Here is a 72,089-nt window from a genome sequence, read left to right as displayed (position 1 = left end):
CAGGGTCATGGGAGAAAGAACCTTGGCTGATTTCATAGAATCCCTACAGTGTAGAAACAGGCCTTTCGGCCCAACAAGTACACATCAACCCTCAGAGCCTCCCTACCAGACCCAGCCCCCTATAACACACCTAATCTACACAGACCTTAACACTATGGGCAATTTATCATGGCGGATCCACCTAGCCTACACATCTTTGAACTGTGGGAGGAAACCGGAGCACCCAGAGGAAACCCACGCAGACACGGGGAGAATGTACAAACTCCACACAGAGACAGTTGCCCGAGGCTGGAATTGAACCCAGGTCCCTGGCGCTATGAGGTAGCAGTGCTAACCACTGAGCCACCGTGCCACCTCAAATTAAAAGTTTAAAAGCGCTAATCCATTCACTGGTGTGGACATTGCTGATGAGGCCTATCCCTAATTGCTCAGGCTTCAGAGTCAACCACATTGCTGTGAGTCTGAAGTCACATGTAGGCCAGACCAAGAAAGGATGGCAATTTTTCCTTCCTTCCCCAGCAATTGGCAATGATCACCAATAGACCTCCCAGTCCCAGGATTTTATTGAATTCAAATTCCACTATCTGCTGTGGTAGGATTTGAACCTGGGATCCTGAAACTTTACCTGGGCCTTACGAATTAATAGTCTAGCAATAACACCTCTAAGCTATCAACTCCACAGTACACCAGCTCTGTGGTCTTGAGGCCTATTCTAACATGTAAATAATAATGTTTTGTAACATCCAGCTGCCCTAAATATGCTCAGGGAACCCAACAGGGATGAGGGACCAAGGTTCATGGTTCTGTCCATTGAGACGGAATTCTGTTGGAGTCGGACATCTGAACTTTATCCAGAATGTGGCTGAAGCACTAGGGAGCAGCACAGGATCTTACAGGAAAGCAGTGCACCAAAAGTTTCTACAGGAATCAGACTGATGCCCTTGGCACATCAGTATTGGGGGCCCCTGGAGTCCTTAAAATATCCTTTCCTCGCACTGAGTGAATTGGGATCTCTACTCTTGCTCCTCAGGATCTACCAAAATCATCTTTGTGCTTGGCTAGATCAGCAATGATCAGTGATGAATAGAAAATCCACTGGCCACTGGGAAGGAAGGAAAAATTGCTATCCTTTCTTGGTCTGGCCTGCATGTGACTTCAGACTCACAGCAATGTGGTTGACTCTGCATCCTGTCCAATATGCCCCCACTCCCCACCCTCCTGCCCCTACTTTCACCCTCCCTCATTTAACTACTCGCATGCTACATTGCCTATACAAGAGAAATCCTGGGTCTGGTGACGAGGAAGATGTAAGCCTGACTTGCTGAGGTTTTCCAACATTTTCCATTTTAGTCCCACACAATTCCAGGCAGGATGATGGTGTAGATATCTCCCTCTTCAGTCCAGGTCTCAAACCAGGCTCCTGTTCAGAGAAAGGGTCCCTCAACCTGAAAATCTGCTTTGACTCCACAGATGATGACAGACCAGCTGAGTTTCTCCAGTTTTTTGTTTCCAGCATCTGCAGTTCTTTCATCCAGTTCTGGATGATTCAGCATCACGCCAGGTAACATCTTTACTACAGAGTCATCAGGGAAGCTGAAGTGCTCCTTTGCAAAACATCTATGTGGTAAACAAATATTCCCCTGAAGAGCAGCGCACAATAATGTGTTACTGTTGACAGACAGTTTATTGTGCTGAGGACTATGACCTCTCCTGATGCAAATGTACTGATTAAAACAGAAAAAGGCACAGACTGGTTTCTGAATGACCAATTGGTGTTAATAATAATGTTGTGTGTATGCTGTCCAGCACGTAGAGTCCACTCTTTTCTACATCCTCAAACTTGCTCACACAATCTGTTATTACCTGTATAACAACACTGCCAGCAACCCAGGTTTGATTCCACTCTCGGGCGACTGTCTGTGTGGAGTCTGCATATTCTCCCCTTATCTGTGTGGGTTTCCTCTGGGTGCTCTGGTTTCCTCCCATGGTCCAAAGATGTGCAGATAACTGGATTGGCCAAGTTAAATTACCTATAGAGTCCAGGGATGAACAGGTTTAATGGATTAGCTATGAGAAATGCAGGGCGGGTCTGAGTGGGATGCTCTTCAGTGGGTCGGTGTGGAGTGGATGGGCTGAATAGCCTTCCTCCACACTGTGATGATTCTTTGATTCTTTAGGTAAAGGAGCTTGTTTCGATGTTGGAAAAGAGATGAATGATCATCAATAGAAGGCAGAATGTAGATGAGACACAGTCAGGAGGGTGAGTGATAAGCTAAAGGCGTGATAGAAAAGTAAAAGCAGTGAGAAAGATGCAATAGATGGAAGCTATCAGGGCTCTGTGCCTTTAGAAAGGGGTTCTAATAAGGAGTGGCTGAAAGATCAGCCTGCAGCAGGGTGAAAAGTATCAAAATTCTTAATTTTTCTCTATAGATTGTTGACATCACTGCAAGGAATTTATTGCTCATCCCTAAATGCCCTTGAATGGCTAGCCAGGCTATTTCAGAGACCAGCTAAGAGTCAACCACATTGGTCTGGGCCTGGAGTTACCTGTAGGCCAGACCAGGTAGAGATGACAGATTTACTTCCCTAAAGGATATTAATGAACCAGGTGGGATTCTATGGCAATTGGCAGTGGTTATAAGATTGTAATTATGCTACTTTTTGTTTCATTTCCAGATTTTATTCAATTCAAATTTCACCATCTGCCATGGTGGGATTTGAAATTACATCTCCAGGATTTCACTCTGACGTACTGGGTTACTGGTCCATTAGCACTGCCTCTCCAAACAGGGCATGTAACACAGAATTAACAAAGCATGGCTTGCCAGTGGGATGCATTTTGAGAAAAAAATGACTCAAAAATAGAGAACCATTATCTTGAAAGTGAAATAATGGGGGAACAGGAAGGAAGTAAATATTAGCAATGACAGGTATGATTGTGGTTAAAAAAAAGCCATGACTCTTCCTAAACAAGCTTAGAAGAATGGAATCAACTGTTGTGAGTAAGAAATTTTACACAAGAAGCAGATCATGGGATTAGCTGCATTTTGATTTGTGTCAAAAGGCATTCATGCACTAACTACCTCATGTCCTGTAACCAAAACTCTTCATATCCTAAGAGTGAGTCTATCAACATTTTGGGAACTGAAGACCAACTCCTACATGGTACATGTCCAATGTAAGGAACAGCTCTTGATCTTTCTCCTGGGCACTCTACACTCCTCATTGATCTAAACTCTTACTCTAACAACCTCAGACATTGACATATGTTCTAACTTCTTCACTGGTGACTGAGGAAGGAGGAACTGAATTGATGTTTTGAATGTGAATAGTTGATGATGGAACATAGACATGATAGCTACATAATTTCTAAAAAAAACAATAAATAAAGGCCCATTTTCATCCTTCAGTTTGGATCTTTGTAAAAATAATGTGTGCTTCCAGTACTTTCCATATTGCAGACTTCTTGAGTTTACAGAAAATCCAAAGAGCTGTCAATGCTGGAAATCAGAAACAAAAGCAGAAATTGCTGGAAAATCACAGCAGTTCTGGCAGCATCAGGTAATTATAAGCAGTCAGAACTGAAGAAGGCATCCTGGACCTGAAACATTAACTCTGCTTTCTCCCCAAAGATGTTGCCAGACCTGCTGAGTTTTTCCAGAAATTTCCATTCCTGTTTCTTAAATTTACAGGTTTTCTTCCCATTCCCACAACTTCCCAATTTTCATTCCATATTTTCTCTCTTTTTTTAAAATTATAACTTTTTTTTGCTTTCTTCACGACTTTTTGTTATCTCTCTCCCATGACATATTCTATCATTGAACGTTTTCCTGTTCCTCAGATTGTAGGTCATTCAATTCTATGCACAACTTTGCTGGGTATGGAGAATGTCTGCTCCCACATTCCTTCTGTAGTTCCCAATCCAAGCAAGAATATGTGACTTACTCTTCAGTGTTCAGTTCTGACAAAAGGATCAACGTTTTTTCCTGTTATTTCAAACTTCCAACTTAGTTTCTTTCTATTACATTGGAGCTTGTTACTGTATTATGAATAGCTAAATCATCCGAGCCTCTTATCCAAAATCCAACCTATTTTCACATTTACCATATCTTGCTGGCCTTTTGGCTTTTTACACACGATTCCCATCTTTAGTTCTTATCAGAAATAGATATTTCATTAAAGATTTGCTGAGCGTGAAGGTCCAATGGGCCCAATGATGATGACCATTGGATCCAATCCTTCTGAACTTTGTAATTTCTGTGAACATTCCTTTAATCATTGCAGCTTTCAATATCCACCTGGGAAAATTCTTCTTTTCCCAAAAATTGGAGAAACTGGAGCTGGGCCCCCGCCACACTTTTACTTCCCTAGATACACAGCTTCCCTCTCCATTTGAAGCTGATCTAGTCTGTTTTTAAACTTGCTGTCATATCTGACCTAAGTTTGTCTGTCTTATATCAAACATATGCTCCATTATGGTTCTTTTGAGCTGCATAATTTTCCCAACATAAAGTTGACCTGAACCTAATTTATGCCATCCTTCTCATCCAACCAACTCGCCCCTTGCTCACTCGCCTAAATAGTCTCCCAGTCCAGAAAGACCACAATTTAAAATTCTCATCCTTGATTGCAAAATCCTCTACAGTCTAGTCTTTCCATTTTTTTGTGTAACCTTGTCCATCCTTGTGAGATATTGAGACTTCTGCTTTTTTCCGATTCTAGGCTGTTGTGTATCCCTGAAATTAACTGCTTTATTATCAGCCATTTGACCTTCAGCTGATGGCCCCTAGCTCTGTAATTTAATCTCTGTATCTCCACATCTCTCTATCTTTCCTCTTCTAAAATACTCCTTAAGCCTTACACCAAGTTTTTGTTAATCTGTTTCTACTCCTTTAGCCTTTTAACTTTAAGATGCTTTTTACTCTGTTGAACTCCTTTAAGTTACTACTGAAATCATCAATCATGTTTTTAAATGTATTACCTTTTCACAAACTCTTCATTCTGTTCTTATTCTACAGTTAGCCTTTTTATGCACCTTCCATGATATTCTGTTGGGATGGTAAAATATGAAGTAAGAGATCATGGGAACTGCAGATGCTGGAGAATCCAAGATAACAAAGTGTGGAGCTGGATGAACACAGCAGGCCAAGCAGCATCTCAGGAGCACAAAAGCTGATGTTTCGGGCCTAACATTGGTTACTTTTGGATATTGGAAGGTCCTAATAGATAAACTATGCCCTGACTAGCACTTTTGAAGATCAATCATTCATGATGACTAACCAATTTAACTGTCCATCATTTACAGCAAATGTTATATCTGGCATAATTTATCATTTAAACACGATACATGAAAGGATAATGACTGTCATTCCCCACGACTTCTTAGGAAAAAAATATATAAATATTCTTAATTGCTGAACAGTTTGTTTCATAATGGGAGGGGATGGCCTAATATATTTGGACTAGATTGAGTGTACTCTCCTTACAGATTACCTTCAGTGTCTAATTTATTTTTTAAATATGTTTGTGAGACATAAGCATCACTAGCAAGGCCAGCAATTATTGCCTTGGAAAAGTTAAATGTGAGCTGTTTTCTTATACTGTTACAATCTGTTGGATGTCGGGGCACCACAGCAGTGTTAGGGAGGGATATACAGGATCCAGCGACAAAGAAAGAACAGATATATTTCCAAATCAGGATGGTGTACAGCTTGGAGGAAAACTTTGCCATGTAGCATTCCCATTCATCTGCTGACCTTATGTCCGTGGAGGTCATGGGTTTCGGAAATGTTGTTGAAGGAGCTCGCTGTGCATTTTGTAGCTGCTGCAATCATGGTGGAGTGAATGTGTGAGGCAACGGATGGGTTACCAGTCTTGTAACTGCTTTGGTTTGGATGTTGCTGAGCTTCTTGACCACTGCTGGAGCAACTTTCACGCAGTGAAGTTGGAGAATGTTCCATCGTACTCTTGACTGGGGCTTGGTAAGTGGTGAATAAGCTTTAGGGAAAAGGAGTTGAGTTATCTGCTGCAGAATTCCCAGTTTGTCGCCAACCTGAGTAGCCACAGGACTATGTGGCTGTTCCAGGCAAGTTTCTGGTCAACGGTGACAGGCCAGGATGTTGAGAATTGCTGAAATTTGGTTTCAGTGCTGAACTATTCACAGCTCTTGTCATTTTTCACTAATGATAAAACCTCATGTTGCGCATACTTTCCAACGTTTATAATTGTGGTTTAGCCAGTGCAGTCCAGAGAGTATTCTTTTACACCTGGGAGCTCACAAGCCCTGTATGTTTTGTTGCAGCGTCTACACACACAAAAATCCTGAAATCTGAAGGAAATAGAGTTTCTAGCTCAGACTAGCTCAAACCCAGCTACAATGATATTTATAGACAGTAACTGTATTTTAAAGTTTTTATTACCACTAAATGAAATAACGCTGATGTATACACTAATTTTAAATATGCAAAGGTCCCTGAAAGACTGATTGTTTATCATCATGCTTTTGTTGAAAGACTATGTTATTGCAGTTGTTGTGTGAAGGCTATTTATAGCAGAGTGCTGTGGTTCATCTTTAAGAAACGTAATACATAACCATATCTGCATTTGTATTGCATCTTATCCCGATATTAAAAAAGTCAGAAATTAATTTCTTTTTAAACCTGCTTCCTGTTGTAATATATGTAATAGGTTGTTCTTCTGTTCTATGGACATACAAGACTTTTTTTTATTTATTAACAGGATATGAGCATCACTGGCTCGGCAGTTTTTTCTGATGAAGGGCCTAGGCCCGAAACGTCAGCTTTTGTGCTCCTGAGATGCTGCTTGGCCTGCTGTGTTCATCCAGCCTCACATTTTGTTATCTCTGATTCTCCAGCATCTGCAGTTCCCGTTATCACTGGTTAGGCAGCACTAATTGCTCAGAGGGCAGTTTTGACAATCAAAAAGGATTCATGGTAATCATTAGGTTCTACAGAGATTTCACAGAGTAGACTTTAAAAGGTTATTTCCCTTATCCAAGGAATATAAAACAAAAGGTCACAGCCTCAGGATAAGGGAAAGATAAGGGATTAGGACGTCGATGGGGAGAAATTTTGTCAAGCAAAGGACTGTGAAAAGTTGAAATTCTCTACCCCAGTGAGTTGTTGATGTTCTATCATTGATTATTCAAGACTAATCGTTGATCTATCACAGAATTGGGGTACATGGAGGACGGAGAAGAGAAGGTAGGAGTCAGAGATAGAAAGTGAGGGTGAGTTGGAAATTGCAAGTGAAATCGATGAAGTTTTCCAATTCCAGACGAGAGAGGGATGGAGACGATGTATCGGAGAAAGAGTTGTGAGTGTGAGCTGTAATAGGAATGGAACAAGGAATGCTCTACACACCCCATAAAGAGACAAGCATTACCAGGACCCATGCAGATATCTGTGGCCACCCCTCTGCTCTAAAGAAAACGAGAGGAGTTAAAAGAGAAGTTGTTAAGAGCTTGGCCAAGCGGACGAGAATGGTGGTGGGTGGGGACGGTTCAGGCCTTTACTCCAGGGCTCCTTCCTTCCCTTCCTCGACATCTGTTTCCATTTCTGGGGTTAGGCTGACCTCTAATATCAACTATAAACCCATTGATTCCCACAGTTACTGGATCGTCATACCCTGACTCCATCCCATTCTCCCAGTTCCTCCATTTCTATCACATATGTTCCAAAGCCAAAGTCGACAAGGGAGCCTCTGAAATGACCACCTTCCTCCTCAACCAAGGATTCTCCAACACCATTGTCAATAGGGCCCTCAACCAGGTCTAACTCATCTCCCGCACTTCTGCTCTCACTTTCTACTTTCCCTCTTACAACAGTGATAGAGTACCCATTGTTCTCACCTACCATCCCACCAGCATCCACATCCAGGAGATCATCAGTCACCATTTCCACCATCTCCAGCAAAATGTCACCACCAGACACATATTCCCCTCCTCTCCCTTGTCCGCCTTCAAAAGGGACCATTCCCTCCTCTACACACCGGTCCACACTTCCTTCACCATCATCATGCTCCCACAACCCATCAGCACCTGCCCCTGTAACCGGTGAAGATGCAACACCTGACCATCAACCTCCTCCCTCCTCAATATCCAAGGGCCCGAACATACCTTCCAGGTGAAGCAGCACTTTACCTGCACTTCCCACAATATAATCTAGGTCTAATGTACGATGAATGGCTGAGGATCCTGGAATTGTATTCATTAGAGTTTAGAAGGTTGAGGGGAGATCTAATAGAAGCTTACAAGATAATGTATGACTTAGAAGGGGTGGACGCTGTGAAATTGCTTCCGTTAGGCAGGGAGTCTAGGACCTGTGGGCACAGCCTTAGAATTAGAGGGGGTAAATTTAAAACGGAAATGAGGAGACATTTCTTCAGCCAGAGAGTGGTGGACCTGTGGAATTCATTGCCATGGAGCACAGTGGAGGCCAGGACGTTAGATGCTTTCAAGGTAGAGATCGACAAATTCTTGATCTCACAAGGAATTAAGGGTTATGGGGAGAGTGCAGGAAAGCCCAGTTGAAATGCCCATCAGCTATGATTAAATGGCGAGTGGACTCAATGGGCCGAATGGCCTTACTTCCACTCCTATGTCTAATGGTCCTATGGTCTAGTCTGCCACATTTACTGTTCACAATGTGGCCTGCCGTACAATGGGGAAATGAAACGTAGACTAGGTGACCACTTCACAGATCATCTTATGTTCTGCTCACATAAAAAACCCTGAGCTTCTAGTTTCCTGCCACTTTAATGCCCCACCCTGTTCCCTGGCTGACATCTCTGTCTCAGGATTGCTGCAGTGTTCCAGTGAAGCTCAACAGAAGCTGGAAGAACAGCACCTCATGTTCCTCTTGGGGACCCTCTAGCCCACTGGACTCAATATCGAATTCAATAATTTTAGGGACTAAACCCTCCCAATCACCAGGCCTTGTTATCACATAATCTGCCATTACACACTACTTATTGCTAGTCATTAACAGTCTCCATTAACAGCTATTCATTCTCCTAGCCAAATCATTATTCCTTCCTTTGTGTGTCCAACTACTCTGCTCTCTCTTTGGGCCCAATCCTCACCTATCATTCACTCCCGACCCCCTCACTCACCCTATCGTCTGCATATGCACCGACATTTTCTTAGCTGCCATTAGCTCCGAGGAGGGGTTACCAGACCTGAAACATTAACTCTGATTTCTCTTCACCGATGCTGCCAGACCTGCTGAGCTTTACCAGCAACTTCTGATTTTGTTTCCGATTTACAGCATCCGCAGTTCTTTCGGTTTTTATTCAATGGATGGGAGATTGGCTTGTGTGATGGACTGAGCTATGTTCATAACTCTCTGTAGTTTCTTTAGTTCTTGTGAAGAGCAGCTGCCATACCATATTGTGATGCATCCAGATAGAATTCTTTCTGTGGTGCATCTATAAAAATTTGTAGCAGTCTTTATGGGCAGGCCTAATTTCCTTAGCCTCCCGAGGAATTACAGGCATTCTTGTGCTTTCTTGACCATAGTATCAATGTGGGTGGACCAGGACAGATTATGGGAAGGATTTTTGGATCACTTCTTGATTGTGGGAAGCCTGCACTGTAAATGTAGGGTCATCCAAAACATCTACTGCTGGTGCCTTCACTTGGACCTGGTCACCTCTTCGTATGCTGACCAAAAATTTAGAGCCTGGGTATAGCAATGTCTCAATCTTAAAATTCCAATCCTTTTCTTCAAATCTTTCCATGACCTCACCTCTCCCTGGGTCTGTAATCTCCTCCAGTCCCACAACCCCTTGAGATATCTGTACTCTTCCAATTCGGTCTACTCGAACATCTTAATTTTAATTGATGGCTATGCCTTCCATTGTCTAAATCCTCAGGTCTGCATTTCTGGCCTTTAACCTCTGCCTCCCTCTCTTTTCTCTTCTAGGATACATCTTAAAAGCCACCACAGCTGCCCCAACATCACTTTGTGGCTCAGTGCCAAATTGTGATTTATTACATCCCTGCAAAATACCAGGGGAGATTTTACTACTTTAAAAGTGCCATATTTTGTTGTTATTGAATGGAAGCTAGAAAGCCTCTCATGGTCAGTGAATGACCAATGAAACCTCACTGATGTGATTCATGGGGCAGTTTTGGGGTACTATTTGTGGTTCCATAAAATGAATGAGGGGCAAAATACATTAAATCCAGAAAGTAAAAGAACAATTTTCCTTAGGGCATGAATTGGTTGTTGATGGATTTGATGTTTGACTTTCTTTTAGGGTTCCTCCAAAAGCCTGCAGCATTTCAATTTCCATCATATGATAGTATTAGTCAGCAAGCTGTCCTCAATTTAATAAACTCTGCTTCTGTTTCACTTAACAACATATCGGACAAAATCTTCTTTACTAAAACAAAGAGCTGCAGATTCTGAAGATCTGAAACAAAAACAGTTTCTGTAGCAACTTCTGTTTTTATTTCAAACCTTTACATTGCAAAGGATTTACAAGTCAGAAATAAATCATTCAGACGCAGTGCTGTGGAAGCTCCACAGGAACATCCTATGAACTCAAATTTCCACGCTCATTTTCTTTATCCATTGATGCCAGTGAGCTTCTAATTCATTATTCGCCCAATTTGTGCTCTGCCAAAGACAGAAACACCTCTGAGAATCTTTCCAAGAAGTTTGTAGATTTTAAAGCTACCAATCAGATACCTAAAAAAACAATCAGAATCTAATGGAAGGTTGGCCTCCATCTCAGGACGGATTGAATACAAAGTTCAGAAGCTGCTTCAGCCAGACAGAGTCCTGGTTATATCCTTTTTGAGTATTGCAATCAGTTTTGTGCGCTTCATTCCAAGAAGATATGGTGGCCGAGAAGGAAGGGCACACTCTTCAGTTAATATTGGAGTTTAGAGGATTAAATGATAAGGACAAGTTGCAAAACATGGTTTGTGTTCCCTTGCATAAAGGTCAGTGACAGGTTGATTTTTAAAATTTCTTCGTGAGATGTTGGCTAGCCAACATTTATCGCTGATCCCTTTTTGCAGCGAGTGATTAGGATTGCTACAGTGGAGGTAAGCTCAATCAAGGCTTTCAAGATGAAACTTAGAAGTGAAGAATGTGCATGGCTGCAGGGAGAAGAAGAGATTGGCACAAAGTACATAGTTCATTTTGACAGCCAGCACTGACATGACAGGCTGAATGGCCTCCACTATCTGTAACAGTTCTGTGATTCTGTGAAATGGTTTGAAGGACTTCTGCTCCAGGATAAATAGAAGTTTCAACACCGCAGTTATCCAGAAGTAGTTCAGCCATTTTCTGATTGAGAAAACATGCCCATTTGGTTCTTTCATTGTGCTATCAATTTGAGTTTCTTCCTCGAATTCAAGAGTTTGTTCCACATTTTTCAAAATTGTGTTTATTCTTGGATGGTGGTTATGCTCACAGTCAGCAAAATGGAATTGTGTTGTGTTTAACAATCTTCTGGTGGCTCAGTGTTTGATCTTCCCCTTTAGCTCACAATGTCTCACAAGGTTCTCATGTTATTTCAATGGCTTTGCTTTTCAGAAATTATGTAGAATAATTATTAATGGTCAATGATCAGCGTGTAAGAAAGGAAACACTTGAGATTCCCAACTAATTCTCATCACCAGTTTTTAATGTATTGATGGGACTTGAACATCACTAACTATCCAGCATTAATAGTCCACCCTAACTGCTCTTGATATTATGCTAGTGGGCTACCTTCTCAAACCATTGCAGTCCATGGTGGGTAGATAAACCCACAGCACTGTCTGAAAGAGAGTTCTCAGATATTGACTCAGAGACAGTGAGGGAATGGTGATATAGTTCCAGGTCAAGATGATGTGTGACATGGAGAGGGACTTGTCCTAGATGGTGTCGAGCATTTTGAGCTGCACTCATCCGGGAGTGTAGGGAGCATTCCACCACAATCCCAATTTGTGTCTTGTAAATAGTGAACAAAGACTGCAGAGACGGCAGGTGAGTTACTAACTGTAGAGTTCTTAGGATCTCACCCACCATAATAGCCACTGTGTTTTTCAGGCTTACCCAGTTCAGTGTCTGGTAAGGTAACCTTCTGGATGTTGATAGTAAGGGTTTCAGTGTTGTCAAGGGATTGATTGTTAGGCTCTGTCTTGTGAGCACTGGTCATTCGTTGGTACTGGTGTGGTGTGAATGTTTCTTGCTACTTAACAGCCAAGCCTGGATATTACCCAGGACATGTGGCATTGGACAGAGGATGCTTCAGTATCTGCGAAATCATGAATGGTGCTTTACACTGTGCATTCTTCAACGAACAACACTCCAGAGCTTTTGATGGAGGGTAGGCCATTGATGAAGCAACTGAAGGTGATTGGACCTTGGAGGAATTCCTGCTGGAATGTCCTGGAACTGAAATGACTGACTTCCAACAACCACAATCGTTTTCCTTTGTGTTAGGTATGACACTAACCAGTGGAGAGGTTTTCTCTGATCCTCATTATCTCCAGTTATACTAAAGCTCCTTGATGTCATTGTTGGTCAAATGCAGTCTTGAAGTCAACGGCTGTCACTCTCACCTCACCAACGCAATTCAGCTCTTTTGTCCATATTCAAACCAAGGCTGTAATGAGAAGCTGAGTGGTCCTGGGAGAAACCTCGCTGAGGGTCAGTGAGCAGGTTATTGCTGAGCAGAAGCTGCTTTATAACACTTTTGATGGTGTCTTCCATCACTTCCAATGATCGAGAGCAGACTCAGAGGACAGTAATTGGTTGGGCTGAATTTGTTCCTACTTTTCTGTGCACCAGACATAACTGAGCAATTTTTCACATTGTAAGGTAGATACTAGCGGTGTAACTGTACTGGAAGAGCTTGGCCAGGGGAGCAGCAAGTCCTGGAGCAGAAGTCTTCAGTACTGTTGTTGAAATATTGTCAGGGCTTGTAGCCTTTGCAGTATCCAGTGCCTCTAACCCTTTCTTAAATTCACATGGAGTGAACTGTGTTAACAGAAAGCCGGTATCCTTGATGCTAGGAACGTCAGGAGAAGACCAAAATGGCATAATCCATTTGCAAGTGCTTTGTCCTTGCCTTTTGCACTGATGTGCAGCACTTCACATTACTGAGGTTGGTAATATTTGTGGTGTCAATTACGGTGTTAATAATACATCAACATTCACAACAGGATGTGGCAGGCCTGCTAAACTTAGAACTGATCCATTGATTGTGCGATCACTTAGCACTGTCTGTTACATGCTGCTTCTTTATTTGGTTTTGGGTAGTCTTGCATTATAGCTCTGTGAGGGAAGATGATTGCCTTTAACATCACAGTATCATCTAACCAAAGATGGCATCTCGGAGCCTGAGCAAAACTGAAGTCACTGGAAACTGGGGCTAAATTCTTTGCTGATTGGAGTCGGACCTTGTACAAAGGAACATGTCATTACAAATACCAGGCAATGACTATCTCCAATAGTAGAATTTAACAATCACCCCTTGATGTTCAAAGGCATTACTATCACTGAATCCCCCACTGTCAAGGTCTTGGAGGTTACCACAATCAGGAACTGAACTGAACATGACACATAATATAATTGCTATAAAAGCAGGTCAGAGGCTGGGAATTCTGCAGCAACTAACTCCTGGCCTGTTTCTTCAAAACCTGTTCAGCATAAATAAGGCACAAATCCAGAGTCTGATGAACTATTCCCCATTTGCTTGGATGATTACAGCTCCAACAATGTTCAAGAAGCAAAGCAAAGCAGCCAGCTTGATTTGCACTCCATCCACCATCTTCAACATCTACTCCCTCTACCACTGCTGCATTGTGGCTGCAGTGTATATCATTGATATGTAGTACTGCAGTAATTTGCAAAAATGCCTTTGACAGCACCTTCCAAGCCTGCAGCCTCTATCATCTAGAAGAGTCAGAGCAGACCTGCAAGCTCACCTCAAAGAAAGACATCATCCTGACTTGGAACTAGATCACAGTTTCTTCACTGGTGTAGGGTCAAAGTGTTGGAGCCTGCCCTCTAATAGCACTGTGGATGTCCCCAAAACCCACGGACAGAAATGACTCAAGCAAGCAGTTCAGCCTTCTCCAAGGACATTAGTGAACCACAATAAATGCTGTTTTAGCCTGCAACCCCAAATCCCAAGTTTCATCAGGCTGACACCACAATATTTGTTATGCCTGGTTCTGCTCCTGTCATGTCCTCCTGAAGTTTTCATTGAATCAGGGATGATCTCCCAGCTTGATGGGAATGGTGGAGATACAGGCCATGAGGTTACAGATGGTGGTTGAGTGCAATTCTTTTGCAGCTGGTGACCTGCAGAGCCTCATGGATGCCCTGTTTTGAGTTGGGACTTGATCTGTTCAATGTCTGACGATAATGAAATGTGAGGCTGGATGAACACAGCAGGCCCAGCAGCATCTCAGGAGCACAAAAGCTGACGTCAATGTCTGTCCTGTTTAGCACAGTGGTAATGGCACACAATGTGATTGTGATGTCTACAAAATTAAAATAATTCATTGGGGTCAGTAGAGAGGGAAATTGTTTTATCTGGTGTAAGAATTAAGAATATGGTTACACCATTTTAAACTGAGAGTTTGGCTACTTTGGTGTGATTTGTTGGCTAGAGCTCTCTCATGCAAAGGGTAGTAAAGATTTTGAATTCATTCCCCAAATCCTGGAATGCCCTGCCTGGAAGTTTTCGTTGAATGCAGATTCAATCAATGCATTAAATGTTGATCTGAATAGAAACATTGTGCAGGGCTATTGGAAAAAAGCAGGAAAATGGTTTCAAGTCATGATGCTCACTTGGAGATCCAGTGCCAACACAATGGACAAAGTGGCCTCTTCTGTACTGTACCATTTCTGTGAATCTGTGAAAAGGATCTGGATTCTTGAGAATCAAAACTTTCAGGGCTATGTAGGAGTATAGGAACTGGAGTAGGCGAATCAGCCCCCTGGAGCCTGTTCCGCCATTCAATTCCATACACCTGCCTTTGGCCAATATCCATTAAAACCCTTCCCAAACAAAAACCTCACATTTAAAATTAACAAGTGGTTCAGCATGCACTGGCATTTATGGAAGGGAGTTCCAAACATCTATCACCCTTTGTGGGTAGAAGTGCTTCCCAACGTCTCTCCTGAATGATCTGGTCCTAATTCTCAGACTATATTCTAGAATCCCAAACCAGTGGAAATAGCTCATCTTTATCTACTCTGTCTTGTAGAATCATAGAAATCTACAGTGCAGAGAGAAGCCATTCAGCCCATCAGCCAACCGTCAGAACAGCATCCCACCCAGACCCACTCCCCATGCTATCTCCCTATTTACAACGGCTTGTCCACCTAGCTCGCACATCCCTGGACACTATGGGCAATTTAGCGCGGCCCATCCACCTAACATCTTTAGATAGCACTTTTTTGGAATCAAATCTGAGTCCCTGGCACTGCGAGGCAGCAGTGCTAATCACTGTGCTACTGTACTGCCTTGGTAGCATCTTGAAAACTTCTATCAGGTCACCTTTAACCTTCTATATTCTAGATAATATTCTATAATCTCTCCTCGTAATTTCATCCTTGAAGTCCAGGCATCATTCATGTAAACCTACATTGTATTCCCTCCAAGGTGAATGTGGCTTTCCCAAGGTGTGGTGCCCATCCTGATCTCAGCACTCCGTAGTGCTAACCAGGGTTTTGTATAACTGTAGCATAATTTATGCAACTTTATACCTTATACGAAGGTTAGTATGTTTTTACTAACTGAAGGTATAAGGGATATGAAGTTAAGAAGGGGAAATGGAATTGAGAAGCAATCAGCCCAGATCTGATTGGATAAGTGTTTGAGCATTGCCAAAAAGGTAAAATTTGAGCAACAAGTGAACAGTTTCATGTTGCTGTGATGCCATAGCAACGCGAGTTGGTGTTCGTCATTTAGAAAATGCTGCTATCAAGCCCACAGGAAGCATTCTATCTATCACACAAATCAATAAAGTGTTATATGAAATTCAGTGCAGTTGTGATGCCAGGTATGTAGGTCGTATGACTCAAAAAACAAGCAGATCATATCAAACAGCATCTCCTTTTGGCTATTCATAGCAAACTGGTACTGATATTACCCTATCAGCCTGTACTTGCAAAATATGCAACACAGTGTCACAACACTAGATGCGAGTCCACAACAGGATAATGTTTGTTACAGAATCATAAGTTTCAGAAGAATTATGTTGACAACTAATTCAGTATTGTCAGCCAGGCTCCCTATTTGAGCATTTTGTTGGAAACTGCTGATCACTATGAAAACCACTATTGATTGTCGGAAAAACGTATCTGGTTCAGTAATGTCCTTCAGGGAAGGAAATCTACTATCCACACGTGGTCTGGCCTACATCTGACTCCAGATCCACAGCAAAGTGGTAGACTCTCAATTACCCTCTGAAATGGTCTAGCAAACCACTCAGAAGTACCAATTGCTACAAAGTCACACCAATAAAATGAAACTGGACAGACCACCTGGCACTGACTTAGGCACTGGAAAAGGCAGCAACAGAAACAGCCCTGTCGACCCTGCAAATTTCTCCTTACCAATGTCTAGGAGAATTGTGACAAAATTGGGGGAGCTGTCGCACTGACTAGTCTAGCAACAGCCTGATATAGGTATATTCAACAGAATCATACATCACAGGCAATATCTGAGACATTGCCATCAACATCCTTGAATATGCCCTGTCCCACCAATAGGACAGACCCAGCAGAGGCGGCAGCACATGTGTTATAAGTCGGTAGAGAATTGACCTGCGAGTCCTCAACATTGACTCTGGACTCCATGAAGTCTTATGGCTTTAGGTTAAACATGGGAAAGCAAACCTCCTGCTGATTACAACACACTGCCCTCCCCCATCTGATGAATCAGCACTCCTCCATGCAACACTTGGAGGAAGCACTGTGGGTGGTAAGGGTGCAAAATGTATGCTGTATGGGGGATTTCAATGTCCACCACCAAAAGTGGTTTGGGAACAGTGCTACCTATCGAGCTGGTTGGGTCCTAGACGACACAGCTGCTAGACTGGGTCTGTGGCAGTTGGTGATGGAACCAGCAAGAGGGAAAAACATACTTGACTTGCCCCTTACCAATCAATACCACAGCGCATGCACTTGAGCAATTCAGGAAGCAGCTCACTCCCACTTTCTCAAGGGCAACTAGGAACTGACAATAAATGTGCTAGCCAGCCGGTAATGGCCACATCCTACAAGTGAAATAAAACACAGTGTAGCGGTACTACATAAATTAATACAGAGGGTCCTGTCCTTTGCTAAAAAAAGATGTACGTGCAGTGCACCCATTGCAGATTAATAAAATAGGTGACAGTCATTCGCTGGTTCATTTTTAACAAAGCTTGGCAGTTAACTATCAGTTTTCATTAGCTGGTGCATTCTCTGTGCCAATGCCTCTACAAACTAGAGTTTATTTACTGTCCAGTCAGCATTCTGCTCTCATATAGTACACCTGTAGTTTCATCTTTAATTTGACAGATCTTATAAACTGTCCTGATGTGTGCAGGGTTAAAAATATCAATAAAATGTGTCTAATTGAGTGTCAGAAGTCACACAGCACCAGGTTATGGTCTAACAGGTTTATTTTAAATTAAAAGCTTTTGGAGTGCTGCTCCTTCATCGGGTGAAGTAACCTCCACATCATGGCTACTTCTGTGCAAAGGGTGAAGGAATTTTGAGTGACTGGAAGGGCCTGCTCCTGGTCCTATATTCCAAAAGCTTAATCTGTGAATGTTTTAATTGTCCAGCACAAGAAGCCCCTTGGCAATTTACAAATAAACATATTGAACAATTTCAGAGCAATACGTGCTCAATCTGTGGTAATCTGTAAGTATGTGGCACTTGTTGAATATGATCTGTTTGTGTTATGTCAAATGTTGCATGAGAAGGATGACACCATATGAAGTCACTATGTTCCTTCCGTGGTTGCTTAGTTCTGTTGGCTGGATGGCTATTATACGATGCAGAATGATGCCAACAGGGTGGGTTTAATTCCCACGTTGGCTGAGATCACCATGAAAGATTCTCCTTCTCCATCTCCCCCTTTGCCTGAGGCGTGGTTACTCTTGAGTTAAACCACCAGAAGTTGTCTCTCTGTGATGAGTCACCCCATGGTCTGGTAAGACTATGCTGACTTAGTGCATAACAGAGAAAATGTGTGAGTTTGTTCAGGAGCAAGCCAAGAATTTAATGAGGAAATGGAGATAATAAAGTCATTAATGTTCCCAACACATCTCAGAACAACTTGGACAGAATAAAACTGTTGAAAGAGCTCACTAAAAATTGCAGCTTTCAGTTTTGCTACCTGTGAATCTGAAGGGGCAGGTAAGTGAGTCAAACTAGACAACTCTAGAGACACAGGGAATGCAAAAGCCACGTATAGGTTCTCAATGAGCATTAATACTTAAATTATTTAATAAATTATTGGCAAAATGCAATTCTGAAAATCTCTGCTACTTCACTTAATGTACTCCTTTACTTACCAAAGCAAAAGAACTGGAGTTGAATTAAGTTTTAAACTGCCTCGTGCATGTTGCCAAGTTTCACCACACAGAAGCCATTATCAAGTTTGCCAATAGCTACTTTTTTTTTGGTTTGTCTACACTCATTATTTTCACTATAATTCAGTAAATTCCATACTTCTGGTGAGGCACTCTGTGTGAACTACAAAGCAATTTGGTTTATAACAGTCTGCTGTCATCAAACATTTTGTTGTGCGTTTCAGACAAAATGCTCAAAGTACCTGAGCAATGTTTCCAGGCCTCCCTCGTTAATGTTCAAACATAGTTCAGTTGGACGGGATTTTTTTTTAAACAATCCTTCGCTTTTCCACCGAAAATGACAAATGCTGAGCTGTAATTCTGTGGAACATATGTGCAATTGATGAAAATTCTCAGCAGCATCGAACACCAGCAACATCCAAGCAGCTCTGGTAACCACTGTGGCAGATTCACTTACCGAAATTCCACAAACGCAAACCTGCTGCTCAGTCCATGTTGCTAGAAAGTTTTACTTGGCCACTAGCGCAGTGTGGGATTGTGTTTAATGATGACTGAGATCAGTGAGTGGCGAAAACAGCCTCTTTATTGAGCATCCGTGGTGGCACAGTTCGAACGGAACGGAACCCCAAGCACAGTTTTACTGCAGCCTCTTCTTCACACAGTTTTTACATACATTAAAATTTTAGCACTATGGTGTCACATAGTTGTATCTATTGTACACAGGTTTGTGTGACATCTGTCCTGGGGAAGCAGGAGATGGTTTAAACACTTGCTAAATGCTGGCTGTTACTCCTGATGGGTGTAGAATGTCTGAGATTACAAAGTGTGGAGCTGGATGAACACAGCAGGCCAAGCAGCATCTCAGGAGCACAAAAGCTGACATTTCGGGCCTAGACCCTTCATCAGAAAAGGGGGATGGGGAGAGGGTTCTGGAATAAATAGGGAGAGAGGGGGAGGTGGACTAAAGATGGATAGAGGAGAAGATAGGTGGAGAGGAGACAGACCGGTCAAAGGGGCGGGGATGGAGCCAGTAGGGGTGAGTGTAGGTGGGGAAATGGGGACGGGCTAGGTTAGTCCGGGGAGGATGGACAGGTCAAGGGGATGGGATGAGGTTAGTAGGTAGGAAATGGAGGTGCGGCTTGAGGTGGGAGGAGGGGATAGGTAGGTGGAAGAACAGGTTAGGGAGACGGGGACGAGCTGGGCTGGTTTTGGGATGCAGTGGGGGGAGGGGAAATTTTGAAGCTTGTGAAATCCACATTGATACCATTGGGCTGCAGGGTTCCCAAGCGGAATATGAGTGGCTGTTCCTGCAACCTTCGGGTGGCATCGTTGTGGCACTGCAGGAAGCCCAGGATGGACATGTCATCTAAGGAATGGTAGGGGGGGTTGAAATGGTTTGCAACTGGGAGGCACAGTTCAGTTCGCGATAAACAACTGCACCTCCCAGTTGCGAACCATCTCAACTCCCTCTCCCATTCGGCAGACGACACGTCCATCCTGGGCCTCCTGCAGTGCCACAACGATGCTACCCAAAGGTTGCAGGAACAGCAACTCATATTCCGCTTGGGAAGCCTGCAGCCCAATGGTATCAAAGTGGACTTCACCTGCTTCAAAATCTCCCCTCCCCCCACTGCATCCCAAAAGCAGCCCAGCTCGTCACCGCTTCCCTAACCTGTTCTTCCTCTCACCCATCCCTTCCTCCCACCTCAAGCCGCACTTCCATTTCCTACCTATTAACCTCATCAGGCCCCCTTGACCTGTCCGTCCTCCCCAGACTGACCTTTCCCCTCTCTACCTCCCCACCTACACTTGCCTCTACAGGCTCCATCCCCACCTCTTTGGCTTGTCTGTCTTCTTTCCACCTGTCTTCTCCTCTATCCATCATCGATCCACCTTCCCCTCTCTCCTTATTTCAGGACCCTCTCCCCATGCCCCTTTTCTGATGAAGCGTTTAGGCCTGAAAAGTCAGCTTTTGTGCTCCTAAGATGCTGCTTGGCCTGCTGTGTTCATCCAGCTTCACACTTTGTTATCTCGGATTCTCCAGCATCTGCAGTTCCCATTATCTCGGAGTAGAATGTCTGTCTGATCTGAGTTTGCATAATTAAAAGGTGTTAGTCCTTTTGTCTTTAAAGTTAGTAACATTAGTAGAAATAGTAGACCTATAATGTCTAAATAAGTGAGAAATTATACATGTACTAAACAAAAATATAGAGGATATTAAACTGATTTCTTGCAGCTGGGTCGTGAGATTTCAACTACTATTAGCTGGTTTTAACAGGTCCTATACATTCAGCCTTGCAGTTTCATATAAGCACTATTTTGATAGCAAGTTTCTTAAAGGGGGTAGTAGCCCTATTTAATTTGTATTTAAAAAGTATAAATCCATACTTTAGTACAAGATGGTAGTCCTAAATAAAAGTTAGAAATAGGTCATATAGAGTCATAAAAATAGGTAGTATTTAAGGAAATTTCAAAGTGATTAAAAAAAAGGTTACAGTATTCTCACTTCGGGGTAGCCTATGATACAGAAACTGGTCCAAACACTGCTTGCAGCATGGGGCTGAAAAAAATTCAAAGGTGTAAGGAAACAGTAATGGTTGGCAGCCTAGAAAGGAAGGATGTTTAATTTAGTTTATCTTGTAAGAGTAAAATGTACGACAAAAACAGTTTTGTGGATGCATGAATGGAAACTTGGAAAAATAAACATAGAGCACTTGCGAGTGAGTTCGTCAAGAGAATCTTAACACAATATCTCACACCAGCCTGACTCCTCCTACAATAAAACGCTGCTCCCATTCAGAGTAGGAGCAAGGAGGGAGGCCTCAGTTAACATGCTGATGACCCTGAGGTCAGAAAGTGGGCTTGGACCAGGGATATGTCTTGTCCTCCCCTTCCAGGGGTGCACCTAGATCCATTCCAACAGCCATCCATTCAATTTGTTGCTACAAGGTAAAAAGGAGTCTTGCCAGTATCAGCAGAAGATTGTCTTTTTATCAAATCCCTATGGTATCAAAAAACGGGTATTGTGTCGAGATAGTAGGAACTGCTGATGCTGGAGTCTGTGATAACAAGCTGTAGAGCTGGATGAACATAGCAGGCCAGGCAGCATCAGAGGAGCAGGAAGGCTGACGTTTCTGGTCTGGACCCCTCTTCAGAAAATGGTACAGCCTGTTTCTTTTACATGGTGAGTTTAGAAGCAAAGACTATCATACAAACCTACTTTATCCACTTCTATCAGTTAGACTTTAAGACCGCATGACATTGCAGCAGAAGTAGACCATTCAACCCACTGAGTCCACTTCGCCAGCTGCTGTGTTCCTATGTATCTGCTTCTCTTGTTCTTCTAGATGGTAATGGTCTTGGGTTTGGAACATGCTGTCTAAGGATCCTCAGTGGCAATCTGTGGTGCACCTTGTAGATAGAACACACTGATGCTGCTGTGCACCAGTACTGAGGGAGTGAACATTTGTCAATGCAGTGTTAATCAAATCCTGGAGTTTCTTGTGTATTCTTGATTCTGCACACATCCAGGCAAGTGGAAAGTGTGTTATGAAACTCCTGACTGCTGCTTTGTGGATGGTGAGCAGGATTTGGGGGGGGTCAGGTGGTGGTGATTTTTTGCAGTGATTTTCTTTTTAAGTTCATTCATGGAATGTGGATATTGCTGCCCAGAGGGCGGATAACAGTCACCCATGTTGCCACGGATCAGAAGTCACATGTAGGCCAGGCTGGGTAAGGATGGTATTTTCCTTCCCTGAAGTATATTAGTGAATGAGATGGGTTTTTCCTGAAAATCAACATTTTCATCATAATTAGATTCATAATTCCAGATTTTTTACTGAATTTAAGTTCCACCAGCTGTCATGGCAGGATTTGTACCCAAATCTCTGGATTAATCATCTTCTCATAATAGAACCTCCCCTGAATTCCTAACTTCTGACCTGCTCTTGTAACCACAGCATTTATATGGCTAGTTTCTGATTAATGGTAACCCCAGCATGTTGGTAGTGGGAGGGTCAGTGGTAATAATGCTACATAATGTCAAGGGCCAATGGTTAGATTTTGTTTGTTGGAGACGGTCATTGCCTGGCACCGTATGGCATAAATGTTAATTGCCACTTGTTAGCCCAAGCCTGGATATTGCCAGGTCTTATTGCATTTGGACATGTTCTATTTCAGTATCTGAGTAATTGTGAATGGTGCTGAACATTGTGCAGTCATCAGTGAACATCTTCATTTCTGACCCGATGGTAGAGGGAGGATCATAAAGCAGCTGAAGATGGTTGGCCCTAAGATATTACCCCGAGGAAGTCCTGCAGAGATGTCCTTGGGCTGAGATGACTGATCTCCAACAACCACAACCATCTTCCTATCTGCCAGGTATGGTTCTAACAAGTGGAGGTTTATCCCCCAGTTCACATTGATTCCAGTTTTGCTAGGCCTCGGGAGCTCAGCTCTTTTGTCCATGTTTGAACCAAGGCTGTATTGATGTTGGGAGCTGAGTGGGCCTGGCAGAACCTAAACTGGGCCTCAGCGATGAGGTTATTACTGAGCAGGTGCTGCTTGATAGCTCTGTTGACGATGCTTTCCATCACTTCACTGATGATTGAGAGAAAACTGATAAAGAAGCAATTGGCCAGATTGGATTTGTCTTGCTGGTTAGATGCCATTGCTGTGGCTGTGCAAGAACAGCTTGGCTATTCCAGGGCACGGATCTTCGATCCAATTGCCATAATGTTGTCAGAGTCCACAGCCTTGCAGTATTCAATGTCTATAGCTATTTCCTGACATTGTGTTGAGTGCATCGAGTTGGCTGAAGACTGGTGTCAGTGATGTTGGAAGCAGATGGAGGAGGCTCAGATGGATCCTCCACTCAGTACTTCTGGCTGAAGATCGTCGCATATGCATCAGTCTTATCTTCCGCACTGATGTGGTGGACTCCCCCATCATTGGGAATGAGGATATTTATGGAGCTTCCAACTTCAGTGAATTATTTTGTTGCTCAGAACCATTCACAACTGGATGTGACAGGACTTCAGAGCTTAAGTCTGATCTGTTGCACAGGGAATCATGTAGCCCTGTCAATTTTATGTTATTTCTGCTGTTTGGCACACAAGTAATCTGCATTGAAACTGAACTTATAATAAAAACTTCATTCGCTACTCTCATCCCTCCTCCTCCTCCTTTCTTACATTCTGCAGTTAGATTTGCCACGTTCCAGTCAGCAGAAACCTTTCCATAATCTATAGAATGACAATAGATAACCACTAATGGATCCATCATATTAATTGCTACTTCTTTCAACACTTGGAGCAGAAGCTTGTCTGGTCCAGGAGATTTATCAATCCTCAGTCCAGCTAATTTTTCAAGCACTACTTCTTTACGAAGATCGACTTCTTTGAACACTTCAGTTACATTAGCTCCCTGGTTGCCCAGGATTTCTGGGAGATTTTCCATATCTTCTACTGTGAAGTCATGTATAAAGTAACTACATTGATCTTAGTAGGATAATAGGTTGGCACAACAATGTGGGCCAAAGGGCCTGTACTGTGCTGTACTATTCTATGTTCTATGTACCTGTTTTCTCCAAAGTAGATTCCTCTACCTCCACCAGTAATTCATCCTCATTTATCCTTGAGACATTTTCCTTCACAAATTGATTTAATTTATTTATTGTCATATGTATTTGGTTATAAAATACAGTGAAAAGTGTTGTATTGTGTCATCACGCACTGGCACCATCTTGAATCACACAAAAATAAACCAAAGCATAGAACACAAAGGCAGAAAAATAAAGAAATTAGGTTCAACCTCACAGTCCTTCTTGTCAAGTGCTCAGGCATGGGCCTGGAGTGGGAGGTTATGAGTGCCACTCTTCGGTGCCATCATGTGTCCACCACTGCCATCGCCACCATGGGTCCTCACTGGACCTCACCAATGCCACTGCTGCCTTTGCCACTGGGTCTGGTATTGGGCACAAACCCACCTCGGCCTCCATCTTCATGAAGCTGCGCCATGAGTTATAGAAGGCACTTATAGGAACCTTGATAGAAGCTATCATATTCCTCCTTTATGTTCTTCACCAGCTTATATTGATACTTCCTTTTTCATTTCCTCATCATTTCTTGGTTACCCTTACATGGATCTAAAATTGCTCCCAGTCATCAGGCTTGCCACTATTTCTTGCATTCTTATAATTCACTTACATAGTATCATAGAGATGTACAGCATGGAAACAGACCCATCACTCCAACTCATCCACGTTGACCAGATATCTTAAATTAATCAAGTCCCAGTTGTCAGCATTTGGCCCATATCTTTCTAAACGCTTTCGAACCATGTCACCAATCAGATGCCTTTTAACTGTTGTTATTGTACCAGCCTCCATCGCCTCCTCTGGCAGTCTGTTCTATACACGCGTTATCCTCTGTCTAAAAAAGTTACCTCTGAGGTCCCTTTTAAACCTTTCCCCTCTTAACTTAAAGCTATGCCCTCTAGCTTTGGGCTCCCCTATTCTGGGGGAAAAAAAACCTTGGCTATTCGCCCTATATCCATGCCACTCATGATTTTATAAATTTCTGTAAGGTCACCCCTCAGCCCCTGACCCTCAAGGGAAAACAACCCCAGCCTACTCAGTCTCTCCCCATAGGTCAAACCATTACTTTGATCTAATGTGATATTTGACTTATTTGGTTAACCATGGTTGATTCATCCTTTCCTTTAGGTATGTGTGCTTTGGAATATCTTATAGTGTTTCTTTAAATGCTACCCATTGGCTGCCTATTATCAACGCCTTTAGCGTATTTCCCCAATCCATTGCAGCCAACTTGTCCCTCATACCCTTACACCTTGCATATCACTTTTCCTTTGTAATGACCTTGTCTCTGATTTTATTCCCAGACTTCATGGGGAAGGGGCAGATTTCACCTCAATTGTATGGGACCTCACCAAACTTTACAACCCAGAACTAATTTTCTAACCTCCATATCCTCTCAGTCTCAAAGAATGTGCTACTTACTATAAGATTAACACTTGCTCCATGACCTGGGCTTCACTGAGAAACAGAGATAACAAAGTGTGGAGCTGGATGAACACAGCAGGCCAAGCAGCATCTCAGGAGCACAAAAGCTGACATTTCGGGCCTAGACCCTTCATCAGAGAGTTCTGTGCTCCTAAGATGCTGCTTGGCCTGCTGTGTTCATCCAGCTCCACACTTTGTTATCTTGGATTCTCCAGCATCTGCAGTTCCCATTATCTCTGTTCACTGAGAAACATTTGATTTAATGCTTGAATATAATTTACATGAAATATTCAGGATCCCACATAAAATTGTGACTGAATTATTGACCAAACAAGAACTGTTATTTATCCTGCTCTGAACTTGTGCTATCTCACATTGATCAATGTAGAATAATGATGATTTCCCCTGAGACTGGACGCTAGCGCATCTCTCAATCATTTTGCCCTCGTATTGACTTCCATTTCTTGAGCTGCGATAGTCCCATTCTTTGGAATTCCCTCCCTCTCCCCTCTTAAGATCCTTCTTTAAAACTGTTTGCCTGGGATTTTGGCCACCCTGCCTTCACTTTGGCTGGGAACCTACTTCTTGATTTCAGGCTTCCACAAATCACCTGAGGATATTTAGTTGGCCGCCAGAGGTGCTAAATCAATGCAGTTTGTTACTGTACTTTTGAACGTTACTTGAAACATGGTCAACATATCTGGATATATTCAGCAGAATGCACTGGTAATATCCGATACAGTTTTGACAGAGGAAGATTTAATTGGTCAGGGGCATTTAACATAGGAACTAGGAACTGGGAGTAGGCGATTTATCTCTTTGAGCCCACTGTGCCATTTAACATGAACATGGTTGATCTTATTCTTGTCTCAACTCCACCTTCCTGCCTGTTTCCCATAAGCCTTTTATCCTGCATTTCAATCAGAAACCTACCTATTTCGTTCCTGAATCCGTTGGTTGATTCTGCCTCCACTGTAGTCTGGGGCAGCGAGTTCCACAGATTGACAACCCTCTGAGAGAAGGAGTTTTTCCTCATCTCGGTTTTGAACATATCTCCTCACTCTGCCTCATTGTTCTGAACCCCAGCAAATACAACTGAGCTATTCAACTGTTCCTCATACCACAGCCCTTTCATCTCTGGAATCCACCTCCTCTCCTGCAGTGCCACCACATCCTTCCTCACGTAAGGAGACAAAAACTGGACACAGTACTCCAGATGTGGTCTCACCAACACCTTGTACATTTGTAACAACGCTTTTGAACTTATATAATGCAGTCCTTTTACAATAAGCACCAAAATTCCATTTGCCTTTCTCACCAAATACTGCACCTGCACACCCACTTGCACAAGAACATCCAGCTCCCTCTGCACTAACGCACTTTGAATCTTACTTCCATTTAAATAACAAATTGCCCTTTTATTTTTCCGACCTAAATGGCCAAGCTCACGCTGGTCCACATTATATTCCATCTGCCAGACTCTGGTTCATCTTCCTGTCCTATCAATATCCACCTGTGAAGTCGTCATCTCCCCATCACTCAGAGGCAGTAAAAACTGCCGATGCTGGACTTCTCAGAAGAAGGGTCCGGACCCGAAACGTCAACTTTCCGCCTCCTCTGATGCTGCCTGGCCTGCTGTGTTCATCCAGCTCTGTGTTATCTCCTCATCACTGTCTGCTTTCCTCGCCTATTTTAGTATCATCCGCGAACCTTGTTACGTTACACGTTGTCCCTGCTTGTAGGTCATTTGTATAAATTTTTCATATTTATTCAAATATCATTTGTTAATGAAAACAGAAAGTGCTGGGGGTGGAGGGACAGAATCTGAGCTGGTCTGGCAGCATCTTGAGAGTTAACATCCCGAGTTCAGTGACGCTCCTTTGGAACCCCAAAATGCGACTAAAATATTTGTTGTGTTGCTTTGATATTTTGTCTCGGTTTTATTATTTGATGGCAACGAACTCTGGAAGCAGAGCTGGAAATTAACATATTACAATTGAAAAAAAAAGTTACCCAAAGCTAAGCCAATAGAATCGCAGTTATGATTTCCACACCCTTTAGATAAAAGCGTTTGAGTGAAAGCGAAGCGGAGCAGTTTCCAATTCTGCACCTCGCCCCCGCCCAGGATTCAAGTACACACTTCGTTTTTCCTCTTGGTAGGTTCACTTTCACTGTTTTTTACTTTTGTTGCCTTGTGTCTTCGTTTATCCCGTTTAAAAAAAACTTGTCAATTTCCATCGATTTCCGGAAAGCTTTCTTTTTTTCCCAAGTAGGATCATTTACAGTAAATGTCAAATAAAGGTGCATTCGATCATTAATGATTGGGAAAAGATTTGAGACTGCATTTAATGCAAAAGGGATTGCAGGTTAGGGAGTGGGATCAGTACGCTTGCCGGTTGTTTTTGCAGAACCCTACAGCTGTTGGTGCAACTTCCGCACCCTTCTTTAAACTCAACATCGATTCAAAGGAAAATGGCTCCAGCGGTGCTAATGTCAGATTCAGAAATGTCTGGTACTTTTACGCTCCCTGTGCTTGCCGCGTTTCGGGCAAAGTTGTGACTGACTACAGCGCTGCAAGAAACGGCTCTTCAGCCATCTCCATTTTGACGGTTTTGCAGATCTTGGAAAACTTTCTGTAGGTCTGTGGTTCGTTCCTGTGTTTAGTCGCGGGAGATGACAGACAGAATACAAGCCTGATAAAGGCTGTAAAGCGAAGCAGACTCTATCTCAGTGCAGCAACAAACGAACTTGAGTGGAAATCGCAGCAGACGGTGCAGACTGTCATAAAGTGCCGCTGGTAACGGACGGATGGTGTAGACATGAGGACACTTCTGACTCGTCCGGTTGCATCTGAGTGCAGACTATAACAAATTAAGCGTAGGCTGTAGCAGACTTTAGTGCGATGCCGTCTGTACCTCGGTATGGGCTTTAACAAATGGTAATGTAATGCAGATGAAAGCTAAATGCTGTTGACGCTGGAATTCTGAAATAAAATCAAAGTGCTGGAGAAACTCAGCAACTGACAATATCTGTGGGGAAAGAAGCAGTGAAAACATTTCGAATTCAGTATATGAGATAACAAGGTGTAGAGCTGGATGAACACAGCAGGCATTCGAATTCAGTATGACTTTTTTGGAAGTTGAGGATTATTTCAGGTTTCCAGCATTTGCAGTATTTTGCTTTTATTTGGGTTATGGAATCACTGCCACTTCTGTTCCAGGTATGCCCACCCTAAACAAGTTGAGTTTCTCTCATCCGATATCTTTTTTAACCTTGTTCACTGTCATTGCTGTTCATTGCTCTATTAGCATTTGATAAAGTAAAAAATATACAAACTGTTGCAGACAGCAACTGATTGCAGGCTGTAATAGACTGTAATGTGAAGTAGGCTGTAACAGACCTAGTGCAGGCTGTAATCGATTGTAAGGTGAAGCAGTCTTTAACAGACCTAGTGCAGACTGTAAGAGACTGTAATGTGAGCTATAACAGACCTCGTACAGGCTGTAATAGACTGTAATGTTAAGCAGGCTGTAAGAGACCTAATGCAGACTGTAATAGATTGTAAAGTGAAGCAGGTTGGAGGAGACTGACAGTGTAGACTGTAATAGACTAACAGTGTGGGCTGTGATACACTGTAATGTGAAGCAGGCTGTAAGAGCCTTAGTGCAGGCTGTAGTTGACTGTAAAGTGAAGCAGGCTGCAATAGACGAACACTGCAGACTGTAATAGTCTGTAATGTGAAGCAGGCTGTAACAGACCTAGTGCAGACTGTAACACACAATAATGTGATGTTGGCTGTAACAAACTGAGTACAAGCTGTAACAGACTGTTATGTAAAGCATTTTGTAAGAGACTGTAATGGCAAACAGGCTATGACAGACTGAGTGCAGACTGTAATAGACTGTAATGTGAAGCAGGCTGTAATAGACTAACAGCAAAGACTGCAATAGACTGTAATGGGGAGCAGGCTGTATCAGACCTAGCGCACACTGCTAAAAGACTGTAATGGGGAGCAGGCTGTAACAGACCTAGCGCACACTGCTAAAAGACTGTAATGTGAAGCAGGCTGTAACAGACCTAGTGCAGACTGTAACACACAATAATGTGATGTTGGCTGTAACAGCCCGAGTACAAGCTGTAACAGACTGTCATGTAAAGCATTTTGTAAGAGACTGTAATGGCAAACAGGCTATGACAGACTGAGTGCAGACTATAGTAGACTGTAATGTGAAGCAGGCTGTAATAGACTAACAGCAAAGACTGTAATAGACTGTAATGGGGAGCAGGCTGTATCAGACCTAGCGCACACTGCTAAAAGACTGTAATGGGGAGCAGGCTGTAACAGACCTGGTGCAGACTGTTATAGACTTATCTCGTGCTGTAATAGACTGTAATGTGAAGCAGGCTGGAACAGAACTACTGCAGACTGTAACACAATAATGTGATGTTGGCTGTTACAGACCAAGTACAAGCTGTAACAGACTGTCATGTAAAGCATTTTGTAATAGACTTAGGGCAGGCTGTAACAGTTCTGGTTGCCACACTACAGGACGGATGTGGACAGGGCACAAAAGAGGCTTGCCAGAATGTAGCCTGAATTGTAGTGTGTTAGCTATAAGGAGAAGTTAGATGAACGTGGATTGTTTTTGCTAGTGTCAGAGGCTGTGAGGCGACCTGATAGAAGTATATAAAATTATGACAGTCATGGATAGGGTGGGTAGTCGGAGTCGTTTCCCAGGGTGAAATGTCAAATAGGAGGGGATAGGCTTAGGGTGAGAGGGAGAAAGCCTTAAAGATGTACGAGGCGATTTTTTTACACAAGGGGTGGTTGGTGCCTGGAATACACCGTCAGGAGAGGCGATAGAAGCAGATTGCAACATTTAAGAGACATTTAAACAGACTCAAGAGCAGGCTATGAATAGAGGGATAAAGATCATGCGCAGACAGATGGGATTAGTTGAGAATGGCACCATGGTCGGGACAGACATAGTGGGCCGAATGGTTCTTTGTAACAGACCAACCTAACTCAGGCTATACGAGACAGACTTAGTGCACGCTATAATGTACCGTAATACGACAGAGTAAGAATTAAAAAATGCCGCCTGGTTCCTCCCGATTGCTGATCCGCATCACTTCGGTTCTGTCCATTTGTAAATCTTAAGGATGTGGCGGCGCATGGGTTAAACACTCTGGAGGGTTATCATTTTCAGCGTTGATTGGAGACTAAAATTTTATTGCCATTTTTCCCCCTCAAAGTAGTGTCTTCTTCTCCCTTACGGAGCAGAAGTATAAAATGCAAACAGTTCAGTAGGTGAGAAAAAAGTATGGACATTTTAGTTCCAGATTTGTACCGCAGCTAAAGTGCTAACTATCGCACTTATTCCTACGCTTGTTGGCTCTGAGCAGGATGTGGGCTAGGTCCATTCCGGTTTACACCTCTTCCGCTCCTTGTGCCCTTCTCTATCTGTCCCTTCGCTTGCATCTGTTGGTCTGCAGAGCTTTCCCTGCCCTGGAAGGTGCCCAGAGTGCTCATTGGTGATGCCCAGTTCCTCTCCTGCTTCCCGCTGTTAGGAACTGGGAGTACCTGGGCTGGTGTGGCAGCGGGAGATGGGTGGCGTTCGGGAAGCAAACGTCTGCAGTTTCATACCGAATAGTGGCCTTTATACGTGAGCAACGAAATCCCAAATTAATTCCAAACCAGGGTCAATCTGAACCTCTAGTAGGAAACTGCAGAAGACCTTGATGGTAACTTTCAGAATCACGCTGCCTTATTGTCCTGTTCAAAAACAAAAATTGCTGGAAAAGCTCAGCAGGTCGGGCAGCATCTGTGAAGGGAGACAGCAGAGTTTACGTTTCAGGTCCGGTGACCCTTCCTCATTTCATTGCTGACGTATGAAGGAGTTCTGAGGAAGGGTCACCGGACCCGAAACGTTAACAGATTCTCTCCTCACAGATGCTGTCAGACCTGCTGAGCTTTTCCAGCAACTTCTGTTTTTGTTCCTGATTCACAGCATCCGCAGTTCTTTTGGTTTTTATTTGTCATTGTCCTGTTCCCCAGTCTGGTTAATTCCCCTCTTTTTCCAGCAACAAGCTGATGCACTTATAAGAATTTCTATAACAGAAAGGTGATTTAACAATTGGTTGTTACAATGAGTTCCACATTTTAACCATCCGAAATGTGAAAGTTTCTTTCTAACCCCTCATTTTGAATTAGCTTCCTGCCCTGTGTGGTGTCAATAATTCATCCTCATTTTTAGCTTAAAATCCTTCAGACTTTTGGAGACCTTCTATTAAGTCACCTGTGAACTTATGTCCACAATTCTCTCCTTTTGATGTTAATGGAAATTCCAAGTAGCTTCCTAGAAGATCCACGTTACATTTATGACCCAACGTTAAGGTGGCTCAGTGGTTAGCAGTGTTGCCTCATAGCCCCAGGGGCCTGGGTTCAATTCCACCCTTGGGTAACTGTCTGCGTGGGTTTCCTCCCACAATCCAAAGATGTGCAGGTTAGGTAGATTGGCCGTGCTAAATTGCCCAGAGTGTTTAGGGGGATGTTTCTGGGTGGGGTGCTCCAAGGGGTGGTGTGGACTTGTTGGGCTGAAGGGCCTGTTTCCGCACTGCAGGGATTCTATGATTCATCGTTATTGTAATAACATGCCATATGTTTCACAATAAAATATTGTTATACAACACAATATGGAAAACAGGAGCAGGAGTATGCCATTCAGCCCTTTGAGCCTGCTGCACCCTTCAATATGATCATGGCTGATCCTGTATCTCAAATGTCATATTTCTGCTTTCCCCCCATACACCTTATTGGCTTGAATATCCAAAAAAATTATTCACCTCATTCCACAGCGTTCTGTGGTCACAAAGTCCACAAGGCAACTACCTGCTAAGAAATATTTCCTCATCTCAGTCCTAAATGGCCTACCTTGTATTCTGACATGTGAGCCCTGCTTCTAGACTCCCCAAGCAGGGAGAACAGCCTCCCTGCATCTATTCTTTCAACCCGTGTTAGAATTTTAAACATTCAATCAGATCCCATCTTATTCTTCTGGACTCTCATGAATACAGGCCCAGTCCAATCAATCTCTGTTTATGGAACAGTACTTTCATCTCCAGTAGCAGCCTAGTGTACCACTACTGCACTTCCTGTATGGTGGGGAACCAGAACTGCATACAATACTCCAGGTATGGTCTTACCAAGGCCCTATGTAACTGCACTAGGACATCCCTACCTCTGAAATCAAATCTTCTTGCAGTGAAGGCCAACATACCATTTGCCTTCCTAATGTCTTGCTGTATTTCCCTGTCTGCTTTCACTAATTCATACATAAGGGCATCCAGATCCTTTTGTACATTGACATTTCCCGAACAGAATGGGTTGCGAATGTATTCTGTTCTTAGGTCCATTCACAAGTGGATTTGTACACAAGTTGGAACACAATGCGGGACAATATTAACTAATCATTTAAAAGTATAGGAACTGTTTGTGTGTTGGACAGTGAAAATTTACCACTGTGTGGGATCAAGTTCACAAGTACATACATAAGTTTGTAAATCAGGTCACCTGTGTATCATCATTTAAATCATAATCTGCCTTTCTATTTCCACACTGAAGTGTATAACTTCACATTGATACAAAATATATTGCATCTGCCCTGTGTTTGCCCAAATTCTCAAGTTGTCTAAATCATCCTTAAACTACCTTGCAGCCTCCTTACAACCTCACCTAGTTTTAGGTCATTGGCATAAAGACTCTGCAAGGACACAATCCCGGAAGTTTGAATACCTTCACATCACCTAGAATTCCAACGTGCTATCCATTGTGCCACTGTCAAAAGACAATTTATTTCCCAGACGTTTTTGCTAAAATGTCAGACTGATTAGGAGGAATAAATTCTCAAGTTTTGTATTTCCAAAGTCAACTTAACTTCAATTTTAAATAATTTAAGAAAGAAATGCATAAAAAGCTATAGGAATGGCCATTATTTTCCAAATATACCAAATGCTAGCGAGGTTTTATTTCTATTTTTAAACATCTTAATTTGTTAGTAGACAGTGCTCCTGTCTATTAAGATGACAAACCCACCATGCATGCCAAGCACAAGTTAGAATAACCAAAGAATTTGTTTTTAAGCAACTTTCTAAGGGCATTCAGAATCCACCTTTAAAGTGGTTACATGTCTTGTAATGGATAAGCTTTATAGTGATCCAAGAGGATTAACCTTCTCTTTGTCCTGACAGGAAACCATTCCCTTGATCGGCTTTGAATCAGATCAGTGCCAGAGTGGCACTGTATTAAAATGTTTATTGGACCATCTGGTCTCAGTTCCTTTAAAGCATTAGAGAACTAAATTAAGACATTCAAATTGAATCAAAAGCTTGACACTGGGATATAGGGTGGGGCAGTCATTACAGTGCACAAATGCAAAAGATGTTCTCTATTTAAATTATATCATGGTATAGTTGTTATTTACCACATGAATATCCAAATTTTGTTACCATTCTGTACTCACTCATTTTAAAGTCTTGACATTTTTTCCGCTGGAATAGGTTCTAATGTTTGTTAGACATTTCAGATTTATTACCAAAGCCCTCATCTGGTTTTAGTTAATTCTTTCCTGTGGGTAAGTTACAAAAAAAATGCTGGCATTTACTGGGCGTCTGTACTGCTCCAGATTGTTGCTCCATTGTAAAATGAAAGATATTGAAAATCACTGCATTTCACAGATGATTTGGGCCATTGCCAATTCATCTTGAATCTTATTAATTTTGCAGACTTCCCTTTGAAATGGCCACTTCTCCACAGACTAAAAAAACTCTGCACCTCAGCATTCTGCTTATTGTCCTTCCCTATCGCTAATGTAAATCCCCAGTTATCCATGGGCCAGTCTTCTTTTCTCCCTGCAGATAATGGCTTTTCACAAGGCTTTTGAAGATGCTGGCAAAAAGCCTGGGCTGACCGTCTGGAGGATTGAGAAAATGAATCCCGTCCTCGTTCCAGAAAATCTCCATGGGAGTTTTTACATGGGCGATGCCTACATTGTGTTCAATACAACTACGGATTTTGAGTACAGTGCCCACCTCTGGCTAGGTAAGCCTGTGTCCATATTTGCGTGCAGATTTTAATGCAATGTTGATTAAAGCAGTTTGTTTTTAGTATTTTAGCTGATATTTGATTGAATACTTTCTTGCAGGAAATCAATGCAGTCAGGATGAATCTGGAGCTGGTGCCCTTTTTTGTGTTCAGCTGGATGACAGTCTCCATGGCAAACCAGTACAGTATAGGGAAATGCAGGGCAGTGAATCCAACAAGTTTGTGGGCTACTTTCAAAGTGGACTTTTGTACAAGGTAATGTGGACAATAAAGAGAATTCTTTCTGCACACCAAAACAGAAATTGCTGGAAAAGCTCAGCAGGTTTGGCAGCCTTTGTGGAGAGAAACATTTTGAGTTGAGTGACCCTTTTTCGGAACCCTTTTCTTTATGGTGCTTGCAATGTTCTTTTACCAAGTTGCTGAGATAGCTGATGTTTGTATTTTTTTTTCTGAACTGCCACTACACACTGGAGCACCATTTGTCTGTTTATTGCTTAGCAACTGTGAAAAGAAGTCTTTTTTTTATTAAAGGAGTATTAATAGTCCCTAGATAATAAAATGTGAGGCTGGATGAACACAGCAGGCCAAGCAGCATCTCAGGAGCACAAAAACTGACGTTTCGGGCCTCTGATGAAGGGTCTAGGCCCGAAACGTCAGCTTTTGTGCTCCTGAGATGCTGCTGGGCCTGCTGTGTTCATCCAGCCTCACATTTTATTATCTTGGATTCTCCAGCATCTGCAGTTCCCATTATCATTAATAGTCCCTACCCTATTTACGAATGACTTTGGTAGATTCTTTAATGCTGATTTTTTAAAATTTCTAGTTCATACAAAATTCAAACAGTTTCTAATTTTGGCCTTTTTATGAGCACTTAAATTTCCATTGTAGCTTCCAGATCTGTCTAACTGACTGTGAGTAAGGGTCATTGAAGCAGCTGGATGATAGATTAGGAGTTGCTGTTTAAAAGGTCATGGCACTTCTGGTATAGAACATAGAACATAGAACATAGAACAGTACAGCACAGAACAGGCCCTTCAGCCCACAATGTTGTGCCGACCATTGATCCTCATGGATGCACCCTCAAATTTCTGTGACCATATGCATGTCCAGCAGTCTCTTAAATGACCCCAATGACCTTGCTTCCACAACTGCTGCTGGCAACGCATTCCATGCTCTCACAACTCTGGTGAGAAACCTCCCTGATTCTGTTCCAGCAGCTTCAGCCTCAAAAGCTAAATATTGCAGATGTTAGAAATGTGAAGTAATCACAGAGAATACGGGAGAAACTCAGTATATCTGGGACATGTAGAGAAAAGAACAAAGTTAACACTTTTGAGTCCAGTATGACTGTTCTTCACTATGTCCTCAGGAAGTATCATTTTGGACTGAATGTTACCTCTGTTCCTCTCTCCGTAGAAACCGCCAAGTGCTGCTGAGTTTCTCCAGCATTCTTAGAGTTTGTTTCAGATGCCCAGGATTTTGCTTCAATTATAAGCACATGCTTTTTCTCTCTCAGTAAAACACAGGAGGCATTCTGTCATTTCCACCTTCTGGGATACAATTTGTATAACGTTGGCGTATCAAGTGAAATATGATCTCTGTCAGGAAAACTTAAGAAATACAAATGTAAAACTATTAAAATACTGCAGAAACTGGAAACTTGAAACAGAAACAAAATGAGCTAAAGAAACTCAGCAGATCTGGTAGCATCTGTAGAGAGACATAAAGCCACAAGATGCAGGAGCAGTAATAGGCCATTCAGCCCATTGAATCTAATCTACCATTCAATTAATCAAGTCTGTAACCTTCAAACCCACTTTCCTGCCTTTTCATCATAATTCTTGATTCCCTTGCAGATTAGAAATCTGTCTTTGTCAGCCTTGAATATACTTAATAGCCCAATCTCTACAGCTTTCTGTGATAAACAATTCCACAGATTTACTACTTACTGAAGGAAAAAATAATCCTCATCTTTGTCTGAAATAAGCAACTCTTTACTCTGAGAATAAGCCCTCTGACTACTAATCAACCACTCCTCATTAGATGCTCCCTCTATACCCAGCCTGGTGAACCTTTTCTGGACTCAATCCAGTGCTGGTATATCTTTCCTTAGTAAGGGTTCCAAAACTATTCACAATGTTCTGGCTGTGGTCTAACTAACTTTGGCCTTGTGTAGTACTTTTGTATTCCATTGAAATAAAGGCCGTTTGCCTTCCTCATTCCAGCTAAAATTGGATGCTAGCTTTTTTGTGATTCATGCACAAGGACTCCAAATCCCTCTATTCTGTAGCTTTCTGTGGTCTTTTTCCATTTGAATAATATTCTGCTCCCCTATTGTTCCCACCAATGCGCATAATCTCACGTAACCTCAACAGAAAAGAAGCATATTGTGGAAATGGTGAGTGGTTGCAAAGCTCTGAAATACAGTGAGATCTGAATGTCCGAGTGCATGAATGTCAGAAGGTTAGAATGCAAGCATAGCAAATAATCAGGAAAGCTAACAGAATGATATGGGTTATTGCAAATGGATTTAATTGCAAGAGTAAGGAGGTTGTGCTTCAGTTATAGAGGGCAGTGGTGAGACCACATCTGGAGTTCTGTGCTCAGTACTGGTCACTAATAATTTCCAACTCTATTTTGCTGCCATGATTCCCTTACTGATTATAAATCTGTCTGTCTCAGCCTTGATTACATTTAATGATCCCACTGCAGTAGACAAGGCAGAGTTTGACTACCCTCTGAGAGAAAACAAAATTCCTCTTCATCTCTGTCTGAAATAGGCAACTCCTTACTTTGAGAATATGCTGTCTAGCCCAAGGGGAATCAACCTTTCTACATCTACCCTGTTGAGTCCACTGAGACCCACTGTATGTATCAATAAGGTCACTCATTATTCTTCTAAACTGCATTGAATACAGGGCCAACCTACTCAACCACTCCTCATTCAGAAATCTTCTATACCTGGGTCCAATCTGGTAAAGCTTCTCTGGACTGCCCCCAATACCAGTATACCTTTCCTTAGATAAGAGGACCAAAGCTGTTTACAGTATTCCAGCTATAGGCTGACTAGTGCTTTGCGCAGTTTGGTGAATTTTGCTGTCATACAATGAGGGATAAATGCATCAGGAAAATAGCAATTTCTCCTTTTTCTTCCAAGTGTTAGTACCATCCATTCAGGGAGCAGAAATGCTGGGTTGCTTTTGGAGTGAAGCTCCCTCTTTTACACCAGTGCCATATCTCTGTATTCCATGTCGTCCACCTTTATGGCATGTCTGTGTGAGAATGTCAGTTTACTCCACGTTATAACCATATTTTATTTTGCTGTAAATTTACAATTCCACGGAATTAGCTTCAGACTCACCAGTTACCATTCACTCAGAATCCTTAAAGTCGTCAGTCCAGATTACAGTATATCCCAGGCCCTAGGGTACATCCTATGATGCACAGAAGACATTGGACTAATTCTGGCATGTTATTTAACATTCCCCACATTTTCTGGAAACATAAATCAGTCATGAACTGTTATGAAAAAGTAATAAAAATGGTTTTATTCATCCAACTATAGTATCTTCACTGTCTCCATTGCCAACGTATGACCTGATCAGTCACGTGAATTCTTTGGGTCTGCTCAAAAGATTTCCGGACCACTGGTGCTTCTGAACAGTATATTTCTCAACTAGAACAGTTACTGTATATTTTTGTATCAACCTAGGTTAAACATTAGAAGCCCTCAACAACATGGATACAAGGGCCTGTGGGACATGATGAGATATTTTGGTCCACTTTTCTGCAAAAATGTAGCTCACTTTACTGTTGCCTTCATAACATTCTGCAGTGTTTATAATTTTGTGTTTCCTTTGCAGGAAGGAGGGGTTGCATCTGGGTTTGCACATGTAGTCACCAATGACATCAATGTCAAGAGACTGCTGCATGTTAAAGGCAGGCGCAATGTGCGAGCCTATGAAGTGCCTTTCAAGTGGTCCAGCTTTAACAATGGAGATTGCTTCCTCATCGATGCAGGAGCGGTGAGTGTAACATTGTAAAGTCTCACAGCGATAGCGGTCAGCTTACACTTTGATCTTAACTGTTTTCAATGCTCCCATCACTGCCTTACCTATCATGTGCTATCACCTTGGTTATGAAAATGAGGATTGATGCCCCTGGCTTGTGATAATGCAAGCAAACCTACCTCATGAATTTCTTTCCTGTTAATTTTCTTTTAATCGTGGTTGCCCCCTGACTTCAGTTGGACCATCGTTCAAGGTGAGAGGGAAAACGTTGAAGGGAGATATGCATGGAAAATCCTTTATGCAGAGGGTGGTGGGTGCCTGGAACGAGTTGCCATCAGAGATGGTACAGGCGGGCACAATAGCATAATTTAAGATGTATCTAGACAGATACATGAATGGGCAGGGAGCAGAGGGATACAGGTCCTTGGAAAATAGGCGACAGGTTTAGATAGAGGATCTGGATTGGCGCGGGCTTGGAGGGCTGAATGGCCTGTTCCTGTGCTGTAATTTTCTTTGTTCTTTTTTCCACATGGTCCAGCTACTCTCTGCTATATTTACTCAAGGAGCTAATTTAAATACGAGCCCAGAACAGCAACAATGGCTTGTATTTATATAGCACCTTTAACATAAAAAATTGTTCTGTGCTACGTTGCAGCATCAAAATCAAAATTTGACACCAAACCACTTCAAGAGATGGTAGGTCAGATGACCAAAAGATTAGTCAAAGAGATTTTAAAGAGGGAATGGAGAGTGCACAGTTTAGGGAAGGAATTCCAGATCTAAAGACTTCAGCAGCTGAAGACAAACCCGCAAAGAGTCGTAACTGAAATAAAGCTCGCTCAAGAGACTAGAGTTTGAGGGCTGTAGGATTGGAGGATGTGAAGGGTGGGTGTGACAATGGAAAGGATTGGAAAATAAATATGATAATTTTTACATGTTGCCTGGATTAAGAGCCAATAAAAACCAACAAGTACAGAGATGCTCAGAGAATGGAGCTTGCTATGATTGTCTTACGTTTATAGATGGTAAAATGTGACAGACCAATGAGGAATGTATTGAAATAGTCAGGTTTAAAGTTAATAAAGGCATAAATGAGGATTTTAGGGATGAGACAGCATCAGATGAGCTGAGGCAAGATCAGAGTGAGGTGATATTGCAGAGGTGCACATAGGAGTTCTCAGTGAGGGTCAGCAATATAGTTTCTAAGCAGCATCTTAAAGAATTAGAAGGGAGATGAGATTTAGGACAGGAATACCTGGGTTCAGGCCTCTCCCACTTGATGGCACAATTGTTACTGCTGGTTGATTGAAATTGGGATTGCCACAGGACCAATGTCAGTGGGATTGGAACAAATCCAATTCAGAATAATTGGAATCAAAAATCAATAGGCGCAACTGCAAGAAAAATAGGCTGTTTTTAAACTGCACCTCCCAGTCGCGAACCATTTTAACTCCCCCTCCCATTCCTCAGACGACATGTCCATCATGGGCCTCCTGCAGTGCCACAATGATGCCACCCGAAGGCTGCAGGAACAGCAACTCATATTCCGCTTGGGAACCCTGCAGCCCAATGGTATCAATGTGGACTTCTCAAGCTTCAAAATCTCCCCTTCCCCCACTGCATCCCAAAACCAGCCCAGCTCGTCCCCTCCCACCACTGCATCCCAAAACCAGTCCAGCCTGTCTCTGCTTCCCTAACCTGTTCTTCCTCTCACCCATCCCTTCCTCCCACCTCAAGCCGCACCTCCATTTCCTACCTACTAACCTCATCCCACCTCCTTGACCTGTCCATCTTCCCTGGACTGACCTATCCCCTCCCTACCTCCTCACCTATACTGTCCTCTCCACCTATCTTCTTTTCTCTCCATCTTCGGTCCGCCTCCCCTTCTCTCCCTATTTATTCCAGAACCCTCTCCCCATCCCCCTCTCTGATGAAGGGTCTAGGCCCGAAACGTCAGCTTTTGTGCTCCTGAGATGCTGCTTGGCTGCTGTGTTCATCCAGCTTCACACTTTGTTATCTTGGATTTTCCAGCATCTGCAGTTCCCATTATCTCTGATCATGTTTGTAAAGAGGAAGTGATTTGGTTTCAGTTTAAGTACATTCCAATGAATGAGAAAAGTAGAACAAATTCAAAGCTCCCTGGCTGATGAAGGAGATCTAGAGTAAGATGATGCAGACAAATGTCAGGTGGACAACACAAGAGAAAGCCATGCAAAGGTCGGGGGAAGTTAACAAGGAAATAAGAGATACAAAGAGTGAATGTTAGAAGAGCCTGGAAGCAAACATAGCATGCAATATGAAGTCTTCCAAAAGCTCGTGAAGAGTGAAACACTGATGAAAGGAGAGAGCTAACTGTAGACCAAAAGGGGATCAGTGCATGGAAGCAGGGAGTGTGGTTGAAGTCATAAATAAATTACTTTAATCTTTCATTCCTGAGGAGGAAGATTCCTCTCAAACCATAGTGAAAGAAGAGGTAGCTGATACACTGAATGGGCTAAAAATCGGTAAAGACAAGACTCTAGAAAGTTCCAAAGAAGAGCCGTAGTGAAACATTAACTTGTTTCCCTTCCCGACCAGACTCCTGAGTTTCTTCAGTACTTTCTGTACTTTTCTTTTAATTTTGAGTCTCCAGCATCCACAGTACTTTGCTCTTATTTGGCTATACTTAGAGCTGATTAGTCATGACAACAAATGACATGCTTCTGAAGATATTGGAACAAGTAAAAATGGAAACTGGAGAGGCACTGACCATAATTTTCCAACCGTCCTTATATCTACAGAATGTGCCAGAAGACTGGAGAATTGCAAATGTTGGAGGCAGTTCAAAAAAGGTTCTCTAGGATGATCTTTGTTTGGTGGGATTATCTTCTGAACAAAGGATAAACAAGCTGGGACTCTACTCAGAACTTAGAAGGGTGAGAGGTGGTCCCATTGAAACATATAGGATTCTTAGAGGGCTTGACATTAGATGATGAAAGGATATTTCCCCTCAAGGAAGAGTTTCTGAAACGGAGCCAACACAGACATAGAGTTAGAGAGTTAGAAACAGACCATTTGGTTCAACTCATCCAAGCCAACCAGATACTGTGAATTAATCCAGTCTCATTTCCCAACATTTGGCTCATATCCTTCTAAACCCTTCCAATTCATGAACCCATCCAGATGCCTTTTAAATGTTGTAATTGTACCAACCTCCACCACTTGCCGGGCAGCTCGTTCCGTACTCACACCACCCTCAGTGTTTAAAAAGTTGCCCCTTAGGTCCCTTTCATATCTTTCACCTCTAACCTTAAACCTATGCCCTCTCGGTTTGGACTCCCATCCCCTGGGGAAAAGACCTTGGCTGTTCACCCTATGCGTGCCCCTCATGATTTTATTAACTTCTATTAGGTCACAGCCTATTCAGCCTCTCCCTATAGCTCAAATCCTCCAACCCTGGCAACAGCCTTCTAAATCTTTTCTGCACCTTTTCAGATTCCACAACATCTTTCCTTTTGCAGGGAGACCAGAATTTAATGCACTATTCCAAAAGTGGCCTAACCAATGTGCTGTACAGCTGCAACATGACATCTCAACTCCTATACTCAATGCACTTACCAATAACAGGCATGTGTACTAAACACCTTCTTCACTACCCTGTCTCCCTATGACTCCACCTTTAAGGAACTATGAACCTGCACCCCAAGGTCTCTTTATTCAGTAACACTCCCCAGAACTCTACCGTTAAGTGTCTAAGTCCTGCCTTGAGTTGCTTTTCCAAAATGCAACACCTCGCATTTATCTAAATTAAACTCCATCTGCCACTCCCTGGCCCATTGGTCCATCTGATCAAAGTCCCATTGGGGATCTTCATTGGAGAGTCTAGGACCAAAAGGCATACTCTCAGAATAAAGGAGCACTGATTCAAGATTGAGATGAGGAGGAATTTCTTCTCTCAGAGGGTTTTGAGTCTTTGGAGCACCTTGGCGGAGACCACTGTGTGAGGTAGAGTCCTTGTGTATATTTAGGGCTGAGATAGATACATTTTTGATCAATAAGGAAATGAAAGGTTATGCAATAACCTCCCTGAATTACCAGAAGTTCCTGCTCATCAGCGTGTATTTGAAAAGACAGCACAGAATATTACAAAATTATTTTTGGGCAACCATCTCATATTAACTTTATCTTTGAAAATTAAGAACAAAATATAGGAGAAGCCTGTCATTGAGCTAAACCAGTTGTTTTCTCCACAGACCACATATGGTCTTATATCACATCTTATACACTCTAACTGTGTTTTGCTATGTTTTTCAATGTCCGGAGAATGTTCTGGATGAGTACCTTTTTGATTTTTTATAATCAAAGATAAGCCCAAATACTCCCACACTAATGCATTCCTATGTAACAAAATGTGGAGCTGGATGAACACAGCAGGCCAAGCAGCATCTTAGGAGCACAAAAGCTGACGTTTCGGGCCTAGACCCTTTTCTAATGAAGGGTCTAGGTGTGAAACGTCAGCTTTTGTGGTCCTGAGATGCTGCTGGGCCTGCTGTGTTCATCCAGCTCCACACTTTGTTATCTTGAATTCTCCAGCATCTGCAGTTCCCATTATCTCTGACTGCATTTCTATGTGTTGGGATGCACAGGTGAAAGTAGGAATCACCATCTAGTGGGAAGTGTTGGAATCACCAGCAGTGTTACTAACACCGTGCACCATGAACTATTGTCATCATCTCGGTTTAAAGCAGGGAGAATGGGGCGGAGTGAGATTGAGGAGAGACAAAGTGAAAAGTCTGAGGGTAGTGCTTGTGGAAGCAAGGCTGGGTTACAGTACCACTCTCAAGTTGAAGCTATTGATCAACAGATAACTTACAAACTTTATTGGTAATTAGAGAGTATACTTTAATGTGCAAATACGTGATTAGCATAATGTTTATACTTAAATACAGTTTCAGGAATTGATTAAACTTTGGAATTGCAGGTAATCTATCAATGGAATGGATCAAAGAGTAACTATCAAGAGCGAATAAAGTGCTGTCAGCTTGCGAAAAGTATCCGCGATGGAGAGAGGGTAGGCCGTGCCACAGTTGAAGTGGTGGATGAAGGAAGTGAGCCACCAAAGGTTATTGAAGTGAGTATATGACAATAGACAATAGGTGCTGGAGTAAGCCATTCGGCCCTTTGAGCCAGCACCAACATTCATTATGTTCATGGCTGATCATCCACAATCAGTATCCTGTTCCTGCCTTATTCCCATATGGAGGACACATGGGGGTTTGTTCTGAGGTTAATAACAGGTTGGAGGAATTCCACAAGATTAAATGTTTCCTGTTTCTTCATGACAGTTACTGGGTCCCAAACCATCCATTCCGGACGCAAGTGTTGAGGATGTGACAGCAGACACAATCAGCAAGAAAAAAGCCAAACTCTACATGGTAATCATCTGCTTTTAATAGCACATGTTTGATAATGTAGTATTTCTATCCCAACTTTTAGTGCTACAGTTTTCTCTGTTAACAGCAGCACTTTCATAAAGTACTACGTAAAATTACAGAGTTGGTTACTGAAGCACTGCAATTTCTTTCAGATTTCTGATGCCAGTGGGCAGTTGACATTAACAGAGGTTGCTGCTGAGAATCCATTTTCCATGGCTACACTTTCTACCAAGGAATGTTATATTCTTGACAACGGACAAAATGGCCACATATTTCTGTGGAAAGGTAAGGAAATCTAGATAAAGCAGCAAAATATTTAGACTGCGCTAATCTGAAATGAAAATGTAAAATGGTCTCCACTAATTGCAGTTTGTCCTCCTTAAAATGACCTGTTTTTTCTGGCCGAAGATTTTTTTTTCTGAAGAAGGGCCCCGACCCGAAACGTCAAGCTTGCCTGCTCCTCTGATGCTGCTTGGCCCACTGTGTGAGCCATCCAGCTTCACACCTTGTCACCTCAGATACTCCAGCATTGGCAGTTCCTACTATCACTGTTTATTTTGACTCTGTTTCCTGACAGTAGCCAATCTTTTATCCATGCTGATATATCACCCTCAACACCGTGAGCTCTTATTCAGTATCGTACCCATTTACGTGGAATATTATTGCATTTTCTTTTGATTATCTACAAGCCCTGCCACTACTTCCTAAATAATAAATTGTAGCATTATCACAAAAACAGATGTTGGACGAATTGGCTTCCTGCCTGTCTTCTTTCTCGAATACTTGTGTTACATTTGTGGCCTTCTAATCCACTGGGACCTTTGCAGGATTTGGGAATTTTGAAAGATTAGAACCACTGCATTCACAATCTCTGCTGACACATCCTTTAAGACCTCAGTGCATAGACCTACCATCAGCGCAATTAATTGCTTTTTTTGAGCAGAATAGTTAGCACGATCACAAGGATGGCAATCAAAATGGATGCCCGTGCAGACAGACCTGTGGCATCACTTCCTGACAACAGACATCCCTAAATTAAGATGAATTGCACATATGCATTTGATGTCGTAAGTTCTGTGTTTAATAACATCATCGGCTGTGTGTGTATTAAAAAAATACAGTTCCAAAATTCCATATGTGCAGGAGATCCAGGGACTGAAAATCAGGACTGGGGGCAAAGGCTAGGAGTGGGGGCAAAGCTTATGAAAGGAGCACTGGCTGTTTGACTGTAGAACCAGGCAGCTCCTCATGAAGGAGAGGGAGAGATAGCAGCTCTGAATCTAGACTTTGGGAAGCAGGGGAAGATGCCATAACCACCAAGAACTCCCAAGGGAGCGTGGGTTTTTAAAATTCCTCCTTCCCTTTTGCGTTTTGGTTCCCTAACATTATTAGGATGCTTTGAGTCTCTCCTGTTGTGAAAATAGATGAGGAATACATGTTAACTATTTTTGCCAGCCCCACCTGTGACCATAAGGCATGGGAACAGAAGTAGGCCAATCAGCCCATCATGTCTGTTGCACTATTCAATAAGACCATGATGTGATAATCCTCACTCCACATTTTTCCATAACCCTTGCAGATTAAAACTCTGTCTTTCTCAGCTTTGAATGTATCCAACCACTCTGCCTCAATAGCCCTCTGCTGTAAAGAATTCCACTGATTCTCAATCTTCTGAGAGACAAAATTTCTCCTAACCTCTGCCTTAAGTGTACTTCCCCTTATTATGGGGTTATTCTATCAGGTCCTAGATTCTCCAGAAAGGGGAAACAGCCTTTCTACATCTACCCTGTAAAGCCCCCTGAGAATTTTGTAATTTCCGACAGTAATTCTAGTGCCTCATCCTTTAAGGGATCAAAGCCTACATTTGTGACTTTCTTCCTTCTTATATACTTGCAGAGGCTTTTAATGTCTGTTCTCATATTTCTCATATTTCTTACTTGTTTTCTGTTTTACGCCAGTTTCTCCCACAGCATTTACTTAAGTCATCCTTTCCTGTTTTCAAATTTACGGGGCTACTACTGGCCTTTGCTCCTCAGGTGATGCGAAGAACCCTTGGGGGAAATTATTGTAATAATATTTGTAGTAAGAAGCAACTTCTGAAACATCCGTGGTCATTTCCATCCAAGAAAGTGAAGCTTGCCATTCAGAAACTGATGACTTGTGAACATCAACAGTTAATATAAAGTAAAATGCTCAACGAGTAAACAAAAAATGGCAGTGACCAAATAAACACAAAAGATTTAAGTGATCAGGACAGAATGAAGTTATAGGAGTACTGGCAGGGCTCTTGCACTTGTACATTTCATGAAAATCATTTGTCAGCGTCAGCCGATACAGCCTCAATGAGCTAAATTCAACATGTCAGAAACAAACAAAACAAATTGCAAATTGATCACAATTTACTTTTTAAATTCATTAACAGGATGAGGGTGTCACTGGCCAGGCAGCACTTATTGCCCATCCCTAATTGCCCAGAGGGCAGTTCAGAGTCAACTACATTGCTGTCGGTCTGGAGTCACATGTAAACCAGACCAAGTAAGGACAGCAGTTTCTTTCTGTAATGGACGTTGGTGAACCAGATGGAATTTTCGAACAATTGGCATTGGATTCACGCTTTTGAGAAGATTTGTAGCTCGAGTTGTGGATGAGGTTGTAGACATGGTCGCTGAGCCGGTGGGTTTGCTTGCAAACTTATCACCCTGGTAGATAACATCGTCAGTATGCCTCCGGTGAAGAGTCGGTGTTCTATCCTGCTTGTTATTTGTATGCTTCAGTTTGCTGGGGTGGTCGATATTATTTCCAGTTCTGTTTCTCAGTGGTTTGTACACAGGGTCTAATGGATTCACTGTCGTCATTGGATTCTTAATTCCAGATATTTTATTGAATTCAAATTGCACCATCTACTGTGGCAGAATGTTACCTGGGCCTCTAGATTACCAGTCCACTCAGCCATCTCCTCCCAAAGTATCTTTAAATACTTTAAATAATCTTTAAATCTTTAAAGTATTCTAAAATCTTTAAATAATAATAACAGTTTCAACTATCACAACTAAAAATATGTAGCGTCACAATACCTCATTTTTTCCAGTACAACAATCAGAATACTGCAGTTGGTATTGGCCACAATGGTGAGGATAATGTTCTGTACAGGACATTGCCTGCGTATAACTCCCTAAAGACAGGAGTAGTTTTGAGTCTAATGGTCTGTCTGTGCGAATACCTCAGTGATCAGGTACTTTTGCTGTCTAGTGTAAGTGAGTGTTATGTGTGAAAACCTGTCTCAACACTAATTGCAATAGATTCGGTCTTGGCCAAGTTGGTATTATTCATCAGGTTTCTGCTGCCTGTTTTCCAGTTTGATGATTAAAAAGGTCCCTTAACTGAGCAAAGGTGGATAGGAAACAGCAGACAACATTAATTCTGGGCAGATTTTTATAAGATTGTCAGGTAGTCTTCCTCTGATCAGTCCAATCTTGTGATCTTTCTCTTCAGGGTCATTATCTGCTTCGCCAAGGCTTTAGTAGCTATATGCCTTATACTATACAAGGAGCCATTCATTGTGACTCTTGGGATTATAACAGAGACAACACATAATCTCTGTTAAGTGCTGTAGTCTTCACAAAAAGCAAAAAGCAATTGATGCTCACATCATTTGTTTATTTGTAATACGCTTAGACAAGCACTCAGCAGGTGGATGCCCTTTATGTTGACGTCTTTCTGCCAATACAGTGAATGCGAAAAGTTCTGCTTTATTTGCTTTAATGAATATGATAAGACACAAGACTCTTTGGTGCTCTCCTTTGAAGTATAATTGGAAATGGATACTGCAGGTGAATCCCTTGAGGGCTTGGGTCAGCTTTGTGTATTGGGCTGATGGTTCTCTGAGTTTGAAAGGAAATTGTAGGCAATTCACCTGTGATTTTCTGATAGTCCTGAGCAGGATCTCAGTGTCAGTTCATTGCCACTGTATAGTCTTTTGTAATTGGAAATGTAACTAATAACAATCATTTGGTTTATATTCCAATTTATATCATTAGTTAAAATGCTTTTAACTTCCATACACTGTAAATAATTGCATGTCATGACTACATTACAACTCCACATTCTTCCTGAGACTGATGACCTCTGGCATCTAACATTTTTCATTTTGCTTTTGTTTTGAATTCCCCTGAGATCATGTTGTCCGTAATTTATTACACTTTTTTGTTTCCTCCCACATGGTACCCATTGCGGGTACTTGCCAAAGGACAGACTCTCGATGCACAGTACACAGTATGAGGGCAGAAGTAGGGCATTCAGCCCAACAAATCTGCTCTGCCATTCTGTAGTAGGCAGCAGGGTCCCAGAGGACCGTAGGCCTGCTCTCTCATTAGTGAGGGTCAACTGGTGATGAATGCAGCCTGGGGCTAACCACACCTCAGGTGAGGGGCAAGGTCAAGAAGGTAGGACCTTCTTAGTGACCAAAACCAGTGTGGGAATCATCATTGACCAGCATCATTGAGCAGCCACCTGGCCTGCTGAGCTAACTGCTTCCGATCAATATGACCAGGATTGACCTGGTTTGTGATCTCATCTCCACTTTCATGTTTACTTAGTCCTCCACCCAAACTCTTCATTCCCTCTTCAACAACTTAAGATACAGAGATGAGGAGGAATTTCTCCCTCCCAGAGGATATTGAAATTTTGGAATACTTTACTTCAAAGGGATTTAGAGGCTGGGTCATTAAGTTTATTCAGGTGAGATAGTCAGGTTTTTAATCAATAAAAGAATCAAGGCTTTTGGGAAAAGACAGGAAAGTGGAATTGAGGATTAGCAGATCAGCCATGATCTCATTGAATGGCAGATCAGATTCAGTGGGCCAAATGGCCTACTTCTGCTCCAACATGTTATGGTCTTATTGTCTTCTCTAAAAAAACATCTATCCAACTTAAACTTAAATAAATTCAATGACTGTTGTGTTTTCGGAAGAGAATTACACAGACTAATGGCCATCTGAGAGAGAAAAAGAATTCTCCTCATCTCTGCCTCAAGAGCAAAGCATTTTATTCTTGAATGTGTCCCCCAGTTCTAGTAAGAACATTTATGTTTCAATAACATAACTTCTCATTCTACTGAATTTCCAATGGATACAGACTCAACTAGCTCAACCTTACTTCATAAGATATCCACTTCATCTCAGGTAGCAAAGTGTGAAGCTGGATGAACACAGCAGGCGAAGCAGCATCTCAGGAGCACAAAAGCTGACATTTCAGGCCTAGACCCTTCATCCTCATCCTCCTTTTCTGATGCTCCCTATTTATTTCTCAAGCCTCTCCCCATCCCCTTTTTCTGATGAATGGTCTAGGCCCGAAGCGTCAGCTTTTGTGCTCCTGAGATGCTGCTGGGCCTGCTGTGTTCATCCAGCTCCACACTTTGTTATCTTGGATTCTCCAGCATCTGCAGTTCCCATTATCTCTGATCACAATTTTAACTTCATCTCAGCATTGAGTTAAGTGAAAAGATAGTAAGAACTGCCAGTGCTGGAGTTGGAGATGACACAATGTGGAGCTGGAGGAACACAGCAGGCCAGGCAGCGTCAGGGGGGCAAGACATTGGATGTTTTGGGTCGGGATCCTTCTTCACCAACTTTCCTGCTCCCCTGATGCTGCCTGGCCTGCTGTCGTCCTCCAGCTCCATATTGAGTTAAGTGAACCTTCTCTGAACTGCTTCTAGCACTGTTATATCCTGGTTAAATAAAGACACCGGAATTTTATGCAGTAAGGTCATTGGTGATCTGATACAGCACATCCTTGCCCGTCTCTACCCCCTAATACCCTGAACTTTGAGAGAAAATCCAGTCAAGCAATCGCATGGCAATGCTCATCACTTTCTGACAATATCAATTTCTCAACTTTATGTGGGGTCAGACTGAATGTCACCTTCACAAAGTGCTCACTACCCAGTCCTTCAAATGACTCTCTTACCGCATTTCTTCATAAGTGTCTTATGTTTTCCACACTCCTTACTGAAAGGAAGACTTAGCTCATTACTGGTGCAAGTTATCCAATGTTCAGTTTACGATTTTCGGAAATGGTAAAGAAACCTAACCTTGAGTGATTCTTAAGTCAAATCTTCGACTCAATATGTAAATTTTTTTATACTTATATTTATATTTATATGCAAAACAGCTCAATGTTTTTATGACTGGCTGTTATGGGCAGTTCAGCTCATGCCTCCTGTCCCTGAAGCACCTTTTATTGTGACAAGCAAATGAAACTTGATGGTTTCTTTGAAGAGCAATTGGAATACTTCTTAATACATTGGTTCCTGAGCAAACTGCATCTGCCAGGATCCCAGAGACAGCATTCCATATGCCAGAGCACCAGACCAACAGCTGTGTGAGAATTTCAAACGTTATGTTTGTTGCCTTCAAATTCTAATAATTATTGGCTAATTTTTTTGCCCAAAGTGTATCTCTGTCAAGAGAAATCCATTTTATGCCTTTTACTTGATGTGTGTGCCTGTGTTTTGGAGTTGTACTGTGGTTAAATTGTGGTTGTAAGCATTCATATTTTCATTTTATAACCTGCATTTGTTCACCAATTCTGCATCTTTGTGGAATAAGTTTTGTTTCATAATAAAGCAATAATTTTATGCATTTTGAGGAAAACTGATTGATGAGTCTTTTATAATTCTAAGTCTAGGGCCATATTGCGAACTGGGTGAAACAATTATGTTGATGCTGTAACCCACGGGGTAGCAAGACTAGAGCAAGACTGCATTCCTCCAGTTTGGTCATAACAACATATAAATTATGCTTCTCTCTTTAGGGAAGGAGTCCTCCAAGTCTGAACGGAAAGTTGGATTAGAAACATGCGAGTTCTTCATAAACAAAAAAGGATACTCCAAGAATACTCAGGTAACCAACAACTTCCTAACACTCAAGAGATAATAGGAACTGCCGATGCTGGAGAATCTGAGATAACAAGGTGTAGAGCTGGATGAACACAGCGAGCCAAGCAGCATCAGAGGAGCAGGGAAGCTGATGTTTTGGGTCTGGACACTTTGGTTCACAACAGTGAACTGGATGGGGAAACCAGGAGCAACGCAAACTGTTAACACAGATATACTGTCGGTGTCTTAGACAGTCATATTTAAACACTAAGTGAACAGCCTTGCATTGAATAAATCCCGATTAGAATACAAGACAGGTGGCTTACCATTAATGAGACAGTAAGAACTGCAGATGATGGAGTCAGAGATAACGCAGCGTGAAGCTGGATGAACACAGCAGGCCAGGCAGCATCAGAGGAGCAGGAAGGCTGATGCTTCGGGGTGGGATTCTTCTTCGGAAAAAGAAAACTTTCCTTCTTCTCTGATGCTGCCTGGCCTGCCGTGTTCATCCAGCTTCACGCTGCGTTATCTCTCATTTACCATTTATGACTACTTTAATTTTTAATGAACTACTCATAATCCATTTATAGCACTGGGCCAGCCTAGCGGGTGACATCAACAGAGCTTTCCCCTATTCAATTGTTCCTCAGAGAAGTGCTGCAAAGTTCATGGGAAAATTAAATGAATGTCATTTTCCCATAATTTCCATTGAAGGCACAGCAGCTGATAAGGACCATATGTAAGAAAGTTCAACAACAAGTTTTATTCAGGATGCTCTTAACAAGTATTAAAACATTTCTCGCATTTCACAGGGACATTAAATAACAAATGTGACACAATCACAGTAGAAGATATTGAGATAGATGGTCAAAAGCATGGCCAATGAGCTGGGCTTTAAGATTGAGAGATAAAGAAGGAATTTCACAGTTTCAGGCCACAGCAGCTGAGCACATACCAACAATGCGTGAGTGATTAAACTATGGAATTAATTGAGCGGGGCTGTGAGGCTGGAGGAGGTTACACAGATTGGGAGGGGTAAGATTCTGGAGGGTTTTGCATTCCCTTCGTAAATCTTGACATGTTTCAAAATGGTAGAGAAGAGAAGGTCTCAACTTGTCCTATAACTTGAAATTTTCAAAACAAATCAAGTTTAAGAGGGTTTGACCTCGCGATTGTGGTAACATGTCCATGTTGATGATCATTGCTTATTACCAAGGTAAGGTAATTATGTCATTGAATATTGTCTGTACCACATCTTGCAGTCTCAGTTTTAAGTTTGTTCAAGTTATTGAGGAAGTGGTGTAAGAGTTATGTTTGTTTTCATTTCCTTTTTTTTTCCAACTCAGAGGTAAATACTTCCTCTGCTATGTGATTGCAGCAGTCAGTGCTGTAGATTTCCTAATGGCTATGGTTATTCGATTTCTGTCAAGATCTAGTGGGATATGTAATTCATGAGATAAGATTAATTAGGATAGAATGTATGACTACACGTATCTTTGATAGTTCCTCCATTACTCTGGATTCAGAGGTTTAATGTTCAGAGATTTAGCAGATTAGCCAACAAATAAAGGGTTAAAATTTGCCACACTGGGCAGATTACTAGATCCTCTACTGTGTGCTGCTAACCACATAAGGCTAAGGGCCTTTACTCAATTTAAAGCAGGCATTGGATTATTTACATTTGCAAATAAAGAGTCTGTTTTGATATAATAAGATGGAGAGCCCGATGAACACAGCAGGCAAAGCAGCATCTTAGGAGCAGGAAAGCTGACATTTCAGGCCTAGATCTGATGAAGGATCCAGGCCTGAAACGTCAGCTTTCCTGATCCTCTGATGCTGCTTGGCCTGCTGTGTTCATCCAGCTCTACACCTTGTTATCTCGGATTCTCCAGCATCTGCAGTTCCCGTCAGCTCTGATATAGTCTGTTTTGATATTCCTGGCTTTCCCTGAGTTAGCTATTGATGCTTCAATGCTAGCAGAAGCCCTGTTTTTCACCAGCCTTTGCTGATTGACTCCATCATACACAGTATAGGAATATGAAGTGAATTTGTGGCTGGAAAGTTGGCACAGGGAGGAAGATGTTTAGATTCCTGCAGTACAGTGGCTGCCTTTGGGGAAGATGGCAACTGCACAAGCCAGAAATGTTGTACCTTAACAGAGCTAGGGCTGAGTTCCTTGTGGAAAGCTTTGCTACTGCTGTTGAGGACAATTTAAACCAAGTCAGCAGAGGTGCAGGTACAAGGAGAAATGTCAGAGAATAATACCACGGTGCACCAAATGCTGGGAGAAGTGAATAGCACAGGAATGGAGAATAGTAAGCTAATAGGTGAGTCAAAGTAAGGGAGAAAATAATGAAGTCTAACTTAGGGGTTCACGGAATGTATGTGAACAGGTTATAGTTAGCAAGATTAGGAAGCAATAAGCACAGATTGCCATGTGGGATTATGGTGTTGTTGTGATAGTGGAGAGCTGGCACTGAATCCGCTGTTCCCGTTGTGGTCTCCTCTACGTTGGGAAAACCAAGTGGAGGCTTGGGGACCACTTTGCGGAACACCTACGCTCAGTTCGCACCAAACAACTGCACCTCGCAGTCGCGAACCATTTTAACTCCCCCTCCCTCTCCTCAGATGACATGTCCATCCTGGGCCTCCTGCAGTGCCACAGCGATGCTACCCAAAGGTTGCAGGAACAGCAACTCATATTCCGCTTGGGAACCCTGCAGCCCAATGGTATCAATGTGGATTTCACCAGCTTCAAAATCTCCCCACCCCCAACCGCATCCCAAAACCAGCCCAGCTCAGCCCGCCTTCCTCCCACCTATCCCCTCCTCCCGCCTCAAACCCTACTCCCATCTCCTAACTATTAACCTCATCCCGCCCCCTTGACCTGTCCGTCCTCCCTGGACTGACCTATTTCCTCCCTAACTCCCCACCTACACTCACTTTTACTGGCTCCACCCCCGCCTCTTTAACCTGTCTGTGTCCTCTCCACCTATCTTCTCCTCTAACCATCTTCTATCCGCGTCCCCATCTCTCCCCATTTATTTCAGAATGCCCTTGCCCTCCCCCATTTCTGAAGAAGGGCCTAGGCCCGAAACGTCAGCTTTCCTGCTCCTCTGATGCTGCTTGGCCTGCTGTGTTCATCCAGCTCCACACCTTGTTATCCCAGATTCTCCAGCATCTGCAGTTCCTACTATCTCTGAAACAAGGCATGGCAATACTGTGTGTTAAATATTAGTGGGTGAAAGTTGTTCAGAAAGACAGGTAAGCAAAAACTGGAAGAGCTGTGGCATTTTTGGTTAATGAGAACAGCACAGTGATGGAGAAAGAGGCTGTTCCAGAGATTTCAAGAACAGAATTGATTTGGCAGGAGCTAAGGAACAAGGAGGGTGCAATTACATTCCTATGTGTAATCTATACACTGCCAGCCTTGGGGGTGGGGGGGTGGTGTGTGGTTTGGGGTGTTGGGGTGGATGGGGGGGGTGGTGCAGGAAGCGGGGAATGACGAGGAACGAATCTGTGAACAAATGACAGAGAGGTGCATAAGTACAGAGTAGTTAGACGAGGGACTTTAATTACTTGAATACAGACTGGATAGGGCAGAATGGTATGTGTTCTCAGATTGCACTCAAAAAGATTTATTAGAACAGTTGTGTGGCTGGCTCAATAAGAAAGAGCACTTCTACACCTGGTTCTTCAGAATGGGCAGGCCTAAGTCGATCAAGTGACAGTAGAACGTCTTAAGGCACAGTGATCACTGTATCAGGAGGTTTAGAATGATGGTGGACAAGAATAAATGAAAATCCGGAGTAAGAATAATTAACTGGGCGGGTTGGGGGTGGAGGGTGTGGTCTGATGGGAGACTCGAATAGCCAAGGACAGGGCTGGGCTAAAGAGACTCGAACCAAAGGAAAACGGGACTATGAGATAAGGCAGGCAGCTAACCTAAAGGGAAACCTATATGCACCTCAACAGTTTAAGGGTGCTAAATGGAGGAGTAGGGCTATTTAGGGGCCAGAAAGGAGATTTACACATGGAGGTGAGAGGCATGGCAGAGGCATTAAGTGAATACTTGTACAGCTGTCTTTACAACTCAATCAGATACTGCCCAGGCTATGGTGACAGAGGAGGAAATTCAGTTTACAGAATGGTTCAAAATTGACAAGGAGGCTTCACTGACTGTACTTGAAGCTGATAAAGCTCCAGGACTAGATGAGATGCACCCAAGCTTATTTAAGGAAGTGAGGGTTGAATTTGCACTGGCAATAATATTTTAATCTTCCCTGGATTCAGGGATGATGTAGATGTTTGGCAGAGTTTTTCCAGCATTCTCTGTACTTGTTTGAGGTTTCCAGCATCTGCAGTACTTTGCATTTATAAGAGAGTAATGGTTAATGGGCTATTTTTGGGCAAGGGAAAGGTTTGTGGTGGAGTCCTCAAAGGGTTAATATTGGAATTCTATCTTTTCCTGATGTATGTAAATGATGCGGACCTTATTGTGCAGGGAATAATTTCAAAATTTGCAGATAACACAAATTTGGAAGAGTTGTAAACACTGAGGATCATAATGTGGAAATTCAAAAGGTCAAAGGCAAGTTGGTGGAATGGGTGGATAGGTGGAAGATGAAGTTCAATGCAGAAAAGTATGAGGTGCTACGCTTTGGTGGAAAAACTATGAATAGATGTTATTTAAATAAAGGCATTATTCTTAAGGACGAGCAGGGATAGATAGATTTAGGTATATATGTGCATGTCATTAAAAATAGCAGGACAGGTAGAGAGAGCTGTTAGTAAAGCATATAGTATCCAGACTTTATTAGTAGGGGGTAGAAGGTTATGATGAATTTACATAAGCCACTTGTTGCACTGTAGCTGGAATATTGTGTACAATCCTGGGCACTATGTGTGAGGAAAGGTGTGACTGCATTGGAGAGAGTGCAAGAGAGGTTTGTGAGAATGGTTCCAGGGATGAAACCCTGCAGATAGGTTGGAGAAGTTGGGATTGCTTTGCTTGGAGAGGAGAAGGCTAAGAAGAGATCCTTTCAAAGTTTTTAAAATCATGAATGATCTGGACAGAGCAGAAATTGTTCCCACTTGTGAAAGGACCAAGAACCAGAGGGCACTGTTTTAAAGCTGTTTGCAGAAGAAACAAATACGAAATGAGAAGCTGATGAAGGGTCTAGGCCCGAAACGTCAGCTTTTGTGCTCCTGAGATGCTGCTTGGCCTGCTGTGTTCATCCAGCCTCACATTTTGTTGTCACGAAATGAGAAGCATTGTGTTCACGCAGTGGGTGGTCTGTGTCTGGAATGCAATTCCTGGAAGTGTGGAGGAGGCGGCTTCACTTGAGTCAACAATTGTTTAGATACAGAAATTTAGCAAAATTAAGGGGAAAAGGCAGGAGATTGAAATCTAAATGCTCAGAGAGCAGGTGCAGACGCAATGGGCTGAATGGCCTCCTAATACATTTTAACAAATCCGGGATTTTGGAGTCCGGCTTGAGACCCAGTATCTGGGAGCTACAGACCTCACTCGTGTGGAGCTGTGTATAAATCCAAATTCTGTCACTGGTACCCAATGCACGGCCCATACCAGTGACAGGATACAAACACTCCGCTCCCTAACATGGGAAGGTTCAAATGATATCATGTACCATTCTTCATGTCATGGCGAGAGCCTTTACAACTGCAACAGGGACTATACATGTGCTAAAAGCTTTTTCTCATTTATCACTTCTTTGTGCTGGTGGATGAAGGTATGGGTGACAAAGGAGTCGGGTGAAAGACGGAAACCTGAGCCTTGCTTTATTTTACAGGTCGAGTTGCTGCCAGAAAACGGTGAGACACCGCTGTTCATCCAGTTCTTTTCAGATTGGAAGGTTAAAGACCAAAGTGAAGGGCTTGGAAAAGTGTACACTATTGGCAGTCATGCAAAGATCAAATCTGTACCTTTTGATGTCACAAAGCTTCACAACTCACCTGCCATGGCTGCACAGTACAACACAGTGGATGATGGGTCTGGTACAGTCAAGGTAAGAAGCCCCAAGTAATCACTATAGACACTTTCATTCCTGGAGCAGTATGTGCATAAAAATAAATTCAATGTTTCTCTGCAGATTTGGCGGGTTGAAGAGTTCAAGAAACAGCCTGTTGACCCTTCAACCTATGGTCAGTTCTATGGTGGAGACTGTTACATTATTCTGTACACTTACAGATCAGGAGACAGGGACAGGCACATCATTTATACTTGGTAAGCTCCTTCACCCACATATGACGTACAATATCATTGCTCAAACTACAAAGGCTGAAATGCGGGATTGAAAACAAAGCATGGATTTTTAACTATCTTTTACCTTTTAAGGCAAGGCCAGAAAGCAACAAAAGATGAGCTGGGATCATCAGCTATCCTCACAGTTGAACTTGATGATCAGATGCAAGGCCTGTGTGTTCAGGTATGTGTTAATTATCACCAGAGGGGCTTCTGATCTGCTGGCCTTGCAGATAGACTTGCAAATGGGTGAGGCAGTAGCCCAGTGATACGATCACTGGACCATTAATCCAGAGGCCCTGATAATGCCCTGGGGGCCGGGGTTTGAATCCCACCGTGGCAAATGATGAAGTTTGAATTTAAAAACACATCTGGAATGAAGAGTCTAATAATAACTTTATCCCCTTTCACCATTGTCTGATACTATGAAGTTCAGTCTTTTGTGGAGGGATCAATCCTCCTCAATTGCGGACTTCCTCCTCCCTATGTTCTCATCGTAGTGTCAGACAGGAATGTCCTCAGACTTACTTCTGTACCTCTGCATACCTGATAAAGTTACAGCTGTAGAGCAGGATCAGCACTGAGGACATTCCCAATTTAAGCCTCGTTGTTCAATCTCCCCTGACTAACTTTATTTCTCTCCGAGTCCCAACACTGTGGAACTTCTGACCCCCCACTTGCCATTCAATCACCCGATTATTGTTAAGTTTTTTTCTAACCCAAGCCAGGCCTACTTACTTCCTCATCAACCTCAACTTCTCTTCATTTCTACCTTTTCTGGTCACTGTGGCTCTGAATTAAGTGTGCCTTTGTGGAAGAGGGTTTGTTGTTGCTTTCTAGGTACGGGTGACACAAGGTCAGGAGCCTCCTCATCTGCTGAGCCTGTTCAAGGGTAAGCCAGTCATCGTTCACCTTGGAGGGACTTCCAGGCATGGTGGTCAGAGTGCTGCGGCACCAGTCCGTCTTTTCCATGTCCGGAAAAGCTCAACAGGAGCGACTCGAGCTGTTGAGGTAAGTCAACATGTATGGCTTCCATAGTGTGCCTACGTTCTGACGCAGCATTTACCCCAGCAAAGGAAAATGATTGATTAATGTTTGCTCTGGTTGAAGAAAATGTGAAAGGTTAGCCATATCCCTTAATAGACCTCTTTTATTTGAAATACATTTTCCACCAGCTATGAGTAAAATAATGTGGAAATGGAAGGAGACTGAGGAAGCAGACTCTGCTTTTAATTGAAATAACATCGCTCATCAGGAGGCTTATCTAATTTGTTGCTGTTGCATTGTTCAAGAGGACTAGAAGACAAAAGCAGGGATGTACTGCTGAGGCGGCATAAGCTGTGTTGAACTAACACCTGAAGAAGGACTGAGCTCCCAAAAGTTTGTGTCTTCAGATAAAACTGTTGGACTATAACCTGGTGTTGTGTGATTTCTGACCTTGTGCACCCCAGTCCAACAGTGGCACCTCCAAGTCATGGAATATTTTGAGCAGCCTTGGGCCCCATATCTACGGAAGGATGTGCTGAGGGTCCAAAGGAGGTTTGCAAGAAATGATCCCGTGGAGGAAAGGCTTGTCACATGAGGAGCAGTTGAGGACCCTGGGCCTGCACTCAGAGTGTAGAAGGATGAGGAGGGTTCATTGAAACTGCACTTGGATAGAGTGGCTGTGGAGAAGAGGCTTCTACCATTAGGAAAGACTAGGGCCTGATGCCACCGCCTCAGAGTGAAGGGATGAGCCTTCAGGACTGAGATGAGGAAATCCTTCAGCCAGAGGGTCATTAATCTGTGCAAGTCATTACCACAGAGCGCTGTGGAACGCAAGTCATTGAGCTTATTTAAGGCAGAGAAAGACAGGGTCTGGATTGGTAAGATCAAGGATCACAGGGAGAAGGCAAGAGAATTGAGTTGAAAAACATATCAGCTGTGATCAAATGGCAGAGCAGCATGGGCAGAGTGGTCTAATTCTGCTCCTAAGTCTGTATTAATTCCATGCTTGTTTATTAGCGCAGGGTCCACGTACACATAGTTAGACATTCAAATCGGACCAGACTCAATAATACACAGTCAGGCCATCTAGCTCATGCTTACCACTTTAACGAGAAAGATGAACTGTTAAAGCACAGAATAATAGGTTGAAAGAAGGCATATGGCATACTTTCCTTTATTGTTTGGGCCATTGAGTATAAAAGTTGGCAAGTCATGTTACAACTGTATAAAACTTTAGTATGGCCACATTTGGAGGATTGTGTGCAGCTCTGGTACACTGTAGGAAGGATGTAGAGGCTTCAGAGAAGATTGCAAAAGAGGTTTGCCAAGATGTTGCCTGGATTGGAGTGTGTTAGGAGGAGAGGTTGGATAAACTTAGATTGTTTTCGCTAGAGTGTTAGAGGCTGAGGAGCGAGCTGATAAAAGTAAAAAAAAATTATGAGGGACATGGATAAGTGAATGGGAGTCTTTTTGCCAGGGTGGAAATGTTAAATACTAGGAGACACCGGTTTAAGGTGAGGGAGCAAGTTTGAAGGAGATGTGCAAGGAATATTTTTTACACAGCGGGTGGTAGGTGCATGGAATGTGCTGCCAGGGAAGGTGGTAGCAGCAGATACAATAGCAACATTTAAGGGGAATTTGGACAGACACATGAACAGGCAGGGAATAGCGGGATAAAGGACCATGTGCAGGCAGATGGATTAGTTTAGTTTAGAATGGCATCATGTTTGGCTCAGATGTGGCTGGCCGAAGGGCCTGTCCCTGTGCTGTACTGTCCTATGTTCTGTGATGGGCACAGATTCTGCTGATATTCCAATCAATAACACCTTTCAGAGCACCGTGCCTGTGCTGCCTCTTTGAAAGAATTACACAGTTTTCCATTTAGTCCCACTTGCCCAGCCTTTCCCTGAAATCCCAGCCTCTGTACTCCACTGTAAAGGAGGCCAACAGCTGTGCTTGCTGCCTGATGGGTCTGTATGCTGATGGTCACATGCAGTTCCCAACAACAGAGATGGGTCAGGATCAAGGCAGCTCAGTGAAGCATTAGAGATAATGGGAACTGCAGATGCGGGAGAATCCAAGATAACAAAGTGTAGAGCTGGATAAACACAGCAGGCCAAACAGCATCTTAGGACCACAAAAGCTGACGCCCCGGGCCTAGACCCTTCATCAGAGGGTGAAGGGTCTAGGCCCAAAACATCAGCTTTTGTGCTCCTAAGATGCTGCTTGGCCTGCTGTGTTCATCCAGCTTCGCACTTTGTTGTTAGTGAAGAATTAGGTGGGTTCCGAATTTGATGTGAAAGTCAGTCTGGCCTTCAATATAGCACAGCAGCCATGTCTCACTTTGAAATCTTGAAGCGAGGCTGCTAGTGGGGGAGGGCAGTATTCGGATGACCCTCTTGTTGCCCCTGGGGTCACAGTGAGGGCAAAATGGACTGGAGTAACTCCACCCACCTTGCTGTTTGTCTCGCAGAGCAATGTCAGGTCACAGTTACCATCCCTTTTAATCCCAAGTGATCTATTCTCTGTTTTTAAGAACTCCAATGCATCTGAATTAATTTTGGCTGAACAATTACAACGTCTCAGTTTCTCAGGCATCAGAGTGGCTGGTGGTAGCTCACAGTACCTTTGTGTGGTTTACAGGTGATTGCTGACGCGGGGTCCCTGAACAGCAATGACACATTTGTGCTGAAAACACCACAACAGAGCTACATTTGGAAAGGCGTGGGTGCAAGTCAGGCTGAATTAAAGACTGCAAATAACGTGGTCAGTGTACTCGGAGGAAGTGCAACAGAGATTAAAGAGGGAAGCGAACCAGGTAGAGTTTTCACTTCTTCTTTTACATCCAATAAAGGGGTCAGGAGAAACCTCTTTATCTGGAGAATGGTCAGACTGTGAAAATAACAGCCAAGTTAAATAGCTGAGGGGGGAATAGTCGAAATGTCTTTATGGGGAAACTCAGTAAACACATGAAAGAGAAAGGAATAGAAAGATATGTTAATTGTGAGGAAGCAGGCGCTTCTGTGGAGCAGAAATATCGATGTAAATATTGTGGGTTGAACGGTCTGATCTGCAGAAACGTAGAGCCGTACAACCCAGAAAGAGGCTATTTGACCCATTTTGGCTGTGTCGGTGTTTTATTTAAGACAACCAGCCAATTAATCCTCCTCCCCTGCTCATTTCCCCTCACACCCTGTTATGTTTTGGTCTTCTGTAATTGTAACACAGAATCTTTAATATCATATAAAAAAGAGGAGAAACAGGGTATAGGAACTGGCCTGGTGACGTAGGATTAGTATCACAGAAGCTGTAGAGGACAAACACCAGCCAAATGGCCTGCTTCAGTGCTATAATTGTATGCAACCTGGTGACCATGCCAGCATTCAACTCTGAACTGTAATCAGTCACCTCTGAACCATCATGCTACAATGTAGCACACATTAATACTCATAATCTGCAATAAATAATTTCATGGCATCAGATGCATGAGCTTCTCTGCAATGGGTCTTCCAAACTTCCCATTCTATTATTGTCAGGGATTCCCAAGGAAACAGTGTGACTAGCCACTGAAAGCCCTGTCGCTAGATAATGATGGGAAATTGCTGTCGAAATTCTACGTTATTGCTGCAATTCAGTTTCTGCTTCCTCCCAAATACAGACAGCTTTTGGAAAGAACTAGGTGGAAAGAAGCAATACCAGAGTTCCAAAGGCCTCAAAGAAGAAGTGGCTCAACACCCAATTCGTTTATTCGGTTGCTCAAACAAAACAGGAACATTTATTGTAAGTTGATACACTTTGAATCCTGGAACATTTGAATTGTTACCTGTAAAGATTGATTTCATTTCTCAAGCATAACTGTGCTGATTGCTGAACAAAGTTCGTATTCATTTTATCCCCATTTAGATCGAAGAAGTTCCAGGGGACTTCACGCAGGCTGATTTAGCAGTCGATGATGTGATGCTGTTAGATGCCTGGGATCAGGTAGGTTGTGGTCCATTTAACTTGCTGTGCATTAACATGGAGGCTTCCTTTTGGTATTGATGCGACACGACTTGGTCGTTGAACTGCATAGAGGCTGGTATTCTGTCAGCAAGTCACCTTCTACTTACATTCGCATTGTACTCGACCCTAGTTCCTGCTTCCTCAGAGCCAGGTCTCAGAGTGAACCGAACCCCTGACACTCCTGTTTATATCTGTCAGCCAGGGCTCCCTGATTCGGGCTAGTAATGTGGTCCAATCAGGGAACTCATTTTCTATGCGGTCCGCCTGGCTGAACGCATTATAATCACTACAGCCATGTCAACCAGTACAGGCATTGAACCTGCTATTATCATTACGTACCATCCAACCCACTGAACTAACTGATTTAGTGTAGGGGACACATTCTCAACTTTGCCCTTCATCATTACACTCAATATCAGACATCCCTCTCTGATGAAAGAGCAGCCTGTGGTCCTCTGGGAACGTGACCACTTTCCATTTCGGCACCAAAGAAGGTCTCAGGTTTACTTCCTGATCTTTGCTTGAGGCCAGCCTTCCCCAGGCTTCTTCCTTCCTATTGCTAGCAAGCGGCGATAGTTCAGAAATACATGCATGAGCTAATTGGCATTAGAACCAGAATCACACTCGGTTTTTCTCCTGACTTCACTTCAAGCAACTCTGGGTCCCCGCAGCTCATTCCTGAACAAAGCAACGGGCCACAACTCCTCAGCCCTCCCATAATCACCCATCCCCGGGGTCAAATAAAGTCAGCCAGGCTGGCACAGGGGAGCAGGTTCAGCTACTCTGAATTACTATTGGGTCGGAGAATATTTTCAGAGTGGTTCTCAACCCTCTACCTCAGGCGGATGTGATGCTTCCCTCCCAAGTTGGTGGCTGTTGGGGCAGCACAGTGGCTCAGTGGTTAGCACTGCAGCCTCACAGCGCCAGGGACCCAGGTTCAATTCCAGCCTCGGGCAACTGTCTGTGTGGGGTTTGCACATTCTCCCTGTGTCTGCGTGTGTTTCCTCCGGGTGCTCCAGTTTCCTCTCACAGTCCAAAGATGTGCAGGCTAGGTGGACTGGCCATGCTAGAGTGCCCATAATGTCCAGGAATGTGTAGCTTAAGTGGGTTATGGGGGATGCTCCAAGGGTCAGTGTGGACTTGTTGGGCTGAAGGGCCTGTTTGCACACTGTGGGGATTCTATGTCTAAGAACAAATAGAGGTTTCAATGGCTACAGGAAGGTGGAGATTGGGGTCATGGGTAGATGCAGGGGAATGTGTTTAAATTAGCTTGGCATTTCAATGAGGTGGTGTTGTGCAGAGGATAAGGTCAAGAATTAACGCATTCCTTTTCCTTTACATTTTATAGATCTTTCTTTGGATTGGCAGTTCAGCAAATGAGGTGGAGAAGTCGGAGTCATTGAAATGTGGTGAGTAACTGCAACAGTCATGAGTCGGTAGGAAGCTCCATTAAGTATATTGCACAAGAATTTTCAGAAAATATCAAATTATAAAGGGATTATGAAAGGGCTGTTGTGGTGTAGTGGTAATGTCCTTACCTTTGAGCTAGGAGGCTTGATTTCAAGTCCCACCTGCTCCAGAAGTGTATTGTGACCTGACTGAGCAGGTTGAGTAACTGAATATTTCCCTCATTGTAAAATTATTCCTTTCCTTCAAAGGGTTCCAATCCCAGTCATTGTTTTTGTCAGCAGGAAAGATTGTAAACTGTTTCCAGGCTTCATCCGTACATATGTGATAATGGGAACTGCAGATGCTGGAGAATCCAAGATAATAAAATGTGAGGCTGGATGAACACAACAGGCCCAACAGCATCTCAGGAGCACAAAAGCTGATGTTTCGGGCCTAGACCCTTCATCAGAGAGGGGTTTGGAGTGACGGTTCTGGAATAAATAGGGTGAGAGGGGGAGGCAGACCGAAGATGGAGAGAAAAGAAGATAGGTGGAGAGGAGAGTATAGGTGGGGAGGTAGGGAGGGGATAGGTCAGTCCAGGGAAGACGGACAGGTCAAGGAGGTGGGATGAGGTTAGTAGGTAGGAGATGGAGGTGCGGCTTGGGGTGGGAGGAAGGGATGGGTGAGAGGAAGAACAGGTTAGGGAAGCAGAGACAGGTTGGACTGGCTTTGGGATGCAGTGGGTGGAGGGGAAGTGCTGGGCTGGTTGTGTGGTGCAGTGTGGGGAGGGGACGAACTGGGCTGGTTTTGGGATGCAGTGGGGGAAGGGGATATTTTGAAGCTGGTGAAGCCCACATTGATACCATTGGGCTGCAAGGCTCCCAAGCGGAATATGAGTTGCTGTTCCTGCAACCTTCGGGTGGCATCATTGCGGCACTGCAGGAGGCCCGTGATGGACATGTCACCTAAAGAATGGGAGGGGGAGTTGAAATGGTTTGCGACTGGGAGGTGCGGTTGTTTATTGCGAACCGAGCGGAGGTGTTCTGCAAAGCGGTCCCCAAGCCTCCGCTTGGTTTCCCCAATGTAGAGGAGGCCACACCGGGTACAGTGGATGCAGTATACCACATTGGCAGATGTGCAGGTGAACCTCTGCTTAATATGGAAAGTCATCTTGGGGCCTGGGATAGGGGCGAGGAAGGACGTGTGGGGGCAAGTGTAGCATTTCCTGCGGTTGCAGGGGAAGGTGCCGGGTGTGGTGGGGTTGGAGGGCAGTGTGGAGCGAACAAGGGAGTCACAGAGAGAGTGGTCTCTCCGGAAAGCAGACAAGGGTGGGGATGGAAAAATGTCTTGGGTGGTGGGGTCGGATTGTAGATGGCGGAAGTGTTGGACGATGATGTGTTGTATCCGGAGGTTGGTGAGGTGGTGTGTGAGAACGAGGGGGATCCTCTTAGGGCGGTTGTGGCGGGGGCGGGGTGTGAGGGATGTGTTGCGGGAAATGCGGGAGACGCGGTCAAGGGCATTCTCGACCACTATGGGGGGAAAGTTGCGGTCCTTGAAGAACTTGGACATCTGGGATGTGCGGGAGTGGAATGCCTCATCGTGGGAGCAGATGCGGCTGAGGTGGAGGAATTGGGAATAGGGGATGGAATTTTTGCAGGAGGGTGGGTGGGAGGAGGTGTATTCTAGGTAGCTATGGGAGTCGGTGGGCTTGAGATGGACATCAGTAACTAGCTGATTGCCTGAGATGGAGACTGAGAGGTCCAGGAAGGTGAGGGATGTGCTGGAGATGTCCCAGGTGAACTTAAGGTTGGGGTGGAAGGTGTTAGTGAAGTGGATGAACTGTTTGAGCTCCTCTGGGGAGCAAGAGGCTGCGCAGCCCAATGGTATCAATGTGGACTTCACCAGCTTCAAAATCTCCCCTTCCCCCACCGCATCCCAAAACCTGCCCAGTTCGTCCCCTCCCCCACTGCACGACACAACCAGCCCAGCTCTTCCCCTCTACCCACTGCATCCCTAAACCAGTCCAGCCTGTCTCTGCCTCCCTAACCTGTTCTTCCTCTCACCCATCCCTTCCTCCCACCCCAAGCCGCACCTCCATCTCCTACCTACTAACCTCATCCCACCTCCTTGACCTGTCCGTCTTCCCTGGACTGACCTATCCCCTCCCCACCTCCCCACCTATACTCTCCTCTCCACCTATCTTCTTTTCTCTCCATCTTCAGTCCGCCTCCCCCTCTCTCCCTATTTATTCCAGAACCCTCACCCCATCCCCCTCTCTGATGAAGGGTCTAGGCCCGAAACATCAGCTTTTGTGCTCCTGAGATGCTGGTGGGCCTGCTGTGTTCATCCAGCCTCACATTTTATTATCTTTCACCCGTACATATGTCTGTTGTTAGCTAATCTTAGATATACCAATGTGTTTTCTTACTTGATTTTCTATCTATTTTTGGGATAAAAGTATATTTTTAACATCAGTTAGATTTCACTCTGTCTGACATCAGAAATCCATTTGTACACTTTCAATTTTAGATTCCTAATGGCTAGCTCACTGTCTGTACAACAGATAATTCTAGGCTATGGCAGAAGTTATTGACCAGACACTGAAAGTATTCACCTGTTGTGAACATCAGCACAAATCCTGCATAGAATGAGGGCCTGCTGCCAATGCCAGCATTTACTGCCCATTCTTAATTTGCTGTCAAGAAAGTGGTAGCAAGCGCCTTCTCACGGCAGAGTGAGTGGTGTAGGGATGGAGTCGCAGGATTTTGACCCATTGACAATGAAGAGACAGTAACATAGCTCCTACTCAAGGTGTGGCGTGTTTTGGAAGGCAACCTGCAGGTGGTGGTGCTCCCATGCATCTGCTACCCTTGTCCTTTCAGGTAATATAGGTCACAAATCATGGGGGCCCATGTTCTGGAGGATATCCAGGCTGTTGACAACACACAAGGACCAGGGGGTGACTTCGTCCCAAAACACTCAGGCAAATTCAATTATGGGAACACTGTAAGTTGAATGGTCGGAAGCTTTCTGGGAGCTGCTCCTCCAATCATCTCCAGCATCTGCAGTTCCCATTATCACTCCTCCAATCACTAGCTGCTTTTCTCCAGTATTTGCTACTGCTAGGTTCAGTTGTGCGGGGATGGAGTAGGGAGGCTGCAAAAGGGTGTGGCAGTCGGAGGGAGGCTGCAGGATGAGCTGCAATGGAAGAGACCCTGTACAGGGAGTGAACAGTTTTAAACATATCAACAACAGTAAACTGGGAAACAGTTATACTGGACAACACGAAAGCAATTAAATCATTTCAAATGAATCTGGAATTTCTTACTTAAGCTGTGTATGTTCAGGAGTTTGCGGGGAAATGTAGCGGATGCTATTATAAATGGCATGCTGTCAATTAAATCTGAAATGCAGTGAAAATGGTAGCAACTGCCATGTTAAAATCTTCCAGTTTCATGAATATGCAATGAACTGCACTGGTAGTGATCTCACCAGTCTGTGGAAGGTATATTTAGGGTTATGGCTTTTTGTCTGTAGAAGCATGTCAATTATTTCTAAAAGAAAAATTTTTTATGCCTGTTCCTAATGCCGATTTAAACTGTTTTATTCATTCATTCATGGGTCTTCTGAGGAAAGGCTGAGGGACTTGAGGCTGTTTTCGTTAGAGAGAAGAAGGTTAAGAGGCGACTTAATAGAGACATACAAGATGATCAGAGGATTGGATAGGACAGACAGTGAGAGCCTTTTTCCTAGGATGGTGACAGCGAGCACGAGGGGACATAGCTTTAAATTGAGGGGCGATAGATATAGGACAGATGTCAGAGGTAGATTCTTTACTCAGAGAGTAGAAAGAGCGTGGAATGCCCTGCCTGCAACAGTAATAGACTCATCAACTTTAAGGGCATTTAAATGGTCATTGAATAAACATATGGATGATAATGGAACAGTGTAGGTTAGATGGGCTTCAGATTGGTTTCACAGGTCGGCACAACTTCGAGGGCCAAAGGGCCTTAACTGCGCCATAATGTTCTATGTTCTATGTTCTGTGGGATGAGGGCATCACGGGCTGGGCTAGTGGTTATTACCCATCCTTAATTGCCCAGAGGGCGGTTAAGAGTTCACCATATTGCTGTGGGCCTGGAGTTACTTGTAGACAGGGAGGGGGTCATGGAGAAAATGGCCCAGAAACAGGAGAAGCGCAGACCAGGTAAGGATCGCAGATTCCTTCCCTAAATGGCATTAGTGAACCAGATGCATTTTTTTTTACCCCCTGACATCATTAGATCATTTTCATGGTCATCATTAGATTCTTATTTCCAGCTTTTATTGAATTCAAATTCCACCATCTGCTATGGAGGGATCCAAATCTGTGTCACTGGAACATTACCTGGGTCTCTGGATTAACAGTCCAGCATTAATAGCATTAGGCTGTCACCTTCCCATGTCAATATTTTGGGGTATAAAATACTTTTGGTCTGCCTTTAAGTTTAATAGAGGTCTGTTAATCATCAAGGACATTGATTAATTGTTCATGTTCTGCTTCTGTTGAGTCAAAACACCTGAAAGTCAACACAAGTACAGAAGATGTTGTTATGATGTGACTTAATTGCTCAATAAATGAATTAATGAGAATTAAAAAGTAGCTCTCAAAAAAGTCGAAAGATAACCCTCAAAGAAAAGGTATATTTTGATCCCAGCTCCCAATTCTGAAGGAAGTGAGAGAGAGGGAAGGGGCAGTGGGTGTAAAAAGGCCCAGAAACAGGAGAAGCACAGAGCCCGGGTGTTTAAGGTGGTAGGTGGGAGGACAATCAAGCATGTCCCTTTATCCTGGATAATATAAAGCTTTATGGAGTGTTATTGCAGCTCCACATATCCAGAAAAATGCAAGTGTTAACAGCAACAATTCATTACAAGTGTTTCAGAGAACAGTGATGGCTTGGTTGCAGATTTGGAACTTGAATTAGCAAGAAGTTCACTGTAATAATTTTTCTTCATGGTGGAGATTAATTAAAATCAAATTAATGGCTTGATGTGCTGGGAGGAAAAGGTACATGTTGATATAAACAAGTTATTCTTGGACACTGAATGAAAGATATTAGCATAAAATAAATAAACCTCAGGCAAGACTAAAAAGGTTTATTTTTGTCATAGATGCATTTCTGGAAGAATCTCCCATATACTGCTGTTAGCAACATGTTCGCTAATGCCTTTCGAAAAGAAACCTATCTGTTCAGGAATGGTCATAAAGTCACATATGTGATATGGGAATCTGAGAGTTATTCCTTTATAAATGGGCACCACGCTTAACCCTGATCTGCTGTGTCCTCATGATCTGTTATGGATTCAGTGGTAGTCTTGTTACCATTAGCAGGAAATTCATACCTTAATGGGGAGATACTTACGTTAATTCTTGTAACATAAGAGTTGAATGAGAGTCAGTGGTGCTGAAAGATTCAAAAGATGTTTAATAAGCTCTTTAAATCTTATATATATTTATATAAATGTATTACAATCACAGGCACAACTGTGTCTCCACGAGTACAAACTGTTAAATAATTTCTTCAGCATGTAATGCTGCAAGTGGTTCCAGTAAGATGGAGCTAAAATCTTTATCCAGTCATGTAACATGTTCTGTGATACAGCGATGATATCCTGATTATGTCTCTTAAAAGTATAATGCTTACCATCTGTAAAACATAGCACAACTGTAACAATCTGTTTCTGTGTCAAATATGGGATGGCTCTTGGTGGAACACTTCCAAAACCAACCTTACACTTGAGCACAAGAATCAATTATCTATTGCCTATTAAGAAAAAAAAAACATGAAAGTTAGTTTAAAAATTTGCAAATGAAGAAACATTCTTTCCTGATAGTGATTTTACAGTATTTCTGATAGATACTGAACCCCAACCCTATTTGTTAATTAAAAATGTCTTAAATCATGAATAGACAATCACTTAGAACTGAAAAAGCTTAATGTGAAAAATTAAATTTGTGTTCCAAACTGTATTGTGTTTTCAAAATAATATATCTATATATTTCCTATCTTCCAGCAAAACAATACTTGGAATCTGACCCATCTGGAAGAAACTCAGGAACACCTATTAACATCATCAAGCAAGGAGAAGAACCTCCAAATTTCACAGGCTGGTTCTTAGCTTGGGACACCAAAATGTGGGATATGAGTCCTTTGGAAAAGTATTTGGCTAGTCTGAGAATGTAGTGCTGAGATGGGACTTCATTGAGCCACTTTTTTTTTAAATTTGCCTGCCCAAGCTGTAAAGCATTGAAGAGTTGGATTCTTTTAGTGCCAGTAGAAATTCAGCAACAGTTTTTTTAACCATTTAAGGACGTGTGAGTGAATATATCTTTTCTATAGGATGCCTTACTATGTCATAAATTATACTGGGAATAGAAATCTCGTCAATATTGCCTCTGTCACTGGGTCAGACAAATTATGATCCAGACATAATCTGAAAAATCAGTTATTGACCCAAAAGCTTACTTGTGGTTTCTCCCTCCAAATCATTGCTATAATTTTGGCTTCGCCTTGGATTACATGGAGCCTGGGTTAAAGTTAAGCCTGGCAGAAAACATGAGGTCAAATTCCACATTTAGATTTTAGATTTTATGGTCACACGTACTCAAGTACAGAAGTACGGGAGTACAGTGAGAAGTGTATAATGTCGCCATTTCATTTTAAGCTGCAAGTTAACATCAAACACAGTAACACTATGAGCATTAATCATCTTTTCTTGATTGTATTAACAACGGAACTTGATCTGAATCAAGCTGCAGATGGGAGACACTATCAGAAGAAAATCAGTTTGATTGTGTCAGATGCTTGGAAAATGCTTGTGCAGTGAATGTTTACAACTTAAGTAGGGAATGCAGACTGTTAATGCTTCCTCAGTGTTTAAAGGTCATATGCAGCACTGAAGGTGACTTAAATTTAGGAGAATACTTAATATTTAGGTTATGGCTCTTGACACGTTGACTTTTAAAGCTTTAGGAAGCATGGTGGGTGCTGGAACTTTAGAAAATATGTCACAAAGTATAGTTTCATTTGCAACAACAAATGTCACTTTGTCCTTTACCACAAATCTTAAGGAGCATTCTGAACCTTTCTGGCTTTAAATGTGTTTAAACTGAATTTCTGCAACTCTGAAGCTGTGCACAAGCATGCTCGCCATTGTTAAATTCTTTGAGCAACAAGTCTGGGCTGCTCTTCCCCACCATAGTCATATTAATGCCTCTGGCTTTTCAGTTCTGGCGCATTTCCAGTTTTTTGTCTAAACAGACGGCAGTGGAATTTTAGGTGTGAAAGTAGCAAAGCTTCTGCTAAATTGCTTGGCTCAAAGAAAAGAATCTTATATTAAGTGTATCCAGATTCATTGTTTATTCCTACGTTGGTATCTTAATAAAAACTTGGTATGTACAAAACTATTTCACCTTTTAAGACTTTTACAGAAAACAGATACAAAAAAACGTAATTAAAATAAAAGTGAAAAGGTAAACTTTAGTGTAAGTAGTCAGTATAATAAAGATATGCCTTGCATAATTGCAGGCACACCCATTACTTCTCACACAAACGTGTGACCATGCACAATCACACTGTCTGTGCCGCATAGTGTCTCTCACTTCACGCTCAGTAATTTTGGTTCAGAGTCACATTTACCAATAGCGCGCGCGCGCACACACAGGCACACACACACCCAACAAAGCACATGGTTACAAACCCTCTGTTTTTCACATTTTCCAGTGGTGTAGAGTGAAACTTAAGTAGTTAGCTAAAGAAAGCTAAATATCAGGGAAATATTAATCTATTCAGTGAAATGTTTAACACGTTCATTGACACTTCAGAGATTCAAGGGAATATTCCAGACAGTTAGTTACAGGATGCCTACTCAGGACATTCCTGCAGAAGTAACTCAGGGTAGTGCCCTTGACCCAACCATCCGCATTCTCATCAATGACCTAGCTTCCATCATAACATCAGAAGTGAAGATGCTCACTGATCATTATGCCTGGGCTGATAAGTGGCAAATAACATTCGTTCCACTGAAGCAACAGCCAATGGCCAACTTGAACAAGAGAGAATCTAACCACCTTCCCTTGATACTCATTAGCATTGCTATTTCTGAATCCCTCACTATCAACACCCTGAGGGTTACCATTGACTGAATTGTAAGTGAACCAACCAGACAAATACTGTGGCTACAAGAGCAGGTCAGAGTCCAGGAATTTTGCAGTAAGTATCTCACCTTCTGCCCAACACCCATCCACCATTCTACAGGGCATGGTCAGAAGTGGGATGAAATGCTGTCCATTTGCCTGCATGAGTGAAGCTCAAACAACACTCAGGAAGCAGGACACCATCAGAACAAACCAGTCCACAAGATTGGTACCATGACCGACAACTTCAACATTCACTGTCTTCACCATGTGCTCACAATGG

General features: G+C 42.9%; 1 protein-coding gene across 2 annotated transcripts; it reads left to right on the top strand.

Moving 5' to 3' along the window:
• The first annotated feature begins 27,610 nt into the window (after positions 1–27,610).
• Positions 27,611–71,074, top strand: LOC125456260 (scinderin-like). Of its 2 annotated transcripts, none has more exons than XM_048539243.2 (17): positions 27,611–27,742; positions 34,503–34,686; positions 34,790–34,944; positions 38,553–38,714; positions 43,660–43,809; positions 44,024–44,113; positions 44,266–44,398; positions 50,924–51,012; positions 56,801–57,016; positions 57,101–57,234; positions 57,346–57,436; positions 58,093–58,263; positions 60,883–61,057; positions 61,898–62,019; positions 62,143–62,220; positions 63,590–63,650; positions 69,685–71,074. In XM_048539243.2, the coding sequence occupies exons 2-17, from the start codon at positions 34,506–34,508 to the stop codon at positions 69,852–69,854; spliced, it is 2,178 nt and encodes a 725-aa protein (XP_048395200.1). In that variant the 5' UTR covers positions 27,611–27,742; positions 34,503–34,505; the 3' UTR covers positions 69,855–71,074. The 2 variants fall into 2 exon arrangements, with proteins under 2 accessions (XP_048395200.1, XP_059504055.1); XM_059648072.1 differs by lacking the exon at positions 27,611–27,742 and adding an exon at positions 28,487–28,505.
• Positions 71,075–72,089: the final 1,015 nt, after the last annotated feature.

This window comes from Stegostoma tigrinum, chromosome 8 (assembly GCF_030684315.1).
Source record: "Stegostoma tigrinum isolate sSteTig4 chromosome 8, sSteTig4.hap1, whole genome shotgun sequence".
NCBI lineage: Eukaryota > Metazoa > Chordata > Chondrichthyes > Orectolobiformes > Stegostomatidae > Stegostoma > Stegostoma tigrinum.
This window is presented reverse-complemented; position numbering and strand designations above follow the sequence as displayed.

Bases quoted from the DNA above. Each gene is read 5' to 3' on its own strand.
- LOC125456260 (XM_048539243.2), top strand. From the start codon at position 34,506: ATGGCTTTTCACAAGGCTTTTGAAGATGCTGGCAAAAAGCCTGGGCTG. The intron at 51,013-56,800 runs GTAACCAACAAC...TTTATTTTACAG, and splicing joins GATACTCCAAGAATACTCAG to GTCGAGTTGCTGCCAGAAAA. The intron at 62,020-62,142 runs GTAAGTTGATAC...ATCCCCATTTAG, and splicing joins ACAAAACAGGAACATTTATT to ATCGAAGAAGTTCCAGGGGA.